Source organism: Crocuta crocuta, unplaced genomic scaffold (genome assembly GCF_008692635.1).
Source record: "Crocuta crocuta isolate KB4526 unplaced genomic scaffold, BGI_CrCroc_1.0 scaffold131, whole genome shotgun sequence".
Taxonomy (NCBI): domain Eukaryota; kingdom Metazoa; phylum Chordata; class Mammalia; order Carnivora; family Hyaenidae; genus Crocuta; species Crocuta crocuta.
In genome coordinates this window covers 14,077,531-14,149,619 of record NW_027528977.1, presented here as the reverse complement: position 1 = coordinate 14,149,619, position 72,089 = coordinate 14,077,531, and positions in this window count along the sequence as shown.

The following is a 72,089-nucleotide window of genomic DNA, read 5'->3' as shown; positions in this document are numbered from 1 at the left end:
CTAGAGGGATTTTGAAATTCGAGGTAGAGGACCTATACATTTTTTGTTAGTATTGAATTTTAATTTTTGTCAGTGTGTTATTTGTAATATTTCTACCTTATGGATGTTACTGATGTTTTCTTTGTGATAGCTTTTTGTGAATATGTTGTGGACACTTAAAATGAATTCTCTATTATCAGGATATAGACTTCAACCTATGTCTATAAGAGCTACCCAGTAATTATGTTGTTTTAGATTTTCTATCTCTCCCACCTCTTACCCCCTCATCTGTCTTATACTGTAAGTGATCTATTAGTCTATTATTAGTGTGTTTCCACCTAATAGCTTTGTAGCTTTTCTAATTTTTGCTTCATAGAGATTGTTGCAATGTTATTTGGTGCACAAATATTAATGTGTTACATATCCATTGTAGATTAAAGTTTTTATTATTACAATATGTCTTTCTTTGTCATGTTTAATGTTTTGGGGCTTGAATTCTACTTTGCCTTCTATCAGTATCACTTCCTCTGACACTTTTGTTTGCTTGTATACTTATAAAAATATTCTTATAAAAGTATAACTGGATACATTTATCCATCACTTTATTTTTCACATTTCTAATTTTTTTTTTTTTTTATTTCTAGGAGAGAGAGGGAGAGAGAGAGAGAGAGAGAGAGAGAGACAGCGTGAACAGGGGAGGGTCAGAGAGAGAGGGAGTCACAGACTGAAACAGGCTCCAGGCTCTGAGCTGGCAGTCAGCACAGAGCCCGACGTGGGGCTCGAACCCACGAACCGCGAGATCATGACCTAAGCGAAAGTCGGATGCTTAACCAACTAAGCCACCCAGGTGCCCCTATTTTTCACATTTCTAAATCCCCGTGTTATATGTGTCTCTTTTACACGGTATATAATTGGGTTTGTTTTCTGAGCAAAAATTTAACCTTTTTCTTTTAAAATGTGAGTTAAAGCTCATTTACATTTGTTATGATAACTGACAAGGTTGATCTCAATTCTATGATAATATTTTATAGTGCGTATATTTTTATTTGCTATGTTTCTTAGAGGACATTCTTTTTTTTTATTTAAAAAATTTGTTAGTGTTTACTTATGGGGGGGGAAGGGCAGAGAGAGAGGGAGACACAGAATCTGAAGCAGGCTCCAAGCTCCGAGCTGTCAGCACAGAGCCTGACACAGGGCTCGAACTCATTAACTGCCAGATCATGACCTGAGCTCAAGTTGGATGCTTAACTGACTGAGCCACCCAGGCGCCCTGAGGACATTCTTTATATAATTTAAACTCATTTGAATTTTTGACACTTATTTTGTGGCCCAGCATCATATGGCATTTCTTTCTTTCTTTCTTTCTTTCTTTCTTTCTTTCTTTCTTTTGGAATTGATTTGTAAGGGCTCTTTATATATGAAGGATATAGATGCTTGCCAAATATGTTATAAATCTTCTCTGCTTTTAGTTGATAGAAAGGGTGATGTCTGAGGAGAAGAGAGAGTCGAATAGAGAACTACATATTAAAAGTGTGAATATTTCTCTGCTACTTACATAGATTACTCGAATCTGTTCCCTCTCTCTATCTGCAACTGCCTTCATTTAGATCATCCTATCTTTCCTGGACTTTTAGGCAATCCAGTGAAGTATTTGACCTAAAATTCCTTGCCTGTAGAACACTTACTGCTTCCAAGTTATCTTTTTAAAAAATTTATTTGGATTTATTGTTCTATAAATTCCCTGGTTTTATACAGTAGAAAGGTATCAAGCACCCAAATGGTTAACAGGTGACTAATGTTCAGCTCTTGTACAGGTATATTTTAATAAGTCACCATGATCCTGCTGATGTATTTGACTGGCAATAAAGTATTGTGTGTGATATAGTCATTTTGCTATAAAATTATTCAGTCCACACAGGAGGATCACCAACGAAGTCCAGTTGTGTGAGTTTCCGAAAAGTTACATGGGAAGCGGGAGTCGTTAACATGAAGCCCTACCTCCCAGCACTCTGCTCTGCAACCCCAGCCTGCCAAACCCTGGCAGGGTCACCCTGGACTCAAAGGCCTTTAATCACATCGGGCTCCCTCAAGCTCCTCTGCCTCAACCCTTTCCTCACCATTGCCTTAACTAGAAAATCCCAACTTATTTGGCAGGAGCCTGCTCAGTTGTCCTTTCTCTGTGTTGGTAGCAGAACTTGGAGTCTTCCTCTGGGAAGTGAGAGTGGTCCCTCTCGGGGAGTGACAGTGCTCTTTCATCCTTTCCCCCAGAGTGACGCCTTCTCTTCTTTCAGAATGTTCATCTCACATGTCTTGTCGGCCAGGAAGCCCTCCTTGACCTTAGTCCCAGTCAGGGGACTCTTCTCGTGCCCTTTATTTCCCCTCTCATTACCCTATAGAGTCGCTGCCTGCTTCCCACTGTGTTCCCCCATCAGACTGGGGGCTTTCTAGGAGTAGGAATCACCTCTTTTTTTATTCACTGCTGGTCTCTAGATCCTAGCACAGCACCCACATATAAGAGGGCTGAATACATCTTTTCTGAAAGGATGAATTCATATCATTATTACATTTCATGATATGATGTTAATTAAAATAATTCTTTAAGCCTCAGTTCCCATATCAATAAAATAGGGAGAGAGTTATGGTGCAAATTACATAGACTTGTGTTTGCAAAATGCTTACCAGTGTGGCTAGCCCTTTGTGAGTGCTCAATAAATGATGGCGGTGGTCACTGCCACTCAGAAGTTACCAGCGGGCTGCATTCTGTTGCCAAGTGGTCCCTGAAATGTAGTTTGAGAAAGTAAGTAATAGAAGACTATTATTTATAGTCTTATTTATGGAAGACTATAAGCATAAAATTAAGGTTCTTTGAGAACATATCCATTAACGGATATCCAGGGTAACAGTCATAATAACAGGTTTGTTTATAAACCTGGGCAGCAGTGTTGATGAATTGCTATTTGGAAAAATTAATATTCCAGAAATCCTACTTTAACGAAATACTAGAAAGCACATTCAGAAAAACCTATTCAGGAGTGGTCTTGGCAGTGTCACAGAGCAAATGTGGAAGTTGAAGAATTCAAAGAAGAACTATTATCGCTCCAGGCAGGCAGCTGTCTTCTCAAATACGGAACCAGCCACTTAGTAGAAGTAAAACTCATTTGTGTGAGTGAGAAGTAAAAAGATCATGTCATACCCCATGCTTTAAACCTTTCAAGGTCTCCCCACTGCATTTAGAAAAAGCTTAGCTCTTCATCACGGCTTTCTAGATCCTGCCAATCTGGATCTGGCCTCGGCCCTCTTCTCTGAACTTACATCCTATATTCCTAACACACCTCACTTGTCCTGGCCTCAGGGCCTTTGCACTTGCTGCCTGGAATGCTCTTCCTCTAGGTATTTGACAGCTACTCCTTATCATTCTTGTCTGAACATCAATGCCATCTTTTTAAGGGAACCTCCAATCTACCCAAAGTACATCCATTCCAGACTCTCCCTCTATCCCATTACTTCTTGTATTTGTCAGTATCTAAAATAATATTATTATATAAGTATTTGTTTACTGCCTGTGTCTTTGAGGGAAGGGACACTGTGTCTTATTTACCCATATCTCCAGCACCTAGAACATGTAGTTGACATATAATTTGTGCTCAGTAAATATTTGCTACCAGCTGCTGTTTCCGGATACTTTGACCATCTCCGATGAATTTTTGCCCAGCACACTTGGCCATCAGATGGAGTCCTATTTTGATCATATTACACCCAGATCATTGAAGCTATGAAATGGAATAATGGTAACTCAAATGGTCAATGAATAGTTGTTTGTTCCTACTTCCTCTTACCCTGGAAAGTCATTGTGGTAGGTTAGTACTCACAAGTAATAGAAAAATCATGAGTTAACTTTCAGGACCAGAAGGACCATTCAACAGAAGGCCAGTGGGAGAGAAAGAAACAAATTTTCAGGACACGAAGTCTGAAAAGCCACAATGACTACAGCTGAGTTGTGAACTTGTTCCTGAGCTTCCTGGAAACTACAGCAAAAAGGAAAAAGGAAAAAAAGGAAATATTTATACAATTCTCCATTGTCCACAAAAATAAATCGCACTCCACCCCCCATTTTTTAAGGAAAATCAAAACACTCCCTGGCATAGAGCTCTTAACAAAAATTTGTCACCTGGGGCAGGTGACAATCCACCGAGCAATAAAAGCAGGTGTTCCTTTAAACCCCTTTCCTTCAGCCTACTCAACATGACTTGTTCTAGAAGACCATTTCCTGCAATGGCAGGACAGCCATGTGCAGTGACTCAGTGAAACCACAGTGGTTGATTCCATTTCTGGAGTGCAAACTTTGTTACCTTATGCCGGTCATTTCCCCTTTCTGAGCCTTAGCTTTCTCATCTGAAATATGGGATACATGATATATTCATTCTGACTAGTACCAACACCTAATGGAACGAGGAGGGCAAGTTATTTATTTTTGCCTTTATAATTAAAAAAATTTTTAGTGTTTATTTATTTTTGAGACAGAAAAAGAGTGTGAGTGGGGGAGGGGCAGAGAGCAAGGGAGACACAAAATCTGAAGCAGGATCCAGGCTCTGAGCTGTCGGCACAGAGCCTGACATAGGGGCTCGAACCCACGAACTGTGAGATCATAACCTGAGCCGAAGTCAGACGCTGCACCGACTGAGCCACCCAGGCGCCCCACCTTTATAATTTAGCCCTTAGACTGTGATCTGAGCATGAGCCACTGGAGGACAACTTCCTGAAGGTTGTCCGAGAGATGGGCAAACTTTTGATGAATCCACAGGAGACTTGCCTTCTGCTGGCTAATTTACTGGAACGCTGTTGGGGAATAGCAACCGCAGAAAGACAGGCTTGATTTCCCAGGACGGGATGGAGAAGAAGGTCTCCCTTGGATGTGGAGAAGAAAGGGCAATTATGTTTCATCTTCTTTTACAGTCAATTGCTCCTTTGTGCCTGCCCACCTGGGGTCTGAGAGCCCCGACAGCTTTAAGAACAACCGTCGTTTTCCCAGGTGCGAGGGTATCTTTAGCCAGCGCTCCTGGGAACCTGTCACTCACGGCCCTCCTGGCTCTGCAGAGGATCCCAGAGGGAAGAGAAAGGTACGGAGCAGAGAAGGCAAAGCCAGCTTGGCACTTTGCCGGTGCCCCGCCTCACCCCACTCAGGTGGGCGGAGGGCCTGGGCAGCTGCCTCAAGGTCTGTGTGAGTGTCTCCACGTATGGGGCCGGTCTCCAGCCCACCAAGGAAGTGCCCTATCCCTGGCCTGAGCCCAGACGGAGCCTAGGGTTACAGGACGGCAGAGGACGTGCAGAGAAGCACACATCTATTGAGTGGCCACCAGGCACCATTTCCATCACCAATGTGATTTTTTTCTAATTCCCCACTGCAACCCAGGGCGTTGGAGTTCCCTGCAGATGAGAACACGGAGATTTCGAGAAACAAAGTGACTTATTTGGCATCACATAGCCAGCAAGTGGTGGTACAGGGATGTAAACTCTACTTAGAGGTGCCAAAATTCTGTGCTCTTGTGTGATGGGGGCTGAGGAGGGAGAGGAGTGGAAAGTGGAGACAGCGAAGCAGGACAAGCTGATGGAAGAAGAGAAGGAGAGAAAGAAAGCTGGAAGTGAGGAGAGGGCAGTCCAGCAACAGGGGCGGCGGGGGAGGCGCCGGGGGAAGAGAAGTAAAGGCCGGAACAAAACTGGAGCAGAGCAGAGGAAGGATGTCCCATTAGTTTTTCTCTTGCTGCTGCAATAAATCGCTATAAACTTCGTGGATTAAACCAGAGCAAACTTATTCTCTTACAGCCACGGAGGCCAGAAGTCTGGAACTAAGCTTCTGGGGCTAATATCACGGCATCCGCGGGGCTATTTCCTTCTGGGAGCTGGAGGGGAGAACCTGTTTCCTTGGCTTGCCAGCCTCTAACGGCCTTCCCTCCATTTGCTACACTCAGATCTCTGTTTCCAGGCCAAGTGCATGGCCTTCTCCTGTCGCTCTGGCCCCTGCCTCCCTCCCACGAGGACCCCAGTGAGCGCTTCAAGCCCACCTCTAGATTCAGAACATAATCACATCTGCAAAGACTCTTTGGCCATAGAAAGGGACCCTCACAGATTTGGGGGATTATGATGTGAACACGTTCAGAGGCCATTCTGCAGCCCAGCATAGGTGTAAAGAGAGAAGAGGAAAAAAATGGAAAGAAGGTAAAGGAGGATGTGATGGTGGAGATGACAGAAGAGAAAAATGGGGGTGGAGGAGGAAGGGACAGGTCCAGCAGGGCCTCGGTGTCCTGCTCTGTAAAATGGGGAGGATGACACATCTACTCTCCCAGGAGTGGTGAGGATTCTGCAGAATTACGCAATGCAGGTAGACAGATGCTCTCTGCCGTGTTCTCTCCTTGCCTGTCAGCCCACCCTCTGCCTATGGGGGTTTTCCCCCTAGAATTCCCATTTTCTCACTTCCCACGGGAAGCACCCATTCCCTGTAAGCTCCCCAGCCCAGACCCTGGACTAACGCCCTGCAGCTTAAGCCTGAGGCCTGCCTGCTGGCTCCTTCGCCCTGCTCATTCCCTGCCCAACCCGACCCATCACTTCCAATCACTCCAATGCAAAATATTCTGCCAGATCTATTTTGGCTGCCCCGCGGCCTTGCAGCACTCTTGAACGCCAACGCCCGGCCATGAGCTCAGACCTGCAGAGGCGGATGCATGTGAACTCCAAGGTCAATGCTCACCATCCCCTCTCTCTCCATGGCCTTAGAGCTTTTGAAAACGCCAACCTGTGCACTGCACCTTCCCCTGACCATCAGTGTCCTCTACTCTTCCTTCCTCCCAGTCACAAGAGAGAGCTACTATGGACATTAGCCACCAAGGGTCCCTCAAAGACCTTGTGGGACCCCTTTGGAGAGGGGATTGCCACTTCATGAGCATCTCTGTGAACCAGGTCCTTTGCAGACATTAGCTCGGATAATCCTTAGGACACAGAGCAGGCATACATCTCTCTAAAGACACACAGCATTTTTCCTTTCTGGCTCTACCTACCCACCCATCCCCAGTTTTTTGGCATGTAATGGGTTTCGCTACCCTAAAAGAGCTTCAGCCTTGAGTACCTGTGAATGTGACCTTACTTGGAAATAGAGTCTCGCAAATATAATCAAATTAAGATGAGGTCATACTAGATCAGGGTGGACCCTAATCCCATGATGGATGTCTTTATAAGAAGGGGGAAATTTGGATACAGACACACAGAGAGGGAAGAGAGCCATGCGAAGGCAGAGGCAGAAATTGGAGTGATATATCTACAGGCCAAGGAATGCCAGAGAGTGCTGGCAAGCACCAGAGCTAGATGGAGCGAAGCAGGATTTTTCCCCGAGCCTTCAGAGGGAATGTGGGCCTGCCGACACCTTGACTGGGGAGTCTGGGCCTCTGGGATGTGACAAAATAAATGTCTGTTGTTTCAAGCCACCGGTTTGTGGAAAATGTTCACAGCTGCTCTAGGAAACAAACAGAGATAGTATTTAATCCCGCTACAACCTTATGGAACGGGAATTATTTTCGACTTAGCAGATGAGAAAACCGAGGCTCAGAAAGGAAAACTATGCCACCGGAATCCCCACGGGCAGCTGGGCAGATCTGCGACCTTAAACCCGTACCCGGCAAACCCCAAACCCAGACCCCTGCTCCCCACCAGGAATGGATCAGCAAAACGGATGCCCCCCATAGTTATCAGGGGAGCTGGTCAGGATTCCATGGGGAAGATTGCGATGCTGTTGGCCTGGGCAGGGGCCCCGGACACTGTGTTTAGATAACCCCACTGGAGTTTCTGAAGCAGCTGGTGTAGGGAAATGTCCCTCTTGCTGACCTCCTCTCTCCGCCAAAGCAATGTGTCCTCCTCGGGCGCCTGCGGGTCAGGAAGAGGTGCAGCGAGGCGGGAAAGTGAGCCAGAGGTGGCAGCCAGGGATGACCCAGGTGAGGAGGGCATGCTTTCTACACCCGCCCAGGGGAGTTCGGCTCCCCTGTCCCCCATCTCTCTGGGCCCCACCACCTCGGTCCTGCCCCGGCCCCTTCCCAGGACCATAAGCCCTGGGACTTTTGCTTTCCCGGAGCCGTCTGGAGTCCCTGAGTTCTGGACGTAGGGCTCACCCACGAGGCATCTCATCCAGCTCCCCGGGGCCCCCCGCGCCCCACCACCCTGCTACAGCTGGGGGAAATGGGGCCTCCAAGGGCACAGGCCAACCCCCGACAAAGCTTTGCTTCAGATCTCCGTCTCTGACTACCGGCGCATACCACAGGAAGCCAGGAAGCAGCCGCGGGCAGGAGTCAGGCCAACAAGGAGCAGACAGTGGGCCTCAGGAGAGGTGGGCCGCCAAGGTGAGGGACCGGAGGGGAGCTCGCACACGCCGAGCAGGCCACGTGCTTCGCGTCAACCACCACGCTCCATGACGGGATTGTGGACGTCCATTTCACAGGTATGAAAACAAAGCTTGGGAGGGGTGAAGGCACCTGCCCGGCTCTCCCAGCTCACAAGTGGCTGAGGTGGGTTACGAGCACCATTTGGCCTGCCTCTCGAGCCCCATGCCTTCCCCGTCCGACGCGTCCACTGCTCCAGCCCTGCAGCTCTGTTCCCAGACCACACCCTCCCAAATATGAAACTAATTTGCAAACCAAGTGTTCGGTGCCATTGGCAAGAGGCACAGGCCTCGGGGCTATTAGTGCACAGCCAGTGCTCAGCTGGGCCGCACAAAGAGGCANCACCCATATTTCAAGGGAGAGATTGAAGCCACATGTTTGGAGGCCCTACGCTGATTGCTGGAAGGACGTTCCATATAAACAGTGTGAGGCAGAGCCTGTCACTTGGCCTCACCTTTTGTCCTTGACCCAGGCTCCAGCCCCCAGGGCCAGCTAGTGCCAACCCCTTCCCTCCCCAGATGCCAGCTCCAGAATGTCGAGGGTCACTGAGCCCTGGCCGGCGGAGAGAGGGTTAAGCAGAAGGCAGCAGGTGCAAGGACAGTGAAGAGACAGGTTCTCCTGGGCCTCGGGGTGGGTGGATGGGAACAGAGAAAGCCAGGCAGTTCAGGGGAAACCTCTTCTCCAATCGGTCTGGTCCTGGATCCTCTCCCAGTGCCTGCAGAGTCTGGGGTCATGCACCCACTTGGCCCTGTACCCCCAGCAAGGGTATCCCCACGCTTCCCTCCGTGGGTCTCAGCAGCCCCTTCTCAGACACAGGGGCTGCGATCGCCTCTCCCAGCCCCGAGCTCTTCAGGCCCTGGAGACCCAGCCAACTTCCTCTGGCAGGGGCGAGCGTGGAAAGCAGGCCCCTCAGAGACCCAGGTGGGGTGGGGGGAGGGGAAGGGAGGCCGCTGGGCCACATGGGCTGAGGGCTCAGGGTTACTAGAGCCAAGGCAACCAACACACGTGTGTTTCGAATTTTCTTTCAAGTCTTCTCAGTGCCTGCTTGCTCCCAGTCCTCCCCCTGCCTCTCGGTCTGGGGCTGTAATCAGTTTGGATGGAGAACAGCAGACGCACTGGGGGGTGGGTGCGTGGGGAGCAGTTGGGGCTGGGAATCATTTTGGGGGGTTTTGTTACCTGCCAGCAGCTTGCGGGCCCCTCTGAGGGGGGTGGAGCATGGAGCTGTGGATACCGGCTGTGCCTGGGGTGGGGGCGGGGTGAGGGACACAGAAGTGCTGGTGCACGACCTGGGAGAGGGGTGGAGAGAGGCAGCCCTGGGGCTCTGGCCTTTGCTGGCTGAGTGGCCTTGGCTGTGCTATTGGGCTTCTGTGAGCCTCAGTGTCCTCATCAATGAAATGGGGCCTCGGTGCATTTAAATAAAAATAAGCCCCCCCCCCGAGGGCTTAGCACAGAGAGGTGGTCTGCTAGCATGGATTCCCTTCCCTTTGGGGGAGTAAGGTAAAGGAAATGAAACCGTGACCTTGGGGCTACAAAGCCAGCCCTTGGACCACAGAGGCGATTAGCCCAGCAAAACTCAGGCCTGAAGAGCAAGTTATGCTTTCTGCAATTTCTGACTGTCTGTAGCCTGAGTCTGCAGGTGTCATTGGAAGCACAGGAGGTGCCTGTGGGGGGGTGGGGGGTGGAAAGACCCCCTACACACACAGCCTGGCCAAAGCTGTTTCCCTCCCCCGGCAGCCAGGACTCGTCCTGACGATGGCCAGCTGCCGTCCCCGGCTCCCAGCACCCAGCATCTGCTCAGACACATCCAGGCTGCCTGCTACCACCTTAAGGACACCCCCCAATTTGGGGCGTGAGGGGCAGGATGGTCAGACCCCATCAGAGGAGGCTCAGGAATTCTGATGTGCGACCCCCAGGAAAGGCTAATACTCACCCACCCTACCAAGGGCTGCCCTCCCCAGAGCTCAGAGACGCGGTGGCTTCCGCACGTCAGGACCCGAAGGAGGTGCAGGGGCGCGCAGGCCGCAGCCACCCTCATGTTACAAATGAGGAAACCAAGGCTCAGAGAGGCTCACTGGCTCAGCCCAGCTCCTGGCTCCTGTGCAAATGTTGGAGTCTGAGGCCCAGAGCACCCAGTGGGCTCGGAGCAGGGGACCTGGCCGATGGAGGATCAGCCGGGCCACGGGGAGGGGGGAGCCCCTGCCGTCTCCCCGCCTCTCAGCTTTTGTTAGCAACTGATGGAAAGTGGCAACTCGGAAAGCAGAGGTTTCCGGCTCGCCAGATCATAGCTGGGAGAACAGATGGCCAATTCATCCCACCAAACTTGGCACCTTGAACAAAAGAAACAATATGTGTTTGGCTCCCTAATCTTTTCCTCAGGTTCCCAGGCAGGTGACTGGAAAGTCTGATGACAAGAAAGCGTCGACTCACTTCTCTCAGGACACAAACCACAAGCCTCGCCTGGCCATTGTTCCTTCTGTTCCCTCCACCCTGTCCCGCCCTCCTCCCCCCTCCTTGCTCTTTCTGGGCCATGCAGGCCTTCTCAAAAGCAGCTCAGTGTCTCCTCCAGGGCCAGTTCCCTGTGAGGGAGGCGACAGCGGGCACCCATTCCCTGGGCACCACACCATTACTATCCCGTTTCGCAGATGAGAAAACTGAGGCTCTTTAGGGGTTAACCAAGAGGCTGGAAGTGGCAGAGCCAAGAGTGATAACAGCAGCTGCTGCGAATGGAGCTTCTCCTGGGTCCAGGGCATTGCCCCATTTTCTGGATCTCAGGGAGGCGGCGTGGCAGGGTATCTGGTGAGCTGCGCATGGAAACACTCCAGTGAAGTCTGAAGATGTGACCCAGTTTTCCTAAAGAGCCGTGAAGTTGGGGAGGCAGGGGGCTCCACTGTAAGCTATCATTAACTGATCACCTACTGTGTGTCTGGCGCAAGGTAGGGATTTCACACGGGAAGCCCCTAATGGGCTGTGTGTTGTACGTACAATTGTCCCTGGTGTCCAGATGAAAAACCGGAGGCATGGAGAAACGATTTGTCAAAGCCACATAAGCAGTTAAGGGCTCGAGCTAGGACTCTTTCCACTGCCTCAGCTGTTTCTCTTTGCCCTCCACCCCCAGCCCCGGCCCCAGCCACAGCCCCAGGGAGGGTGTTAATGAGGCCCGCGCAGGGAGCGGCAGGGGGAAGGCGCTATGCCCACAGGTGCCAGGCTTGGCGCCATTCTGCCCTGCCTGTCTGCTCTCCCTCGCGAGGGGTGGTGGCTGATACCCCTGTTGGGGGGGGCGGGGGGCCTTCACATGCTGGGCCCTGCCAAGACCCCGCCCTGGAGACCCAGAGTCTGTCTCCCAAGAACGGCAGGCTCCCGCTCGGATTCCTGGGCGGGGTAGGTGGAGCTCGGGGAGTCCAGGCCTGGCTAGAAGGCCTGGGAAGCCAAGGGCACCCGCGGCAGGGAGTGAAGTGTGGGCCTCGAGGCCTCGGGACCTGGTTTCCTTTTGTCATTTGTTTCCCTTTGCACTGACTGGTTGTATCATTGACTCTTTTCCTCTGTGTCTCTGGGTGACTCAGAGGTCAAAGAGTTTGTGGTGTGATGGGAAACGCCAGTACGGAAGCCAGGACACTTCTGCCAGGGGGACCCTGGGCTGTCCTTCCCCCATTGTGGGCCTTAAGCTGCTGGACGCACCTGCTGGTCACAGTTTAGAGCCCCTCGGGTCCTGTAGGCCCCGGTGTCCAGGCCATCCCAGAGCAGTGAGGGGCTCAGAAGGTAATGCCTGTCTGTTTTCTCCACACAGAACACCTGAAAAGCCGCTCCTGGCTCTCAGTGGAAGGGGATTTAAAGAGGAAAATAAATAAAGTGTGAAAGTGCCTCATACTGACAAGCCCAAGCCCTGTTAGCGTGGCCTCTGCCCCCGCCCTGCCTCTCCATCCCCTCTGTGACTGGGGAGCCAGTTCCCAGCCCCACAGGCCCCTTCCCACGCCAGCTTCCTCTTCAGGCTTCTGCGGAGGAAGGCCTGCTTCAAAAGTGGGGTCCGCAGAAGATCAAAATGAGAAGCTTGTCAACCATAGGAAGTCCCCAGGAAGTGAGAGAGCCTCCTACAAAATATACGGCCACTGCCATCGCCACCGCCATCACGCTCCCCCCCACCCCACCGCCATCACCACCTTTCCCACATTACTATCACCATCACCATCATCATCACACCGCTATTGTACTTAATTTCTTTTTGCTGCTGTAAGACATTATCACAAACTTGGTGTCTTTGTCTTTCCAGGCTGCTATTACAAATTACTAAGGCTGGGTGGCTTATGAACAACAGAAATTTATTTCTTACAGTCCTGGAGGCTGGAAGGTACAGGATCCTAGTGCCGGTAGATTTGCTGTCTGGTCTTCCCGGCTCCTAGAGGGCCATCTTTTCACCGTGTCCTTACCTGGTGGAAGGAGCTAGGGCACTCTGAAAGGTCTCTTTTACAAGGGCACTAATCCCATTCATGAGAGTCCCACCCTCATGATTCAGTCACCCCCAAAGCCCCACCTCCTAATACTATCACATGGGGCATTAGGATTTCAGCATATGATTCGGAGCAGGGGAGGGGGCGTGCAAACATTTAGACCATACTCTTCGGTGGCTTACAACAGTACAAATTAGTTTTGGACGTTAGAAATCTGAAATGAGCCTCACTAGGCTAAAATCAAGCTGTTGGCAGGGCCGTGTTTCTGCTAGAGGCTCCAGGGTAGAATCTGTTGCCATTCCTCATCCAGCTTCTGGAGGCTGCCCACATTCCTTGGCTCTTAGCCTTCCTCTTCCAGCTTCAAAGCTAGCCATGGCCAATCCGTCTTCCTTCTGTTGCATCTCTCTCAGTCTCTCTTCTGCCTCCCTCTTTCACCATGAGGACCCTTGTGAGTACCCAGGGCCCACCTAGGTATTCAAGGATAATCTCCCCATCTCAAGATCGGCCGATTAGCAACCTTAATTCACCCTGGCCATGTAACATAAGCCATGCACAGGTCCCGGGGGTAGGACATGGGCATCTTTGGGGGCCCATTATTCTGCCTATCACACCATCATCGTCGCCATCTCTAAAGCTCTCATTGCCACCCAGTCCCGTCACCATCTGCACCACTGTAACCACCACCGTCTTCAGCAGCGTCACCATCGCCACCTTCATCACCACAAGCATCTTCAACACTATTACCACCAGCACCACCACCACCCCTACCAGCACCATAACCTCACCTCCACTATTTAGATCTCGGCTCTTCTCTTCCTTATAGTGATATTCTTAGACCTCCCTGCGTAAAGCCACACCTCCTCCTGACTTTCTCCAGTCACAGACAGTCACAGACACTGGAAGGTGACTCCTTGAGGGCACGACCTTGTCTGATTTGTTCACTGCCGCATTGGATGCCTGGTATATGGGAGGCACGCAATAAATGTTGACTGAATGAATGCACGAATGAATGAATGAACAAATAAATCGACGTATTTGAGCCCATAAGGGCTTGGCATAGTCCAGAATGCCAAGGAGGGTGTTTCTAAAGGAGTGACATCAAAGCTGAGAGTTGCCGGAAGTGGGGGGGCTAACAAAGTGATTAAATCATGGTGGGAACAAAGCTGGCTGTCTGCAGGTAGCGCTGTGCATTCTGGGTACCGGCAGTGAGTAGGTCCGGGAGGCTGAAGACCAGGGTGCAGGGGAGCACAGGTGGGGTGCAGCCAGAGTGACCCCATAAGTATGTAAAGAATGTCGCTCTTTATCCTCAGAGCACTGGAAGCTTTTGGAGAGTTTTAAGGCTGTGGTCAGACTTGCAGTGCTGGAAGATCACTCTGGCTCCACAGTAGAGAGTGGTTTGTTAGGCGGTGGGGGCAGGAAGTGTGTGGCAGCTACTTACTAGCATCTTGCTGTTGTCCAGGAGTAAAGGGTGGCAATGGCTCTCGCTTGGGCCAGAGCGGTGGGTGTGGAGGTGGAGAGAAGAGGGCAGAGTTGAGAGCTATAAGAAATAAAAATCAAAGGACTGGGATGGCTTAGATTTGGGAATGAGAAGAAGCGTGGTGCCAAGGACACCGCCTAGGCCTCTGCTCCCACTCCCATAGCCAGAGGGTGGTGACGCTGACTGGCAGCTGGATGGCAGAAACCAGTGTCTCATGAGGACAAGAGTATACCCATATTGACGACTCTTATTATTCACAGCAATATACAGTAAAAACAATAAGTAATGTTGTCTGAATGCTTACCAGGGGTGACGCATCACACTAAGTTAAGTAATCTGTCCAAGTCATACAGGTAAGGTTCAGTTTGGGTTCCTCAGACACCAACCTTGGAAGGGTTCAGATGCAAATAATGTATTTGGGAAGGAATATAGCAAACAAACAAACTGGGGAAGTGAGACAGGGAAAGGAAGGCAGCCAATGAAGTGTGTGTTGTGAAACAAGCTGCCCCTGTGAGAAATGGAGCTTAATCTTTCCGGGGACCTCTGAAGTCGGGTGAAGTAGACCCACATCAAAGTCACTTCACCCAGTGGTGAAGAAACTGGGCTCTCTATACACAAAACTCTGGCTAGTCATTGGTTGGAGGCTGCTCTCAAGGGGTGTTCATTCTCCATCACTTCCAGCCTTCAACACATAGGGACAGATAAGACTCAGTGGCAAGAAATAGCCTTCACGGGAAAAGATTTAAGTTCTGGCAGTTAGAGGTCAGACCTGTGTGCACTGGGGATGGTAAGTACTGGGTAAAATGGGAAGAGAATTGACAGCGTCTGCTACTGGTAGGAAGTAGTGAAATACGGATTTGAATCTAGGTGTTTTTGATTTCCAAGTCTGTGAATGGATGACCGTATTGATGGATGGATGAATATAGATAGATGGACAGATGAATGAATGGTTAGCTGTTCAAAGAAATGGATGGTTAGGTGAGTGAACCAGGGATGGATGGATGGACAGATAACAATGTAATGGATGGACAGATGGATGGATGGATGGATGGATGGAAATTTTAGTGTATGGGTAAATGGGCAGATTAAGAATTGTGTCTATGGATGGATGAATAGAAATATGAATAAAGGGGAGTGGGTATACAAGTAGATGGATGAGAGGATGAATAACCAGGTTTGGGAAAAGAGAAGGGCTCAGAGAGCAGCGTCTCAACAGTGACCTAAGATGAAATCAGCTTGTAATATTACCCCATGACACCCACCTTCCTCGGTCTCAGAGGCATCCCAGCTGTGGTCTCATATTGACCAAGCACATCAGGAATGAAGTTCTGGGAGCAGTGTAGATCCAGGGTGGGTGTAGCAGAGGGTGCAGGTTGGAGGAAGCCCGTGAAATGGAACGAGAGGAAGAGGGTGGAGCCCCCCGGGTCTTGTGTCTAGAATGGTGCTGCCCTGCCCAGGGCTGGCTGGGCACCTGCCCGGGAGACAACATCATAGGGCTGGCTCTGGCTACTGTGCCATGTGGGTGAGTGCTGGACATATCTGTCCCACCACCAAAGCGAGGCAATGGTGCAGAAAGGGAAGGCAGCTCTCCCAGTGGGAGCAGCGCTGGCTGGTGAAAGCTGGGAAAGGAAGCTGACATCAGGACAGGGAGCCCCACCATCTTGGCAGAGCCGAGTGATGCCCAGGGACACCCGGCTCCAGCCCAAGCACAGCTGATGGGCCCAGCTCTGCCAAGTTTCAGTGCCTGAGGCACATTTTTATGACCAAGGAATAATGAGAGGCAGGCATCCTAATCTTGGCCTTTCCCTGGTGCAGTGTGTTTGTGTGCGTGCGTGTGTGCGTGTGCCCTCATGGTTTGTGGAGTGAACACGGATGTCGTAGGCGGGTCTCTGTGTGGGTTTGTTTGTGTGTTGGGGTTTGAGTGTGCATGCTAGGACACTTGGCACACATGTGAGCTTGTGTGCGTTAGCAAGCTTGTGTGTTTATGCAGGTGTGTTTCAATATTTGTAGTTGCGTTTATATGTATGCGAGTACATTTGTGTACATGCTGTTGTTTGTGCGTATGCACATGTGTAAGCATGTTTGCATGATGTGTGAAGATATTCACATCTGTGTATTTGGGCATAGACTCGCTGTTTGCATTGTGAGAACTTGTTTGCGTGCGCGCGCGCGCGTGTGTGTGTGTGTGTGTGTGTTTGTGTGTGTGCACAAGCCACCCAGAATGCTCATTAGGGATGGACTTCATAGAATAAAGGGACCCCCTTCTTTACTGTAGCTTTATCTCCCCGTCTCCTCTCCCCTACCTCATGCTTTCATACAAACTTCAGAAGGTAAGCAATTAGTAGTTTCTCGAGCATTCTTGGCTATTTCAGACCTCCATGACTCTGCCTGTGCTACCTAGAATGCCATCTTTTTTTTTTTTTTTTCTTGGTAAGTAAAACTCTTGTTTGTCTTTCAGGACCAGGCTTCACACTTTCATGTTAGCTTCCCAATCACCACAGACTCCATCCTTAGGCCTCATGCTGCCTCTCAAACATTTCTCTCTTAGAGCCATGAGGTATTTTCTGCTCTTCCTGTAGACTGGAGGTTCTTTGAGGGCAGCTTCTGTGTCTAATTCCTTTCTGAATATCCAGGGCCTGGAACAGGATCTAGCATGCAGTGGGATGGAGTGATGGATGGGTGGATGGATGGGTGGATAGGTGGGTGGATGGATGGATGGATGGGTGGATGGATGGACAGATAGACTGATGGACAGGCAGACGGATGGATAGATGTGTGAATTGATGGATGAGTGGATGAGTGAACAGGTGGGTGGCAGGATGAGTAAATCTGGCATTTCTGCTCCAGAATCCTGGATTTTGAGGGGAGACTGCTTGCAGCTCTTCCTCAGCTCTCCTTTACCCTGGTGCAGAAGAAATAGTCTCTGTGCTTGCAGAGGAAGGCTGCAACCTCAGAGCTGGCCTGCTCCCTCCCCTCTCAGCTCTGGCTCTCATGAGGGCTGGCTCCAGATTGGCCACCTACTGGAGCAGATTAGGCCTGAAGAGGCATTGCTGAGTGGCTTAAGTTAGCCCCTGTTTGGGCTCCAGGCTTTCAAAGGCCCGGGATACTGCAGAGGAGGGGCCTGACTTCAGGCCCCACTGCTAAATGGGCAGGGATTGTGTGCTCCCCAGGCCTTGACTGCAGGCAGCTTAAGGCAGGGCCCTAGGAGTTTTGAGACAGGAAAATGGTGTTTTGTCTTGTTAATGCATTCACTTGGCTTTGAACTGGAGAGTAGTCAGGTGTCCCCAGACGGCTGCTTTTGAGCTGGTCTAGGGAGGGGGTAGGGCATAGCCAGGCCCCGGATTACAGAGGCCTTCCCGGGGGAAGGGGGCCTTTGATGGGGCCCGGGTCTGTTGTCCGAGCCTGCTTTGCTGGTGGCTGGAGCCCCTAATGAGGGGGAAAGGGCTCGTTCTGAGGCATTCCCCTGGTCTCCCTTGGGCAGCAGTCGGAAGCCTCCTTTGATGTTGGAGTCCTTAAGCCAAGTGGGGACTAATTGCCACAAGGTACAGAATGTTCTGGTGGCTTGGGGGGTCTGCAGCTTGCTCACAATGCCACAGCCACCCTGGGGTGGGGGGGAAAGGCGGCCCATCTCCTGATGTGAGACAGCTCAGGAGGGTTTGGGGTTGGGGTGTTTGGGTTTTGTTTTTCTTTCATGCACGCAGACCCGGCACAGAATGGGAAACACATTATGCACCGCGAGCGCGTGCACACACACCGCTCTCTCTGCTACAACTTTGTAAACAGTATTATGTTTGATTTTTTTTAATCAAAGAGTCAGTGCGGTGGGAGGAATAATGGCAGAGAAAAAAGAAAGCAGACTTTGGCAGGCCAGCAGCAGACAGATTTGGATTCAAGTCCCAGCTTTGCCACTTGTGAGCTGGGGCAAGTCACTGAGGTTTGCTGAACCCCGGCGTCCTTCTTTGCCAAATGCAAGGCTATGCCAGGCACACGGGCGCTTATTTGCATTTGTTCCATCCTTCATTTGCATTCTTGAGACAGTTCACTGAAGACACACGTCTATTTTCCTGGCAGGCATGGAAACAGGTGGGGAACCTGGTCAGCAAACACCGGTTAGATCATTTTCATTTGATTAGAGAACAGGAAGAGGCTGGTTTCNGGATCAGGAGTCAGACACAGCAGATTTTGTTATTAAAGGAAAAAATTAGAGCCAGTTATTGTGTTTTTTTAATACTATACCAGGCATGGGGCCGGGTGATCCGACTACATTTTCTCTAATCTCTGCATGGACACTCTCATAGAGTTAGTACCCCCATTTGACAGATCAAGAAACTGAGACTCAGAGAAAGAAATGACTTGCCCAAGATCATCCTATGTGGGAGTGGGGGTGGGGTGGGGATCCATCTTTCTCTTCAGCTGGACTCCAAAGCCCAAGCCCTCTCAAGCCCGCCCCGGGTAAATGTTCTGATCAAGCTTCTCTGAACTTCATTGCACCCCCTGGTCAACAAGAACCGTAACTTAAGTGTACCTTGTGAGGATACAGAGCCATTTAAATGAGATAGCTCCTGTGAAAGCACTCAGCCTTATACACAGGACAGGGACTCCGTACACCTGCTGCCTCCCTCCACCTGGCCCTCATCACCTATTTCCCCTGATGTACAAACACAACACACACACACACACACACACACACACACACACACACACACACACACACACAGGTAGTCCCCCATCCTCTGGAATCTGGAGAAGGGGCAGATCTGGGCCAAGGGGAAGCAATGTCCATCCAACTTGTTCTTCCAGCCCGTGGTGCCCCTTCCGTGTGGCTCTGTCCTGACCTTCCAGCCTCTAGAGACGGATCTTCCACCAAGCCCCTTCTCGGTGACAAGCTTCCTGTTTCCTGGGTGGAGGAGAGACGAGGGCCTGACCCTCTGGCAGCAAGCGAGGCATCCACGCCTGTAAATAGGAGCAGGTAGAGAGCAAAGGAGGCCATAGCAGGACCTTAGGTGCTTTCCACTTTGGGGACCAGAGCTCAAGGAATCAGAAACCAGGGAGAGCCACTGGGTTGTGGGTGATGCGTCACCTACATCCTTTGCTCGTGTGATCTTTTCAATACCCCACAGTCTAGATCCAGTGCCCTTCAATCACACACAATAGGAGAGGCAGAGCCAAGGCAGCTGGTAAGTGACCTAGCAGAGGCCGGCAGGAGGCGATGCCCCCAACACATCCAGAGACAGATGCCACATCTGGCCTGCTGAAGAGACGCGGTCCCAGGGCTCTGTTCACCCCAGCTGCCCCCATCCTCTGGGAGAGGGGGTCTCCCTGCTCCAGCTCGGAACACCTTGGAGAGGCAAAGCCAAGAAACTCTGGCACAGCTACTTTCTTCTTAAAAAAAAAAAAAAAAAAAGCAATCAATGTGGAGATGGCCTTATTAAAGTTTTATGACAATAATCCATTCTTGTGTTTTAGGGCCAAAAATACAGATGGGCAAAAATAAAAGGAGAAAAGAAAAGTGTCAGAGATGGACACTATCTCCCAGAGTCAGGTGAGTGCACACCGGGGGGGAGGGGGTGGGGGGGCTGGAGGCCGGCTCTCCCCCACCTATTATGACCCCCACCTGAAATGCCATCTTCCCATGTGCACATGCCATGAGAACCTGACATGCTTATGCTACATTCCAAGGAAGGCCAGAGCCTGCTCAGTCGGTGCCCCCCTGCTGAGTATTTCCACTGTTTTTAATATTTTGCTTGAGGCATCTTTCTCGGCTGGTGCAGCCATTCCTGAGGCTCCATTCTAAGACATGGCAGTGCCATGTGGAAGAGTCTGGGTACTTTTGACACTTTTGATGGCCAAGCTGTCCCCCGGGAAGATCTGTAAGTCTGTACTACAACCCAAAGTGCCCAGGGAGCTGTTTCCTGTCACTGGGGCCCACACTGGGTATGGACGATCAGTCTTTAATCTTCGGTGATTTGATAGATGAAAATAACACCTTATTTCCACGTGAATGTCTGTGACTACCTGAGCTTCATTCATTCATTCATTCAACAAAAATTTATTATTGAGTGTCTATCCTATGCCAGGCATCCTCTAGTATAGGGCAATGGGCGTATTTTAAGCAGAAAATCAAACAGACGATCTCTCCATTACAGCTTGTAATCAGTGCTATGAAGAATGGTGGCCTGGGGAGATAGGTGGGTGTTGGCCCCTTCATAATGTCTATCAGATTTGACTTTCCTTGATATGGAAAACCAACCCTTCCCATTCTTATACAAAGTGCCCTGTGAACGCAGCTTTATTTCACCCCCACCCCCAACCTGCTGAATAAGATGTTCTCCTAAGCTCCTCCAACAAAGCTATTTAGAGTGCTTCTTGTTAAGCAGAAAGGTGCAGGAGCCATACATAGTTTCTCTGGTGAGGGAGACTACATTCCATGTGAGCTCCCCTTTCAGATTCTGAGGCTTCTAAGGAAGTGGTGCCCTGTGAGGGGTGCCCTGGCTGGGGCTCGCCAGTACCTTTAATTGCAAGCCACGCCCAGAAGCCCAGAGTCCAGCTGTCCAGATAGGAATAGTCCAGATAGGCAGTGCCCACAGATGGCTTCAGTTGTGACGGGCGATGGGCTAGGCATGCTTTCCCTGCTGGCTGATGTCATGAGCTCATTAGAGCAATGGGGTTTATAGTGTACAAGGCAACTGTCCAAACAATAAATTAAGCTGCACAATTTAGCACTTAATTATCCTCTCTCTTGTCTATTTCACTCTTGTTCCCTGGGTGTCTGTCTGGGCCCTCCAGCAAGATGGTGAGACCTTCCCTCTGCCTCACACCCCACAGCCAATCCATCACGCAGCCCTGTTGGTGCCTTCTCGGGAACATCTCTCAAATACTTTCCCTTCTCCACGTCCCCACGGCCTTGACCTCAGCCAACCCTCACTCTCTCCCCTGGATTATTGCCACGCTTGCTTCTCTTGCTAGAATTCCCCTCTCTGCTCTGACATGAATGTGGCTTCCCTTGGTCTGAAATACATAGTCCCAAGCCTTCATCTCTCCATTCGGAGCCCCTGTGAGCAGGGTGCCCTGCTTACCATTTGAGCCTCCTCTTCCCAAAGCCCCATACCAGCCACCCTGACGGCGCAGCCCGGCTCCAGGCTGTTTTGCTTCATGAACTTCTGCACATGCCATTCTCTCTGCGGGGAATACCCTCTCCCCCCTCAGCCCTCACCACTCAACTTACAAACTCATGCTTGTCTCACTGTTCAGCTCTGGAATCTCCTCCTTCGAGAAGCTCAAGGGTATTTTCTTGGCAGCCCCACAGCGGAGAGTCCTCATTTCCCTACCCCTCTCAGGTCCTCTCTTAGGATGCACGTCCACAGGGATGTCTGGGAGAATGGTATCCTCGAAGCTCTCTACCTGTGTGCAGCTCTGTCATGCCCTTCACTCTGGAGTCCCCAGAGTTCAATCGTCACAATCAAGCCATGAGGATCCATAATAAAGGTCCTTTTTACAGGTGAGGAAGCTGAAGTTTGGATTCCAGAGCCGGGTCTCCACTTGGCCACATTGGCCTAAGTCCAGAAGGGCAGGGATGGTTCGCTGGGCTCTAGGCAGACAGGCTGGAGGACCACATGGGGCGCCAGGGAGGCCATGGGGGATGGCGGAGGTGACAGTTTGGAGCAGGGTCACCTTTTGACCCAAAGGAACTTGGCTGGTCAAACAACAGCATCTCCACCAAGTATTCCCTTCTGCTCCCCCATGTCCCCCACTGGACAAATGAAGACTCAGAGAGGAGGAAGGAGAAACAGAGAACAAAGTTATAGAGGAAAGGGGCCAAGTTAGAACCTGTTGTCTTAATTCCCAGTCCAGCTTCTCCGGGGGCTGCAAGTCCGGTGTGACCTCTTTATTGCACCTTCTTCTCTCCCTCTTCCGTTCACCCGCTGCCTCCACCAAACATTCCTGTGTGCCTCCTAGAGGCCAAGTTCTCCACTGGTTGTTAAAGATATAGAGGGTCCCTGTCTGGTGCTTGCCTGGTGCATAGAGGGTGGTCAGCAAACATTTGTTGAGTACCTGAATTAATCAACAGATAAGCATGGGGCAGTCATGTGCCTCTCTTCATTTCCAGAAGGACCTGAAGGAAGAAAGAAGAACCTGCCTAAGCCCTTTGTGCCCATGGTCTCCTTAAACCACCCTATAAAGTCTACGTCATCAAACCCATTTTGCAGATGAGGACACTGAGGCTCACAGAGGGGACAAAATTCATCCAAAGCTCTGCAGTTAGAAAGCAGCTCTCAGCCACCCTTGGAAACCAAACACTACCCATGCTTGGTTTTTTTTATTTTTTATTTTAAGAAAGGATGTTTTCCTTCTGGTGTGTAAACAGGAGAAGGGCTCCCCGAGAAGGTCACTGTAAATATCATTACTTCTCCTCGGGGCTCTGTCAGCTTATGTTACTTTATTTATCAACATTCCATAACATGCAGATCCAAGAACATGTCCTCAAGTGGGACACCAAAGATGTGTGCTTTGGGGGTCAGGCAGAAACACTTGCCAAACACAGAGCGCGGGGCCGGGCGGGAGCTGGGAGCCGGGAGCTGGGTCCAGGCTCAGGGCGGGGCGCTAAGGGCCCTTCCCAGCATCTCCCGCCTGGGTGGAGCGGCAAGTCGGAGTTCCAGCCGCAAGTCCCTCGTTTCCATAAGGGGGAGCTTGTGCACAGGAGATTCCCTCTTGGCTAGAGGGCCTCGGCATCCAGGGACAGGCTCCAGGCAGTGGCCACTTGGATGACACTGACAAGGCATCTGCCCTGAGCACTGCCTCCTCCCCTGTGGGGGGGGGGGGCAGTGATGGGGGATACGTGCAGGCTGCCCCCCTCCCTGTTTATCCACTCAGGGAACCAAGGATAAGGAGGGACCATAGCACAGCTTTGGAGCCAGATAGGACTGAGGCTCCCTCCGGCACATCATAGATTAGCCACATGACCTTGGGCTGCTCACCTCTCTGGGACCTCGGTTTCCTTATCTGCAAAATGGGAACAACACCGACTTTGGGAGTTACACAGGGCAGCAACTCTGGTGCCTTGGAGCATGGTAAATGCTTCATAATAAAAGGGATATCACTATGCTGATTGTTGTAGGGATTATTTATGCAAGCCCTAACTTCCACCCCAACCCTCACAGGTAGTTCTGCTCGTCATTCCCCAGTCGGGGCTGTGTAGTGATTTGCACCGGACTGGGGCCTCCCTGGGTCCCGCAGAGATGAGCCCACTAGAAAGGCATTTAGGGGTTGTGTTTGCAAATGCAAAAGCAGGTACTTTTCTTAACAGAAATGATGACATGGCAAAAATATTAAAGAATATGTCAGAGAGAAAGAGAAAGAGAAAGAGAGAGAAGTCCCCAGAGCTTAATTCCTCACTCAGATTCAACAACCAGTTTCTCTCTCTCTCTCTCTCTCTCTCTCTTTTTTTGAACGCAAACCCCCTGGTCCATGCAGATGTTCTGCTGGGGCTGTAATCCTAGTGACTATTCCAGGTGCTGTTTTATTCCCGACTTGCTGTGGTCTTTGGTCTGAATCACTCCATCTCTTTTCATTTGGTTCCTGCCAGAAAGCAAAGCATATATTTCATGGTCCTCTCTTCCTGGGAGGAGGGATTTCTCCACAGGCCTCCCTTGGCACATGCTTGCGGAGCTGCATTTGGGTCAGAACGAGGGGATGGCAACACAGTCTGCCGCCCTTTGGCTGCCTTCTTAAAATTCTTTTTCCCCCCAAAACTGGAAATTGCATTTTCTCCCTGATCATCAAAGTAACACGTGTGGATTGGGAAAATGTGAGTAGTACTGAAGTTCAAAGGACAAAAGTTACCCAGAAGAACATCACTGCTAACATTTGGTGTGTCTTTTTCAGACTCGACTCTGTCCATGCACATATAAAGCCCGTTACAAGGGACTCTTACAGAATACATCGTTCTGTATTCAGATTTTCTTTGTCTACCTACCTGGTCCTCCTTGCTCATCCTAAATGATTCTGCATGATTTTATTGTATGGGTATGAAGCACAGTTCACTTAACCAATCCCTGATTGTTGGACAGCTGGGTTATTTCTGCTTCTTTTTCTGGAAAACGTTTTATTTTGAGATAATTCTAGATTCACCGGAAGATGCCAACATAGGGCAGACAGTCTCCACGTGCCCTTCACCCAGTTTTCCCCGCTGGTTACATCTTACTTAAGAGTAGTATGATATTAAAATCAGGATATTGACACTGGCACCATCTGAGTATAGTTCTATGCCTTTTCATCTGTGCAATTACCACTACAACCAAGGTACAGAACCTTCCACTACCATGAGGCTCTCCTTCATGCTGTCCTGTTATAATACACCCTCCCCTTTTACCCTCTTCCCTAACGCCTAGCCACCACTAATCAGCTCTTCATCTCTATATTTTTGTCATTTTAAGAATGTTAAATATATATATATATATGTATACACACACACACACACACACACACACACACACACACACACACATATGCTTTCCCCTTCCAGTCTCTAGAATCATGTGCCCCCGGGATCAACTATATATATATTTCCACTTTTCCACTCAGCATAATACTCTTGAGATCCATTCAAGTTCTTGCATGTATAAATTGTTCCTTCCATCTCATAGTGGAATAGTGATATTCCATGATATGTGGGAACCAAACCTATTAACCATTCATCCATTTTAGGGCATCTTCATTGTTTCTGTTTTTTAGCTATTACAAATAAAACTGCTATGACTACTGTCATAAAGGTTTTCACGTAGACATCTTTTCACTTCCTTGGGATCAATGTCCAAAGTGTGGTGACTGAGTTATTTGGTAAGCGTACATTTCATTTTTTAAGAAACAGTGAACGTCTTTCCCAGACTGGCCGCACCATGTAGCTTTCTACCAGCAACATATGAGGGGTCTAGTTTCTCTAAAATCTCACTAGTTTTTGATATCATCACTATTTAATTTATTTATTTATTGCTAAATGTTTATTTATTTTTGAGAGAGAGAGAGAGAGAGCAGGCGAGGGACAGAGAGAGAGGGACACACAGAATCTGAAGTAGGCTCCAGGTTGCGAGCCATCAGCACAGAGCCCGACGCGGGGCTCGAGCCCACAAACCGTGAGATCATGACCTGAGCCAAAGTCAAATGCTCAACCGACCGAGGCACCCAAGTGTCCCTATATCATCACTATTTTATTTTATTTTATTAAATAGGAGTGCAGTGTATTTTTTGGTCTTAATATTCATTTCCCTGATGGCTCGTGACCTGGGATGTCTTTTTGTGTGCTTCATTACTGTCCATATCTCCTCTCGGGTGAAATGTTTCTTCCCAACTCTTACCCATTTTCTTAGAGGATTGTTTGTGATCTTGTTGAATTTTGACTGTATAAACATATGAATACTATATAATAATATATTAATATAATATGTAAAATACTTAGTATCTAATATCTGTATCATTAGATATACTAGAATATATACATAATCTAAATATGAGTCCGTTGTCAGTATGCGGTTTGCAAATATTTTTTCTTAGTCGGTAGCTTATCTTTTCACCCTCTTTCACAGATCAAAAGTTTTTAATTTTGATGAGGTCCAATTTCGTTATTTATTTTTCTTTTATAGATCAAGTTTTCATGTCATGTCTAAGAACTCTTCACCAAGACGTAGGTCCCCAAGATCATTCGTTTCTTTTCCTTTGAAAGTAATCCTATGCCAGACAAATAATGTCCTTCCAAAGACATCCACCCCCAAATCCCCAGAGCTTGTGAATACGGGAGCTTACATGGCAAAGGAGACTTTGCAGATGTGACGAAGTTAAAGATCTTGAGACGGGGAGAGGACTCTGGATTATCCAAGTGAGCCCAGTGTAGACAACAAGGGTCCTTACAAGGGAAAAAGTGAGACAAGAGAGTTGGAGGGGATGTGGCTGTGGACGCAGTGGTTGGAGCGACAGCATTGCCGGCTAGAAGGGTAGTCCCAGGAGCTGGAAAAGGCAAAGCAACAGATTCTTAGAGCAGGAAAGAAGGGGTCTACTGACACCTTGATTTTAGCTCACTGAGACCTATTTTCATTTCTGACTCCCAGAACTGTAAAATAATAAACTTGTGTTGTTTTAAGCCACTAGGTTTATGGTAATTTGGTACAGCAGCAAGAGGAAGCTAATTCAAACCCTTTGATGAATATCCTTATACATAAATCTTTGCATAGTTTCCCAGCTATTTCATTAGGATCAAATCCTAGATTTCAAATTGGTGAGTCAAAGGGTATATACTCAAATTGGTACCATTTACACCTCATCATTAGCTTTTTACAGATTCCTGTACCCTTGCTTGAGTAAACATTGGTTCTTAGTAATGTGAAACATGTACTTGATATTGCTTTGATTTCCTAGTGCGTGTGGATCCTGCATGGGAGTGCATAGCATATTTTTGTGAATCATCCGGTATGGTAGCCAGTCCAGCATGGTAGCCACTAGCCGTATATGAAATATGGCTACTCCAAATTGAGATAGGCTATAAGTATAAAATTATTACACACTGGATTTCAAATCTCCAATACCAAAGAAGGAAAGAAAGAGAGAGAGAAGGATGGAAGGAAAGAAGGAAGGAAGGAAGGAAGGAAGGAAGGAAGGAAGGAAGGAAGGAAGGACAGAAAGGAAGAAAGAAAATTCAAAAGTGATGTTTTACATTGATTATACACTGAAATTATATTTAGATATATATTAGCTGAAGTAAAATATATTCATAAAGTTAGCTTTACCTGTTTTGCTTCACTTGCTTAACGTGACTACTAGAAAATTTAAAATTACATATGTGGCTTGATTTGTGGCTCATGTCGTATTCCCATCGGTCAGCCTGGGCCCAAGTGCTCTCGGCCACAGCCCTTTATGACCAGTGGCAGGCAGTGACAGTGCAGCGGCCGGAGCTAGGGGCTAAGCTCTGAGCCATGCAGGAAAGTCAGCCAGGCCCTGTGGGCCTGGTCTCAGCAGCCAGTGCCTGACCATAGATCCCACAGTGTGGTAGAAAAGAACCTGGGGTCAGAGAGACCTTGGTTTCAATCCCAGCTTCTTCTGAATTTCCTTTACTTGAAGCTTTATCCATTTTCATTTCCTTATCCATCAAAAGGAAATAATCCGATAACCCTTATGGAGACTTTTCTTTATTCAACCAACATTTATGGAGCCTACTGTGTACCAGGCACTGTTCTATGCTCTGGCAATACAACATACAGCACCCAACCCAGAAGGAGCCCGGCATGACGTGCTGGCGTACAGTGGGTCCTCTCACCTGCCTCCAAAGACTCTCTCTAGTGCTAAAAAGAGCATTTCATTGGAACAGTACATCCTACTCAGTACTTTCTATGAACCCACTGGCTCCCTGAATCAGAGTAGCAGCTCCAGGCATGGGTTTGAATTCATCTCTCAGCCATCACTTTGTGACTTTCGTCAAGTCACCTACAAAACAGGGCTAAAATACTACCTACCACCCAGGGTCACTGTGAGTATTAAAGAAGATAACACGTGTAGAGCTCAATTCCTGGGCCTTTGAGCTGCTGGTAGTAGTAGCAGCGGTCATCACACTGGTAGAAGTAGTAATAATTTTATTTTCTCTGCCTTAGAATCCCAGTGATCTCGGGACACTCCTAAGAGAGAAAGATCTAGAAAGATCTGTCAGTCTACATTGATGAGGCAAGTCCTTGGCCCTTTTTCCAAGTGATGAGTGTCTTGCTGGACATCTGGTGGCTTGGGTCGAGATGGGCTGCCTACTCTTGGTCAGGCTAAAAAGATCAACTCTTTTCCTTGGCCAAAAAGAGCTCTCACTGCCGGCTGCCGGCCCAGGCTCCATCCTCTGTTTCAGATGCCGTTGGTACGCCTCTCACGGCCCCGTGATGCTCACCTCCACCTGCAAGCACCTGCAATCCTCTGCCTGAGCGCTTCTCCCTACCAACTAGAACTTGCTAGGCTGGGACTCGGGGCAAGCCAGAGTGCCAGCTTCATGGCACTGGAAGTGGCCCCGACCCAGGGAGGAAGGGGGTGCTGGTGGGGAGACACCATAGCTTCGTCAGTCCGGGGTCAGGGCACCTCGAGGTGTGTTCTCAGTGGACGACGCTCCAGGTGCCACAGGGACAATTGCCCTGACAAGGCGCCCTTTGTTGGCTGTCTTCCTCCCCCTCCTCGTTCTCCAGTCTCCTGCTGGTGTTTTCTTAGCACTTCAGGTTCTGCTTCCGCGAGAGCCCAGCGGAAATACCCTTCTTCTTTTTAGGAGAAGCCTATTCTGGATTCATTACTTCTCCTCCTGCAGAGCCATGTGCTTCAAGAAGGCTGACTCTCTCCAATTCCAGGCAAGCTCGACGGGCCGTGACAGCACCTGGGCCGGACCGGTCAGGGAACCGAACTCTGGCCAGGTAGGCGGGAGGGCACACCTGTGTCGGGCATGGTTTCCTCTCTCCTAAAAACTGAGCTGCAAGAGAGGTACTAGTCTTCTTCTGGTTGTTTCTATGTTTGCGTGTGATCCTGGTGCCATCTTGTTTTCATCCTGAGAATGAAGGATGGAGCCATCGGTACAGATGGCAGAGCAGAGAGACAGAAGTTTCAGTGGTCCTGATGACACCCTTGAACCACTGACCCCACCCACCTGGACACCATTGCACCTCTGGCCTTCCTCTTATTTGTGATCATAAATTTTAAAGAAATGTAAAGCTACTTCCGGATTTGGATTGAGGATTTTGTTACTTGCATCTACTAACAAAAGCATCGAAATTGCCAAGTTAATTTGATACAATGCAGAAAACTGGCAATTATTATTGACATCCCTCTTTTGCAGATGAGCAAACTGAGGCTTGGGGATTGGATGCAGATGAGAGAGCTCTCCAGGTGCGGGGGGTCGTCTCCTGTGTCCACACAATACTATGGCCTTGAGAAACTGCAGGTGTTACAAATGGAAGGTCAAGTTCACGGGTTCTGTGTCACTTCCCTTTATACAGTGAATAGTCCTTTCATAAAGTGACAGTCCATTCCCTGGTTTAAGAGATAAAATGATAAAATGATTATTGAAGGGGCAGCACAGCTCTCATCTCCATTTCACAGCCAAAGGCAATAAGGCTCAGAGAGGGCCAGCCACTTGCCCAAGGTCACACAGTTAGTGGAACTTCAACCCTGGGTCTGACCTCCGTGATTTCCCCATCAATCCAAAACTCTGCTTTAGGCTCAAATGAGCAAACTTGGTGAAAATGCTTTGCAGGCAGCAGCAGTGCCCACTTTCCAGTTTACCTAGTTTTGCCTTACCCTTGCTCTGTCCCCACTCCAATTCCGCAGATGCCAGCAAGCCCACTTTGTGCCCACTCTCCCCTTGAGGTTCCTTTCTTTTGAGAGCCCAAATTCCTGGAGGCCATCTCCCAGAATGCTAGCTTCTCTGCATATTCTCCATCTATTTCAAAATCTCCTGTGGGGCATCTGGGTGACTTAGAGGCTGAGTGTTTAACTCTTGATATTGGCTCAGGTCACAATGCCAGGGTCGTGGGATCGAGCCCCGTGTCAGGCTCCGCACTCCATGTGCTTGGGATTGTCTCTCTCTCTCTCTCGCTCTGCTCCTCCCCCAGATCAGACACTCTTTCTCAAAAATAAAAATCTCCTGTTATTTAAAAATTTTTTTAATGTTTATTTAGTTTTGAGAGAGAGAGGGACAGAGTGCAAGTGGGGGAGGAGCAGAGAAGGTGAGACACAGAATCTGAGGCCGGCATCAGGCTCTGAGCTCTCCGCACAGAGCCTGATGTAAGGCTCGAAGCCATGAACTACGACATCTGGACCTAAGCTGAAGTTGGACCCTTAACCCACTGAGCCACCCAGACGCCCCCCAAAATCTCCTATTATTTTAAAGATGAACTTTTTGGAGGGTTGGTTGTTCCTGGAACACTTCAGTTAGCAGGAGTGCACAGTGCAGTGGGAAAGAGGAAAGGAAGACCCCTTCACTCCCCATCTATAAAACCAGTGGCGCTTCTGATGTTTTTACAGGAACGACCCTAGAGGAGAACTTTCTCGTCAGACCAATATCACACGTGTGCAAGTCTTAAAGCTAAAACTTATAAGCTGTTCCATTCCTGGTCTCTGGGCTGGTGACATTTGATGCCAAGAGATGTGAGCAAGTGACTTTGCTCTGTCGAGTACTTCTCTCTGCTAAGTCTTTAGACAGGCCGTGCACCCCGCAGGAGACCCCCAATCCCATGTTCCCAAAGCATCCTGGCTTTCTTCCCTGGGAGTGCAGGAGGATGTTTCTAGCGAAACGCACAGGAGCCACCGTCATCGTACTTGCCCCTCATTTAAGACACCAGTGGTGCAGAAGGGGCCCAGCGAGGGGTCCCTCTCTCCTGGGGATTCTACCCTCCTGGGGAGGGGCCACTTGATACAGGGGCTGCCAGCACCGTGAGGGGGACTGGGGTTCCTGCTCTCGATCCAAGTTTTAGAAGCAGAAACACGGGGAAGGGATATGTAGCAGGTGAACGATGGCCCCCTAAGATGGTCTAGCCCTGGGACCCAAAGGATCTTTGCAGCCATAATTAAAGACCTAAAGAGGAGTTCATCCTGGAGGATGTGAGTGGACCTTAAATCCGACGGCAGGTGTCCTGAGAAGGAGAGAGGCAGAGGGAGATTGCAGACACTCAGAGAAGCCGGAGACGGGACTGGCTTGCTGAACAAATACAGCACAGGGTCTCGTGACATGTGTCAAAGGCTTTTGATATTTTGAATTCAGGTCTCTGTTCTCCATGGTTGGCCTCGGCATCACGCGGGAAGGCCCGCCGTGTGGCTTTGAACACCATGGTTTTGCCCTCTCTGAACCCATTCCTTGCACTGTTACATGAGGATCATCACGGTGCCCCCCCGCCCCGGGCCATCCTGAGAGTCAACGGTGTGTGGGGCCCCAGACGTTGTACCGCTCAAAGGCTCCTTCAGGCCGCAGACATTTCTGGTTTGTCCCACATAAGCTTTAGAGATCTGAATGTGTTACCAACTTTCAACTAGCAGGAGGCCTTACATAAAAGTCCCACATCCTCAGGGCAGCTGGCTGGCTCAGTCAGTCTGAAGAGTATGTGACTCTTAACCTCAGGGTTGTGAGTTCAAGCCCCACATTGGGTGTAGAGATTACTTTTTTTAAAATCCCATATTCTCTTGAGAGGTCAAAAAACCTGCCCGGGTAATGTCACCATGAAAGAAGCGGCTGGAGCTGAGTGGCCGCTGGCCTGGCACGGGGCCCTCAGTTTACCACAGTCCCCACCCCGTCCTATTACACACCGTCCCACATCACCCCTTCCTCTCTCTTACAGCATCTGAGTTTGCAGCCTCGGTGGGGAAAACATCTTGTAAACTGTTTGCTGTTGTCGTTTCTGTTTCACAGAAGACAGATCCCAGCCAGCAAAAGGGACGATGAAAACGTCTGTCAGACAGCATTTTTTACTTAATAGAATTTGCTGTAACCAGATCAGCAACCTCCTTTAATCCTGGGCCTCTGACTTGTGAAAATCTCTTTGTTACCCAGAACGAGATACAAATGATGGTACTTGTTAAAACCAGGCGTGCTGGTGGAGAGGAACTTCCATTATGCTTGTTCTTGCCAAGAGTTTGATGTGTCAGTCCCTCTCTGGTTTAATAGTTAAGCAAACGTTCATTTTGGATGCTGGTTCCAACCAGTTCACGAGGTGCTTTTAGGAAAAAACAACACCTTTGGTTTGCATTTTGTCACCCAAACCAGCTATGATTTTCTTGAACTTCAGGGTTCAGAAAGTGAGTCCAGTTAATGGAAGCAGATGCAAAATTTGGCTCTGCCTCTTGCTAGCTGTGTGACTTTGGGCAGTCACTGACCTCTCTGGGCTTCAGTTTCCTCGTCAAGAGGATTAGCCCTTACACCACAGGATTGCTGTTGAGACTTGAGATGACGTGAGCCCAGCTTGTGGCCTAGAAGCCGGGACATGTCAAGCCGGGACACTTGTCTCAATAATAGAGACAAGTATTATTCTTACTATACTTGATTACTCTTTTGTGAGGCTGCTTTGGTTGTAGCTTAGGGAGTAGAAATGCGGATTGGGATGATTTTATTTTTCCACACACACCTGTAGCAGAATCCTGCCGCGATCTGCAAACCTTAGAAGTGATAATGATGAGCTTGGCGATAATTTTGAAGCCTGGTATTTACTGAATATTTCCCAAGAACAGGTAGAATCCTCCTCCCTTCTCCCCTCCTATACGCTCTCATCCTCTGCGCCAAGGTCGGCAGCGCTCATGCATTAGTTGTATATCGACATGGATGTATGTGTCTGAGGTCTAGAAGAAGAAAATATTCTCAAAGGCTATTGATTTGCACACCAAATCAACGACCTCCTAACTGTGGGTGCCAACCTGGGTGGGGTCAGGTCAAGAGTCGGTAAATCGGGGTGCTGCTGGCACACTCAGGGGACAGTTCTCTACTCTTTGGTTCTGTCCCGCCAACTGGTTCTGTCCGAGTTTAACACTCCTGGGCCCCTGGCACTAATGGTAGTCACTGCAACAATCAAAAATGGCCTCCCATGGGTCCAAATGTCCGCAGAGGGGTTTGAGAACCACCATGAGTCAGCCAGGCCAGTGATGACAATATTCAAGCTCTCCTGGCCCGCAAACTAGAATCAGACCCTCCATCCATCTCTCTGAACCTTGGTTTTCTGGCCTGTCAAATGGGGAGTCATACCCATTTCATTATCCCCACAGGGGGACGAAGAGGGAGGATGTATGTGAAGTACTGGCCCAGAGTGAACGCCCAATGCCCGTGGCACATCACAGTGTAGGTCTCACATCGGCGGACCCTGGCTTCCCTTCCCTCCCCTCCCCTGCCTGTGTCTCCAAGTGACAGGACCAAGGGGGGCCTTCGAAGCCCTCCAGCTTTCACTCTGCTCTAATTAGAAGTCATTGTGGAACGAAGTCCAGTATTTAATTTGGCCTGTGTTTGACAGATCCTGTGTGCACGGCTAACAGAGCTCGCACAGGGCCCGTGATACAGGGGGGATTCTTGGCCTGGGCTCAGGGTGGGTTGGTGGAGAAAATGTCGCGTTCAATTAAGGCTGATTGGCCCTGACAGTTGTCTGGGTGAAGTTTATAAGGTACATCTAATCTGGATGCATCTGGTCATAAAAATGCAAAACAAGCCATTCCCACCCAAGTTCCAACTCCAGATGTGGGTTGATTCTCAGTGATTGACACCATATTTTTTGCAGCTGTCCCACATTTCAAATCTTTTTCTATTTAAAATATATTCATCATAATTATGGAATGCAATAAACAAACTTCAGCCTGATGACAAGCTTTAAATATAAGAATGTTTCGGCTTAAAATAAATGCCGTGATTTCTCAGCCCGGGATGGAGACAGCACTGACGAGTGTTCTCCAAAGGAGCCCTGACCTTGTCACCATAAACCAGACAGAGTTATTTTCTCTCCAGTATTGACTGATATTTGGAGGGGGGACAGGAGGAGAAAAAGCAAAAGGCTATTTCCATCAGATAGAAAAATGTGCGTTAGCCATCAGAAAGCCACCCTTGGGCTAAGACAAAGAAACAAAACAGGGTACAACCTAATCACCCTAGAGGACATCCCCATTGTTAAGTTCTTCCCAAGGCCCAGGAAAGTAGTGGTCGTGTACATAGGGGCCAGGGTTCTGCTTTCAAATCCCAGCCTCCATACTCATGCTCTGTTACATTGTGCATTCTTGTCAGTTTCTTCTCTAAGATGGAAGGGGATAACAGTACTTACCTCTAGCACAAGCCTAAGATGGAAATGAGTAGTTACAAGTGAACAATGCCTGCCGCGTAGCTACTATGGTAATCAATGTCAGCCGACCTTTTCCCACTGCTTATCTGAAAGAGAAGCTGACGGTTTCAGGGGTTAGGTGACCTGCACAAGATCACAAAGAGTGCACAGCAAACGTGGAGCGCAAACCCTGATTGGCTGACTTTACTACCAAACACACCCATGAGCGGTCAGTTTTGCCATGTTCGCATTGTCTGTTTCAGTTGAGTGTTCCCGAAAGCCTTGCTGGTGGCTGTTCTCTCTGTCAGTGGCTAGTCACGCATTCCAGTAGTGTCCTGCTAAGCTTGGACCAAAGAGCATCCTTCTGTCCCATCTGTTCCTGGGGCTCATCTTTTATTTTTAATGCTATTTAAATGAGTCTGTAATTGAGATAGCTAAATAAACAAACTTGTAAGTTAATTATAGATAGGTTAGCCCACGACTGGTCTGCTGGATTTTTCTAGCCACTTATGGACCTCAGCCACCACCTCATGGTTCCCCCTTAACTGGTTCCTCGAGAAAAATGAGAATTACCCAGAGTTCGCGTCAACAATCTGCTCCTCTTTAAAATGAAGCCATAAGTCACAAACCCTCTGAGTTCCCAAAAAAGCGTCTGGAGCTAAATTTGTATCCTGACTCTGATGATTGTTCTCCTATTAGGCTGATGAGAGAATTAGCAGAGCCAGGGCCTCCTGGGGCGGTGCCCACAGCTCGGGCCAAGATGGAAACGACTCTGTGAGTTTTATTTCTGAGATGTGTAGAAGGCTTCTCCATCACTGGGCCCGCAGGCACATGTTCAATATCAAAATAGCGTGTGCCGCCTCTCCCAGGAGATGGGCCCGGCAGGCTCTCTGTTTCCAGCAGGAATGAGAAATCTTGGCGGGAAAAGGGGTGGCTGTGTTTTCGCTTTCCCAGAGCCCCGTGGACGGCCCCGGTGAAGTCTCTGAGCCTGCCTTTGCTGCTAGCTCCCTGTTTGGGTGAGGTAGTGCGGAACAGTGGCGAGAGTGTGCCCTTGGAAGACAGACAGCCCCCGGTTCCCGCAGGGGCTCCAGCAATTACAAACTGGGCGAACCGGGGGAAGCAGCCCAGCCGTCATTGAAACTTGCGTGGGAAATGGAAATGATCATCTCTGACTGCAGGGTTGTCGGGAGGATTAGGAAAGATAATGGGGGACAAAGATGAAGCTGGCGGTTGGTGCTATAGAAGCAGAGGTTTCTGTGGGGTCAGGAAGGTACTTAATGTGGCCTCTCAGATTAGGAGGTTTGTTTCTCCTTCTCTAGCCAGGATGGCAAATAGCCTGTGCCTTTCCCTTCAATATAAGTCAATTGGAGATGCCTGGTTGAAGTGCAGTAGTCGATTTGTAATGTCTGCCACAGACCAGGAGTGGGTAGCAAGTGTGTGCATTGCTCTCTCTCTTCTGGAGTGTAAGTTCTAAAGGCAGGCACTGGGTCTAAAAACTGATCTCTTGTCTTGTAGGTGCTACAAAGCATTTTTTGCATCTATTATCTCTCCCTAAAAATCCTCAGACATGGTGTACTGTGACCCCACATCACCGGGTAGTAAACCTTGTGACAACTGTCGTCTCCATTTGAGGGATGTGGAAACCGGGGCCAAAGATCAAGTGGATGATGCAGGCAGATGACAAGACTAGATCTTTTAAATTATCTGGTGTATCGCTCCAGAAAATCACCACTGCTTATGGTGTCTTCACTGTAACCCGAACATGCGCCTCCACGGGAAGGCACAGGACACAGGGAATCTAGCCTCTGCCCTTCTGCTAACCAACTGAGGACCTTGGAAAAATCACATCACCTTCCTAAGTCTCAGTTTACCTGTCTGCTAAATGGGCACAGTAATTACCCCCTCCACAGTGAAAGGGCTGTGTAAGGATGAGAAGAAACAATGGACATGTGGAAACTAAGGCTTGGATGAATTTCTCCTCCTTGCCGTTGCTTGTGAGAGGTGGGGAAATAGTTTGGGGTGTAGCACTCCATGCATTTGTCAAAGGGAGTCTTTGGAAGCTTATTTCAAGGGGTGGGAAATTCCCTGCAGATTTCTCCAGACTTCCACGAGGTGCACATCACTACTTGGGGTTCAAGGCTAGACCGACTTTGTGCACTTAAGCTGTGACCTGCAGGCTCCTTACCTGCGTGATTGGACAACTACCTTCTTGGCAGTTTCAGAGCCCAGGTAAAAATGTCACCTGGAATGCAGAAGGTGCTCACCAAAGCCTTTTCCTGGGGACGTGGGAGAAATAACCCAGCCTGAGAGCTAAGGGTACAGACTTCTCTCCAAAGAAACGGCAACGAGGAAATGGGTGCGTGTGTGTGTGCGCGCTCGTGCGTCTGCATACGCAAATGTGTGTGAGCGTACGGGTGTGAGAGTGTGTGTGTAGGAGGAGAGGGCTGTGGAGAAATAAAGTCATGGTGGAGAATAAACAACAGAACATTTTAGTGACTTGCAGATGGAAGCTACTTTTAGCTGGTTCATTAGCCTTCTAACACCAGCTTCGCTGTGTTTGGAAAATTACTTAACTTGCCACAGGATGCCAAGTCGGGAATCTGTCAGAGAGAGAGTCTATTTTAGACATTTGCATATCCCTCCCCCAGGACAAAAGGTCTATTGGAACAAAGCGGTTGGTGCTTGTTAGGGACGTCTCTTGATTTGTGTTTTGTGGGAGCGTTTCGGAAGGATGTCAGGAGTAAAAGGTGGACGCGTATTGCTCTGAGATGAGAGAGAGGTGGCAAGAACCGGAGAAGGGGAGAAAAGGCCGAGAGAGATGGAAGCAGGGAAGACAGAGGGAAGGGCCAGGCAGGGGTGGGGCATGTACGAGGGAGGGGCAGAGCGAGATGGAAGGGCAGGCAGAGGGGAGACAGGAAGAGAAGGAAGGGGCGTCCGGGGAAACGGATAGCTGAACACGCGGACGGACAGACGGACGTAGGGAGGTGAGATGGAGTGGGACCCACCCATCACCCCCTTTCATCTTGAACCTGCCTCGGTGGACGTCAGGCTGACGTCCTCTGTTTGCAGGCCTTAAAGCTTCTCTTGGGGCTGGCCTGCCCCGCTCGCTGCCTGTAATGTTTAAAGTGCCCTTTACTCAAGTGGAGCCAGATGGTGGATCTGAGCCAGCCCGTGTTTGACAACCAGATGCTGAGCTCGCACAAAGGGGTCCTCCGGCCTGAATGCAGGCAGGGAGCTGAGCGGAGCTCTCTGGAGCGCCAGTCCACCCTCCACGCCTGAGACCCCAGGGCAGACTCTCCACCAGGAAAAGGGCCCAGGGGAGCTGGTGTGACTGGGGCTGTGGAATCAGGGGGCTGGGGTTGAATCACCATCCACTCTTTACCAGTGGCCCTGGGCACATGGGTTTTAGCCTCAGTTTCCTCATCTGTGAAATGGGTGCAACCAAAAAAAAAAAAAAGCAGGTCTCATGGATGGTTAGAGGATTAAAGGGGAAACCAAGTGTAAAGTGGTCCAGAGAAGACCAGTTATAAACCCAGGTTGAGCAGCCTGAATTCAACCAGAAGAGGGCATTAGTCTGATCTCCTTTGGGCTTTGAAGGGTTTGAATTATTGCCCCTATTAAATAACCAGGAGCTGAGCTCCTGGGTGGTTCAGTCAGTTAAGCATCTGACTTCGGCTCAGGTCATGATCTCCCACTTCGTGAGTTCGAGCCCCACACTGGGATCTCTGCTGTCAGCACAGGGCCCTCTTTGGATCCTCTGTCCCCCACCTCTCTCTGTCCCTCCTCCACTTGTTCTCTTTCTCTCTCTCAAGATAAATTAATTTAAAAAATACAGAAGATTTCTTATAAAAATCCATATTACAGGTTTCTTTTTTTTTTAAACATTTATTTATTTTTGAGAGACAGAGCTCGAGCAGGAGAGGGGCAGAGAGAGGAAGAGACACAGAATCCAAAGCAGGCTCCAGGCTCCTAGCTGTCAGCACAGAGCCCGACGCGGGGCTCGAACCCACGAATGGTGAGATCATGACCTGAGCTGAAGTCGGATACTCAACCAACTGAGCTACCCATATTACTGGTTTCTTGTGAAAGACCCCAGTACCAAAGGCTGGAAGGGACCACCACCCCAGACCCCAGCTTCTGACCCTTCCTGCTCTGTGGCACCATAGCCCGCTTCCCTCCTTCACCATTTTTCCATGGACCCTGAAGTCATCTGACCCTCACCAAGGGATGATATTATTTTCCAGGCACCCAAGTTATGTGTGTCTGTAGTTCTGCAGTAGTTGACATGGTCTTTCATGGACAAAGGAAAGCAAAAGTCTCTGAAGGGTGAGCTGTCATCTCGTCCTCAGAACAAAGCTGGATTTCCAGAGCCGACCCCCACCTGCCCCATCAACATGAGGGGCTGGACTGGCAGAGACGACACTCAGATTGTCTGGGATTCCAATGAGTGGCTGCTTGTCTTTGGAAGAATGTGTTTGGATTTAGTGTCTAAATAAAATGGCTTTCAATCCAGCCATCGTTTGGGGCTCTCAAATATTTAGGCATAAAGTTGGTAAAGTCGTGTGTCTCTGCTCACGCCAAATGAATGAGTGCCATACCTTCTGAAGGACTGAGGACTTGGGTACACACACTCAGGGCACAATATGCCAAAGAGAAAGAGGGGGCCCGGGTGATGGAGGGAGCGCCTCCCACAGGCTGCCAATCCATTGTGTCCTGCAGGCAGGATGGGGCCATCACATAGGACCTGCTCACTTGGAGTTTACAGCCTAGGGAGGGCAACAGGTATACTGTCACCTATGAGTTTCCAAAGAGAATAGCACAAGTTAATGGGGGAGGGGTGATCTAAAGAAACACCTAGCCCAGCTTGCAGGAGAGCAATTTGGGTCCCGGAGGAGGTGAGCCCAAGATAAGCACTGAATAACGAGTAGGAGTTGGTGTGGGGCAGAGGGGTCATGGGCACTCCAGGAGGAGGTGGGGGAGAGCCCGGTGTGTCTGGGGGCCTGGAAAGACTGGGGGACCTGGAGCATCATGTGGAGCAAACGTGAGGGAGAAGTGAGAGGTGACGAGTGACGGCTCCTCAGGGGCCGAAGGGGGAGGGCCTGGGATGCTGTGCTGAGGAATCTGGAGATAATCCTAGAGGCAGCGGGGAACCATGGGTGGGTTTTCAGAACAGGAAGGGCATGATCAGATTTACGTGTTAGAAAGATGATTTCGAGGCTGCCTGGAGGTCATTTGAAGGGGGTGACCCTGAATGTGGGAAGGCCACCAAGGAAACCGGTGGTGGCGGTGGCGGGGAGGACAGAGTAGAGGCAGTGGATTTGGGAAATCAATGTGGTAGAAAAGCCGCTAAGACTTGGTGACAGCTGCAGCATCCCCGGAGGACTCTGATTTGCATAAACACTGGGTCTCTGCAACGTTCCAGCCCAATTGATGGGTGGTTAATTGAATTCATTCATCCAACAGCAAACATTTATAGATGCTGACTCCGCTGGGAGCCCCCAGCTAGGTGCTGAGAGGAAGAACAGGAAGAGCAGATTCCTGCCCAGGAAGTGGCAAGCTACCAGGAGAGCTTGCTTTTTCAAAGGATTTTGTGACCCATCATCCTCTAAAGCAGATGGTATCTGCCCCGCCTCCTTCCAGCTCCCAAGCTTCCTGGCTCAGGAACCGCGAGCTGCTGCCACTAAACGCCAGTGAGATGAACCAGCCCTTATCGACAGTTTACCATGTGCCAGGCACTGTGCGGAGGGCTCACAACCACCGTACCTTATGATGGGGTTCAGGATTTGACAAACATTCTGTAAAGGGTCAGATGGAAAAAAAAAATTTAGGCTCGGGGGCCGTCCAGTCTGGGTCCCAACTACTCAACCCTGCCGCTCTGAAGTGAGAGCAGCCATGGACAGTGCGTAGATACGTGGGCACGGCTGCGTTCCAGGAAGCTTTTATTTGCAAACACAGACGGGGTGGGGGCAGATGAGGAAAGCGGGTGTGTTAGTCAGGGCCCTGCAGATGGCCATTCAAATGGGGCAATTGAGGAAGGTTTACTCAGGGAGCTATTTACAACGGGAGCCAAGGTGGAGCAGTGGAGAGCTGCTGAGACCCCAGACTGGAGGGGCAGCAGAGGGGGTGGTTTCCATAACCCAAGAGACCTGTATGTAGCTGGAAGAGAGGGCCACCCAACTAAAGCCGTGGCCCGTTTGGTAGAGGGAAGCTGGGAGAAAATACTCTGCCCTCCTGCCCTCCGATCTCCTGCTATTGCTGGGTTCTCTTTTCACGGACCCCAGCAGTCGGCCAGGGGCCACGGGAGCCCCCTGAAGCAGTCCCTAGGGCAGCTTAGCAAGGCACCTGGCAGGAAAGAGAAGGGTGGGCTGGCAAATGGGGGAAGTGTCGGCAGCTGCCCAAGGTCATGCGGTGAGCGACAGTGGCCGGCATATTCTCCGGACGCCATCCTCTCTTTGGGCAAAGATTGCTGTGGAAAGAGATGATGACGATGTGGTTAAAGGGAGGCAGGCTTCACGGGAGGCAGCAGGGAGACTCTCTGTGACTCTCTGCAAGCAGGGCCTTTTGTCCGACAGAAACACCCCCAAATGTGATGTATGACAAGGCTTCGGAGTCAGTCAGGCCTTGTTCAAATACTAGCTCTGCTACTTCCTTGTTTTGTGGCCTGGGACTGGCCATTATACCTCTCCATTTCCTCCTCTGGGAAACTGAGGCAAGATTCGATTCTATTCTTTCTATTCTGTTCTATTCTATTCTATTCTATTCTATTCTATTCTATTCTATTCTATTCTATTCTATTCTATCCTATTCTATTCTATTCTCAAGAATAGTCCATAAACCTCAGGTCCAGACTACCCAGGGTGCTGGTAATCATCTCAGATTGCTGGAACCAGATTCTGTGCGTGGGGTCAGGCAATGTGCAGTCTGACGAGGTCCTGGGGATGATTCCAATCCCCTCAATGCATGAGAGCCCAGTCTACTGGCTTCTTGTGACCTTTAGATAAGTCAGCCCCCACAGATGCAGGTCCATAGCACCCCATCACTTATGGGCAAGTCCCCAATGAGCTGAATGAGTGACCCGAATCAATTCATCAAGTCATGGTGGCAACCAATGAGACATTACTTTCATTCCCATTTTACAGATGAGAAAATTGGGAACAAGGACGGTCTAGATGGCTGTGTGCATTGGGCAGGTAGCGTTGGCCCAGAACAGTGACAGGCGGTTCCCACCCCCTTCCCTCCACACTGGGGCCGAGCTGTAAGGGCCCAACACAAGACGGGCTGTGCGCAGCCAGGGGCAAAGGGCAGAGGACGCCCCAGAGGAAGTTCAAGGGCTGAAGGGGAAAGGCCATGTATCTCACAGGAAGCTGCAGACAAGGGGCCACCCAAGAGGGCCTGGCAAGCTCACTGGAGCCTGAAAGGCCTCGGGAGAGCCACACCGCCTCTGCCGAGCTGTGAAAGCTCCACAGGCTGTGTTAAATCAGCACGGGTGCATAACTCACGCAAAGGAATTGCAACTCCAAACAGAGCTTTATTTCTTCTTCTTCTTCAGCGGGTAATGGGATTTGCTCGTGGTGAGGGGTCCCGGATACCCAGACTCTCGAGAGGGGGAAATGTGTCTTCATGAGACCGACGCTTTGTTCACTGGCATCGCCGTGTGGATTTACCTTGAGATGCATTTTCTGAAGCTAATAAATCATAAACCTTGTTGGAATCTCCATGCAGAACAGATGTAATGCATATGGTCAGTAGACTCGGAGTTGCAAATAAATATGTTTGGAAACCAAATATTTGAAAAGCAATTCTTCTCAGTCTTCTCTTTTTTAAGTGCCATTGCCAAGATCGGTTCAGGGATTTGGTTTCCCATGAAGCTGTTGCCCCAGCACTCGACTCTCCACCCCAAATGAGAAGGGAGACGTCACGCCCTGGGCTGGGAGCACACAGAACTTTCACCTTTGCCCCAGTTTGGGTTGATTGGTTGTGGCTGCCNTAAGATCCATTAACAATGTCTGCCCTAGGAGCAGTAGTAGGAAGCGGAGGTATAAGCGCCACGTATTACCGTCCCGGTCCTAGGTGTTTGGGGGCTGGCTACCCTCTTCTATAATAGGACTGTGCTTTGTTTACTTGGATTGCAATGCCACGAAAGATTTTAGAGCACAAAAGGATCAAGGACGCGGAAGACCTTTGCCTACACTTTAAATGCAATTCCGAATAATACCAAGAGTTCTCTTGCTACGGCAGCCCTCTGCCTGAAGGTAGGAGTCTTTAACCGTCTGAACAGTCCTGGGTCCCAGAAGTGACACTTTTCACAAAGAGCAGTTTTGTTGTTTATTCACCTGTGTACTCAATTATTGCTTGTTTCTCCCCAGAGTGTTATCTCCGTGAGCACAGGGACTTTGTTTTGTTTACTGCTTTATTCCTTGCTAGCTAGAAGTGTGTGGCACATAGTAGGGACTAGATACACCTTTGGTGAGTGAAGTTCATTTCTTTTTTTTCCACTCCCATAAAGTCATGCATGTGCTGACTTTCTGTCTTGATTACTCTGGGCTTTGTCTAGGACTGGATCTGCAGATCCAGATTCAATAAGACAAATGAGAACTCTCCAGCCCCACAAAACTGATGATTCTAGACAGCATGAAAAGAACAACAGAAAAAGGTGTGGGAGCAGAGGTGACTCATCTCACAGAGAGATGATGGAGTTGGAGCACCAGAAGAGATTTCACAGAGGCTTCCCACTGACCTAGGGTTTTGAAGGATGAATAGAAGGTGCACACCAAAGGTTGGATGTATTATGCTTTTTAATGCTTTTTATAATGATATAGCAGACTCTTGTGTAAGAATGACTGTGTGACACATGGTGCATTAGTGACAACAGCAGTTGAATCATCTTAGTTTCAGACACATAAATAGTCGAACCTCAGTTCTATCATTATTCAACCGTGTGACCCTGGACAAGTTGCCTAACTTCTCTGAGCCTCAGTTTTGATCTGGACGACTGAGAGCTCAGAGAAAATGGAGGTGAAATGCCTGGCCCTAGCCTCCACACGTCATAGGCCACCAGGATGTGACCACTCTACCTGTGAGGACGGCAATTAGGAGCCCATTCCGACTTCCAACGCTGGAACAGACTTTAAAGCTCCCTCGATGTGATTCGGAGAAAGGCAGGTCTCTCTGGTCCTGGTCCAAAGGGACTTAGTTAAGGACATCCTGCAAGGACCTTGTTAGCAGGGCCCTGGTGGCTCTGCTGTGAGCTCCCTCCCCCGCCCTGCTGACCCTCCTCTGCGGTACCATCCTGGCTGCCTCCCTGCCCCGCCCAGGGGCACCTGCTGCCTGTTTTTACAGCTTTTCGCTGAGCTGTGCTGTGAGAAAATGCCAGCTTGATCCATTTTTCTTTCCTGTTCTTCAGACACAAGCAGGCAAAAACGCTGGCTCAGCAAATTGCCTCAAGTTCAGTCTCATCATTTAAAAGACTTGCTCTCTTCAAGTGTAGTGTTAATAAAAACAATAGTGCTGGCTACGAGGGAGAGCATGCGCACTTCGGGCAGGCATTTTACACGTACTGTTCTACGGAGCTTCACCAGGACCCAGTAAAGCTGTAACTATTGCCCCTATTTTCTGATGTGAACCATAAATCCAGATTTACAAATTTTTTTTGGATGCAAGATACAGCATTTAGTTTTGAAAATATTTTTTAATAAATAGTTTATTGTCAAGTTGGATTCCAACAACACCCAGTGCTCATCNGCCCATCAGTCCTCAGTTTGTTCTCAGCATTCAAGAGTCTTTCCCAGATTTACAAATTTACACAACCAAGACTGACAGGACCAGAAAGAGAACCCGGGTGTTTGGTCTCCCAAATTCCTACTTCCCCCTTGAATTTATCTGTGTTTTTCATTTCTCTCCAGGCCCTCTTTCTCCTTTCCAAAGGATTTGAGGCACCTAGTGGAAATACAAACAGCAAAAAAAGAAAAAACAACCGAGGAAAACCGGAGCCAAGAGACTCTGAGACAGGAAAGTAAGATGTTCGCTGCAGCGGGTGGGTGTGGTGTTCTAGGTCAAGTTTGTTCATCACGTTTTTCACATCTGCTCTGCCTTCACGGACCTTTGTCTGCTTGTTCTATTAACAGGTGAGGAATCTGTGTGAGGATCTCCCACTGTGGTTTCCCATTTGTCTCTTTCTACTTTGGGTTTTTTCAGTTTTTACAGTTTCCTTACTAGATGCATACACATTTAAAGTCATTGTGTCTCCGTTGTGTCTGCATTTTATCATCACGATGAAGAATCTCTGGTAATGTTTCCTGCCTTAAAGTCTCCTTTGCTGATAACATAGCTCAGCTACATTTGCATGGTCAGTCTCCTTCTTCTTCTTCGTATTTTGTTTGTTTCTAGTTTACATCCAGGTTAGTTAGCATATAGTGCAATAATGATTTCAGGAGTAGAATCCAGCAATTCACCCCTACGTGTAACACCCAGTGCTCGTCCCAGTAAGGGTCCTCCTTAGTGCCCCTCACCCATCTAGCCCATCCCCGCCACCCGCCATCCCTCCAGCAACCCTCAGTTTGTTCTCTGTAGTTGAGTCTCTTATGTCTTTTAATGTTTTTTTAATTTTTTAATGTTTATTTTTGAGAGAGAGATGGAATGCAAGCAGGGTAGGGGCAGAGAGAGAGGGAGACACAGAATCTGAAGCAGGCTCCAAGCTCCGAGCTGTCAGCACAGAGCCCAATGCGGGGCTTGAACTCACAGACAACGAGATCATGACCTGAGCTGAAGTCACTGACTGAGCCACCTAGGGGCCCCTGTCTATTTCTATCCTTTTACTCAATCAACCTTTCTGGGTCCTTATATTTAAGATGTGTCTCTTGTAAGCAGCATATAGTTGTTGCTTCTTAATCTTAGTTTAATAATCATGGACTTTCAATGGGAATATTTACTTCATTCACTTTTAATGTAATTCAGTTAGGTGTAGATTTTACCATCAAATTATTTGTTCCATCTGTTCTATGGTCTTCTCTCTTGACGTTCTTGCCTTCTTTTCTATTAACCCTTCACTACTATTATTATTATGTAAATTTTATGCTCTGTTACCTTGTCAGTTTACATTATTGTACTATTCTTTTAGGAGTCTTACTAGCAATTATGATAGGCGTCATTGACTTAATTAAAACCTAACAAAGGTAGCACTTTTACCATTTATGAATAATGGCATGAAAATCTTTTTATTTTAGTTTATTTAAATTATACTTAATTTTACCCTCCTTGAATTTATGTTATTGCTGCCAAATATTTTTTTTTTAATGTTTTTATTTATTTCTAGGAGAGAGAGAGAGAGACAGCGTGAGCAGGGGAGGGTCAGAGAGAGAGGGAGTCACAGACTGAAACAGGCTCCAGGCTCTGAGCTGGCAGTCAGCACAGAGCCCGACGCGGGGCTCGAACCCACGAACGTGAGATCATGACCCAAGCGGAAGTCGGACGCTTAACCGACTAAGCCACCCAGGCGCCCCATTGCTGCCAAATATTTTGATGTTGCATATATTTTAAACCCCACAAGACAGTATTGTTATCATTATTTTATACAGTCCACCTTCATCCAGATTTACCTATCGACTTACCCTTCCATTGCCTGTCAATCCTTCCTGTGTTTCTGTGTTTCTGTGCATCTTTCTGGCGTTGATGGTGTTGATGTTCCTTGAAAAGGCTCTTTTTAATATTTCTTCTAGTACAAGTCTTCTGACAGGAAATTCTCTGTTGTCTGCCTGGAAATGTCTTCAGCTTCAGTTTTTAAGGATACTTCCGTTGGATCAAAGCACCGTGCTGACAACAGTTTTCTCCAGAACGCTCTATGTGTTATTCTATTATCTTCTGGTTTACGTTCTTTCAGGTCCAGCCTTAGTTTGCTTCTTCATTGGGGAAGCGCCATTTTGTTATTCCTGTTTCTAAAATGTCTTCCCTTTAGCTTTCAACACTTTTATTGTGAGGTACCAAGATGCGTCTTCCTTTATATTTGTCCTGCTTGGGACCATAGTGATTCTTGAATCTGTGATGTAACATTTTCATCAGGTTTTTTTTTTTTTTTTTTGGAAAGAGTGAGCATAAGCAGGAGAGAGGCAGAAGGAGAAGGAAAGAGAGAATCCCAAACAGGCTCCATACTCAGCACAGAGCCCGACACAGGGCTCCATCTCACGACTGTGAGCTCATGACCTAAACCGAAATCAAGAGTCTGACGCTTAACCGACTGAGCCACCCAGGCACCCCTCATCAGCTGCTGAAAATGCTTAGTCATTATCCTCTAAAAGATTACTTCTGTCTCATTCTGTCTCCCACCCTGTTAGCACACCAGGTACAGGTAGGTAAGACCTTTGCACGGTTTTCACGTTTTATGTTCTTTTCTGTATTTCTACTCTTTTCACCTCGTATTTCATTCTGGATATTTTCTATGGACCCATCTTTCAGGTCACTAAATTTTTCTCCTGCTGTGTCTAATATGCTGTTAGAACCATCACTTATATTTTTCATTTCAATTATTACATTTTTCATTTCTAGAATTTTTCACTTGATTCTCTTTTAAAGATTCTAGTCCTCTGGTGAAAATTTTTATCTTGCCATTTATCTTCTTGAATACATTAATATCAATTTTTAAAGGCCACTCCTGATCATTCCAATATCTGCATCACCTGTGGGTCTGCTTCTATTATTCATTTTTCCTTGGGATCTTGTTCTTTGCATGCCTGATTGATGTTTGAGTACTGGAAATTTTGTATTAAAAAAAGTTGCCCAGAGGCCCCAGATAGTGTTACTTTCCTTCTTAGAGGATTTTCTTTAGTTTCTGGCAAGCTGTGACAGTAGCTCACTTTGATGTAATCAAAGATATGGGGCTCCTGGGTGGCTTAGTCGGTTAAGCGTCTGACTTTGGCTCAGGTCATGATCTTACCGTTCATGAGTTCAAGCCCCGCGTCGGGCTCTGTGCTAACAGCTCGGAGCCTGGAGCCTGCTATGGATTCTGTGTCTCCCTCTCTGCCCCTTCCCTCCTCATGCTCTGTCTCTCTCTGTCTCTCAAAAGTGAAAGTTAAAAAACAAAACAAAACAAAACAAAACAAAAGATAGAGATGATTCAAAGCTGAGTCTTAATCTTTGTATAGCCTGGCCTATTTCTAGTAGGGTGTAGGTTGACAGGAGTCCCATCTGAAAGACAGCTCTCGCTGAGGTAAAAATGGAGAATGATCAGATGAGCACAAATACTGGGAGAAGGTAGAGTCACCTGGGCCTCAGGGACCACAAGAACCAGTGAGTTGGACCTTTGCTTCTCTACCTGGCACACCTCTACTTTTTTTCTTCGTGACTTTACTCTCTCAGACAGGTTGTGGCTGGGAAAATGGCCACCAGAAACTCTTAGGTGCACATTTCCAAGATTTTCTCTCATAGGAGATTTAAGACTTGTTCTCTCTAGTCTCCAGGTCAAAAATCTCAAGAAAAAGCAATGATTATTTCCATCTGCGTCAATCACTGTAGCCAGCTGGGTAGGAAGGTTCCTGGGGAACACGGGCCGCTCTGCTGGAAGCACAAGGCTGGTGTGGGGAGAGGAACCTTTCTCAAAAGAACGAAGGAGGATAGACGGGCATGAACAAAACCCATAATGTCTGGTGCAGGTTAGCACTGAACTACGGTATTTCCCAGGTAGATGCACTAAAAGTCAATGTGCTTAAAGTCCAAGGAGATGAGTTCCTTTAGTTAAAACACTAGAAATAGGGCAGGGTTTCCCCAAACTCCTAGAGAAAACAGAACTAAACAAACAACAACGACAATAACAGCTGCCCTGCAGTATCTTTTGTGGTAATAATCATAATAATAACTGCTGTTTGGAAGCATCCCGATCCTTGGAAAGGGGAGCGATCTATACAAGTCTCACAAGAACATCTCCCATCTGCTTGCAAAGCGTGTGCAACTATGCCGATTTGCAAAAGAAGATTCAGATTTAGAGAGACCGGAGCTTACCAAATTACAAAGAAAAATTAGGTTATACAAGTCAATATGTATTTAGTGTGTGAAAAACAGCCACACATACCTGTGAAAAAACTGATGGATACCACAAGGATCATGAAGGTTCGAAAATTTACACGGTATTTTCAATTAAATAACTACCCCCTTAATCCTCTATAATACATTTATCCCTACAATTTTGGCTCCACTAGGGCCTTGGCTTTTTCAGAAGACAAGGGTAATATTATTTCCAATGGAGAGAATAGAAAGATAATTCTGTCTTTCCTCTAGCGTGGTTGAGTACAACGCATTTCTTTATTGAGAGGTAAAATCCAAAACATGCAGATTCACACAGGGTTATACCAGCTGTTTATAGTTCTGCTTGAGGTCTGTGCTCTACAAATTTAATAAATGATACTTCACACAACTCCCACCAAAAGAAGAGAAAAAGGAATGATGAGTGTATAATCGTATAGGCTTCATTATGGAGCATGTTTCCGAGAAGAGCAAATTTCTATCTTAATTAGGTATCTATAAAAACCAAACCTCCTATTTATAATTCTACATGGCTGGTGGTTGGAAGTATTTTCCCCAGACTAGCTTCTGCCTTCATACATGTTAAACCTTGTTTCTTTTCCACCACCCACAAACTTCTGGGACAGAGCACTCTAGGCAACTTTCAGATTAGGGGATGCACCTTGACCTTACAACTCCGCTCCAAGACCCCTGGCCTTTTGAGATAGGACTGTCCAGGGGCAGGTAGAAATATTCGTGGGGAGGTAGGAGTATTTGGGGAAGCCACTTCTACTCTAAAAAAGCAGCTGCACAAATATATTCCACTCAACACTGGGCAAAGGCCGCCCACGTCGTCTTTACCTTAGCCGGATCCCCAAAATGACCTTGGCCAAGTGTGGCAGGGAGAAGATTGAGTGGAAAGAGACAAGAGGCCTTACGATGGTCATCAAAATATCTTACTTCTCAAGTTTTACCAAAACATGTGAACACATCGTCAGGGCCCCCTGCCGGGCTTTAGAGGAGACCATGCTAAAGGGGGGACCCCCAAATTTATGCTTCATTAGCTCCCTAAATACATCATTTCCACCTCCAGATGAGGAAAATGGGAGACTCAGTGAGATGACGCCACTGCTCGCCCAAGGCCATGCGGCTAATAAACAAGGAGGCTGGTAAATGGCAAACACGGTCTTTAAAAAAAGCAGAGGTCCAAAATTTACAGGTTCCCTCTCTCAGTTTCCTCCCTCTCTGTTGGGTCTGCAAGACAGTGGGGACATGGAGATGGCACAGAGTTTGCCAAGGTCAAGGTGAGAGTCTGCTTCCACCACCACAAACAGCCTCTGTCTGGAGTCCGTATAAATGAGTGGTCTTCGATGGAGTCCGAGGAGCTCTGGAGCGCCCACCATGGCTGTGTGGAGAGTCCATGCTCTGGAGGCCTAAGCCATGTTTCTGCCCTTTCCTCTTTCTCAGAGACACTCTGCTCCCTCTTGTGCCAGACCTTCTCCATTCCCTGGTGGGAAGGTGCCTGCCCCTGAAAAGGCGCACAGGTGCAGGACGCAAGACTGTCTCGGTGTCACCTCGGTGGATGACTCTGGAGCTACTATCATGAGAAGTGACACATCCTAATAGAGGATATGTACCCTCTTGCAGAGAGAAGACTTGGGCCTTCCTTTCTTTAAAAGCAAAAATGCAGAGTAATAGTTGGATGTGTGTGGTCAGTTTCCTTTGCAAACTCTTCATTGCATCTGTGTTTGAACGTTGGTGCTCACACATCTGTCCCGCCAGGCCTAATGGGTGAGCAAGATTCCAGGATAGAATCTCAAAGAGCTTCTTACCCCAGAATCATTGGAAACAGACATGCGATGCACTGTGTAGTGTTAACACGCAGGAGGTTAAGTGCAAGCCCTCGGGCCCTTTGATGTATTAAATACCAAGGACTTTAACGTAATAGAACTGTAAACCTCAAATCAGAGCTAATCACACTAATTTGCTGAACTCCAAAACCAAACCGAAATGTTCATTTCTTCTTAAACTGAACCACAAATCCAAGTTGTTTTGATCTACAAATCTATCTAACAAAAGATTTGAGGTGGCTTATAAGAAATACATGCAATAAAACAAAAATCTAAGTAGATAAAAACCAGGATCAGGGGGGAAAATCAAAACCAGAGAAAATATTACGACATAGATATGCCAGACCTATAGAGTAATTTGAGTTCCTGAGCCCCCTGGCAGCCAGAGCAATATGGAAGATACATTAGTTCCATGACATGCATTATACATAAAGAGAACTAATTTTTAAATAGCAGTTAACTGGTTTGAAACCAAATTAACTCTCAGTCGGCAAGGGTGGAGAAAGTACCAAATATTCTCCGAGTCACACGTGAAGCACTTTGTTTTGTTCATGATTCTATTTACCACACATAATGGTACCAAAAACACTAATTTCTGTATCGTGTAGTTTCTACTTTGTACTGGATCTCAAACCCTGCTTAAAGATATTATAATTCCCTTCGGCCCAGTGTGTCCAGATTTCCTTTTTTTTGCATTCTTGCCTTAAGCTATTCCAAGCCCTTGCTGTATTGGTTTTGTACACGACCTCATTGTTTTAGCAATTAAAGAATAAAACTTGCACGCAGGTCTCCAGGGTAATGAGAATTCAAGAGGTTAAGTGTCGGCCTCGCACTGCAGAGTGTGGTTCCTAATCCCCAGAGGGCTCCCCTAAATTGTTTGGATAAACTGAGGAAATGTCAGGGAGAGTTCTGACACTGAGCATGACATTAATCTTTGTAACCATTCTTCCAGATGTGCACACATGTTCTGAGGGTGCTGAACATCCAAGTTCACCATGGCCGCCCACTCCTTTCTGGGAGTGGGGGAGCTTAGACAAAGTTGGGGGGGGTAGCAGCCCATTGGTTCTCTTTGCTAAGCATTCTGAAATCTCAAGAAGACCTGTGTGCTTGTGCTTGCAGAGATAGTCGTTTTGGTTACTTGAAATAATATTAAAAATGCTTCGCATCTATTGGCAAGTGAGAAAATAGACTATAAAACAATATTTTTAAGTGTATATATAGATAGCTATATCTAAATATAGATATATATGCACTGAGATAAATGTTCGTAGTGATAAATACATGTTTAAAATAACACCCGGGTGCCTGGATGGCTCAGTTGGTTGAGTGTCCAACTCTTGATTTTGGCTCCAGTCATGATCCCAGGGTTGTGGGATCAAGCCCTGAGTCAGGCTTCACACCGAGTGCAGAGTCTGCTTAAGAATCTCTCTCTCTCCCTCTTCCCCTGTCCCACCCCCTTGTGCATTCTCCCTCCCTAAAAAAATAAAATTAAAATAAATTAAAATAACACTCCATTCTCTCTGAGTGGAGGAAGTTTTATTCTTTTAATACATTTGTCTAAATTTCCTACCACAAACATACTGTTTTTACAACGACCCCAAAAATGACCAAAAACTTAGTACTTTTAGAACATCTACACATTCTCATATCCATCTGTGGCAGAAAGCTTTCTTCTCTGTACAGCCATGATGTATCTATAATTTTTTCCTAGTGATGACAATCAGGCTGTGGCCAATATTTACCCAGGGACACATGCATGCTTTACAGATTTTTAAATAGTCTCACCTTAAAGAGAGGTTGAAATTGCAGCTCAGATTATACACTTTCTCTTATTGCTTCTGGGGGGCTCAGATCAGTTTGCAAATATTGTTGAATTTAGAAAGGAGTTTTAATACCCACTGTGTAATTTGTCCTCACCCCATCTGTCGACTGCAGAAACAAATTAGCTTCTCTCCACATGGTCTGCCACTCCCCTGTTCCTTCCCCACCCCCCATCTTCTAGCTGTAATCCCTTTCCAAGAACCCAAACTTGGAAGAAAAGCTGGGTGCACAAAAGGCAAGACCTCTTCTTGCCAAGACATTAAGAAACACGGGCAGTGTGTGTCTGCATCTGTGTGTGCGTACGTGTGTGTGTGTGTGTGTGTGTGTGATGTGTTTATGCATGTGTGCATATGTGGATGTGTGTATGTGCCCCTCTGTGTGCTTCTGTGTGTGTCTATGTGTGCATGTACAAATGTGCATGATCATAAATGTGTTTAAAGGTATCTATGTGCATGGACATTTAGGTAGGTAACCAGGATGCCCATTTCTCCGGGATAGAAAATGAGGAGATTTCTCATATCTCGTACATAAGGAATATGGCCAATAGAGAGTATAGCGTCTTCTGCTTATTGAGTAAAAGTCCGTCCTTCCTAATGGCCCTTCTGTGATGATCAAGTGGCCCAAGCCCTCCTTGGTCCAGGAGGTAGGATCGATCTGGTTACTACCTTCTAGAATAGGAAATGGGGAAATCCAACCATGCCCGCAGCGCAGCTGTCACCACATGGTGTTTCTGCAGACACAGAGAGGCTCTGAGGCAAAATCCCTCTCACCCCCCACAGCATGGCAGGAGCTGTCACTCACTGCCCAGGACACCGTCACTGATTGCTTTGGTAGCTCAGGTCCCTCAAGTCAGCACTTCCCAGTGTGGGATGAAGACAGGAAGTCCTATCCTTCTGGTGATGTGCTCCACCGTAGGTCTTTGTGCCAAAGGAGGTGACGCCGGCGACTGGACCAGAGAGGTTGCAGCCAGACTTGGCATCCTGGCCACTCCACTCACCTGTAGCCTTCAGCCCTGGTTCCCAGGCCAGACCCCCTTTCTGGGTGGGGAGCTTTTGGTCAAATGCCCTCTCCCAGGAGAGGCCTTCTCACAGCTTTGAACCTCAAAGGCTCATGTTGGGTCTCAATCCCCTTTCTTCCAGGAATCCTGTGTGCCTGTGTGAAGACTGGCTCACCTCCCTCCTGGTGACCCTCAGGCACAATGGATGTGGGTAAGAAGGGGTAGTAGGTGGGGGAAACGGTCCACTAAAAATCTGAAGCCCCAGGTTCTGAAGAAGACAGATAGCTACCCCCTCCAACACCAAAACTGAAATCATATCAATGCGCGTCTCTTTGTCTGATGTCCACATAACTGGGAAGAGGATTCAAATGCTTTTGGCTTAACGACAAAAGACTCTTCTTGATAGTAACAGCACTTGCTGATGATTTTTAAATGACAGTTTCTGCTTTAAAAATAATAAAACAGAATAAGAAAAATAAACCCTACATCCATAATAAGCCTACTACATTCATAAGTGAATTATGTCTACAACAATACGTATCATTTAATAAGTGCCATGTATGAGCCAGACATTATGCAAAAGTCCTTCATGGGCAACGTAATCCTTTATTTTCCAAACAATCAGGTGAGCTGAACAGCTTTCTTAGCCCTCCACCCCTGATGATGAAGCAAAGATTTAAAGGGGGTTAAAATAATTTGCCCAAAGTCAGGCAGCCAGAAGTTGTATTAAAGCCAGCATGCAAACCCAAGGTACTGGACTCAAAGTCTTCATTGTGTGCGGGTTATTTTTTAGATTAATGGACTTTAGGGGCACCTGGACGGCTTAGTCGGTTGAGCATCCAACTCTTGATTTTGGTTCAGGTCATGATCTCACGGTTGTGAGATTTGCACTGGGCATGGAGCCTGCTTGGNCCCGCCCCCCCGCCTCTCTCCCTCTCTCTCAAAAATAAAGTAAAATAAAATAAAATAAAATCTTCATAAGATCTGAGATTAATAGATTTTACTTAATTCATAACTTTTATTTTTTAGAGCAGTTTTAGATTTACAGAAAAACTGAGCAAGTTGTACAGAGACTTCCCTTGTTTCAGCCCCTACCACCTGCACAGTCTCCCCTATTAACATCTTACATTAGTGTGGTCTATTTATTACAACGAATGAACCAATACTGATACATTACTGTTAATGAAAGTCCACATTTTATTCAGGTTTTCTCTCCTTTTTTTAACCTAATGTCCCCTTTTAGTCCTAACTTCCCATCCCAAGTACCATCTCCTATTTATTCATCAATGTGTCCCTTGGCTCCTCTTGGCTCTGACAGTTTCTCAAACTCTCCCTGTTTTTGATGACCTGACAGTCGCCATGACTCCTGGGCAGGTATTTGGAAGATGCTCCTCTATTGGAATTTATGATGTTTTTCTCATGATTAGACAGGAGTTATGGATGGGTTTTGGGGAGCGAAATCACGGAGGAAGAGTACCATTTTTATCGTACCCTTCCAGGAGTGCATACTACCAACGTGATCTGTGACTGTTGATGTTGACCTTGACTACCTGGTGGAAGTGGTCTGTTTTTATGAAGTAGTGTAAGTTTGTGTGAAGCAGCAGTTGCGAAGTAGTGTGATTTTTGAGACCCAGGCAGAAAGAACTCGGGCTTGGGGGGATGGAGTTTGTTGGTTTCTGTTCAGGATCCTATAAAACCTTTGAGCCAGTTTCACATTGGTCCCCTGAGCAGTCCACACAGCCCTGCACCATGGGCTACCAGACAGCACGCCGTCCACACAGCCCTGCACCATGGGCTACCAGACACCACGCCCTCCCTAGGGCTTCAAGCGGCAGGACCAGGCCCCCGCCTCCATACCTGGATGGAGTGGATTTTCCCTCTCATCCCAGGCATCCCACTTCAGATTCTTCTACTTCCTTAATTACCACAGACATTCCCACCTAGACACTCGAGGGCTCAAGAAGGCACTGATGGGATCTTGAACTATTTTTCATCCCAGAAAGCCTCGGGGTTGCTACTTAACCCTCGACAAGGTGCCTGGGATGCGGCCTAGATTTGTTCCACCTCCCTGTGGCCACTTTTGTTATTTCATGACAATCAGGACACCTGATAAGCAGACACAGGCAACTCTGATGGTGACCATGACCTGAGAGTATGAAAACATTCTTGCCTAATATACGCACTTGTGGGAAAGAGGAAGACTTGAAACCAAGAGTTGCTTGGGTTTGAGGATCTAGGGCCAATTTCTCAGGGGTCACATCAGGCAGCCCTTGGGCTCTCAGTCCACATTCAGCCCCAAGGCATATTGTTATTAATGTTTTTTTTTTTAATGTTTTATTTATTTCTAGGAGAGAGAGAGAGAGACAGTGTGAGCAGGGGAGGGTCAGAGAGAGAGGGAGTCACAGACTGAAACAGGCTCCAGGCTCTGAGCTGGCAGTCAGCACAGAGCCCGACGCGGGGCTCGAACCCACGAACCGCGAGATCATGACCTAAGCGAAAGTCGGACGCTTAACCGACTAAGCCACCCAGGTGCCCCTGTTATTAATGTTTTTAATTAATAGACTTTGTATTTTAGAGCAGTTTTAGATTCACAGCAAAACTGAGCAAAAAGAAGAGAGTTCCCATACATCCCTTGCCCCCCTCCCCACAACCTCCTCACTCTCATCGTTTCCCGCCACCAGAGTGGGACATTTGTTACAATCGATGAACCGGCATGGACACATCATTATCACTGAGAGTCCATAGTTTACATCAGGGGTCACTCTTGGTGGTGTATATTCTATGGGTTTGGACATTTAATGACATGTGTCCATCATGATAGTATCATACAGAACAGTTTCTCTGCCCTGTAAGTCCTCTGTGTCTATTTATCCTTCCCTCCCTACCCCCTACCCCTTGGCACCCACGGATCTTTCTACTGTCTCCACAGTTTTGCCTTTCCTAGAATGTCATATAGTTGGAATCTCACAGTGTGTAGGCTTTTCAGGTTGGCTTCTTCCACTTAGTAATATACATTTAAGCTCCCTCCATGTCTTTTCCTGGCTTGATAGCTCATTTCTTTTTAGCACTGAATAATATTCCAGTGTCTGGATGTACCAGAGTTCATTTATCCATCCACCTACTGACGGACGTCTTGGTTCCTTCCAAGTTTTGGCAATTATGAATAAAGCTGCTATAAACATTTGTGTGTAGCTTTTAGTGGGGATGTAAGACTTGACATCATTTGGGTGAATACCAAGGAGCACAATTGCTGGATTCCATGGTAAGACTATGTTTAGTTTTGAAAGAAACTGCCAAACTGTCTTCCAAAGTGGCGGTACCATTTTGCATTCCCACAGACAATGCGTGCGGATTTCTGCTGTCATGTTGGTGTGATGTGACCGTACCTCCCAGTCATACTGTTTGTTCCAGGATGAGCAAGTTACCCACGCAAGGTCAATTCCAATTGTTCCCCATGAATTCAGAATTTGGAACCGCACTGATGGTTGCTGAAACCACAAAGGCTGGCAGCTACGGGAGCCGAGTCACATGAAGATGATGCTAGAAGAAGGTCCTGTGACCTCCAAAAGTTGAAGACCCATGGCTGCTCCTGAGGTTTTTCTGTAAGTCAGTTCTTCATGCCTCTTTGAATACTAGGGCACCCCTGGAGTATCCTTCCCCACTCTTTAAAGAGCTACTCACAACAACAATAAATTAACTCATTCACCTTCCTATCAAACTGCACACGAAACCAGACTCTCAGGTGTAGGAATCAAGATGAAACAGGAGACTGAAAGAATGACCCAGAAATTGGGTTCTTGTAGCCAACTCTGCTATGTCATCTGAGCAGATCCCTCTCTTCTGTTTTCAGTCTCCCAGGGAACTTTCTAGTTAGGGCTACAGGGGAGTTTGGTGGGAGGGGGTGGGGATGTTGGGAATTTGGAAGCCCTGATATTCATGGTGGCCATCTTGGTGGTAACCAAAAAAGTCAGCCCTGAGAAGGAGAGAAGGAGCCAATAGGCTAATACAAGAGACGTAGAGAAAGACTTCTAGCAGTGCCTGAGGCCTCCCTGAGTTTGGTGATGGGTGACAATAAGTTACCCCTTTGCCAGAGCCAACCTACCTTTGGTCACTTGGACCCAAAAGACTTGTGACTTATACAGCCATTTCTAGCAAGGATGGTCCTGAGGACAGGATATTTCTTACAACCGTGGGATGTGGCACATGTAGGCACTCAATAAATATTTTTGTTGATCACTAGATGAATGAATAGAATATGACTGGCAGCTTCCTGCTCCTGGAGACTGGAGCCACTAGACTGACTGGGCTCAGGAAGACTGGCAAAGAATGGGCAGAGAAGACCAAGGACTTTTGAGAAACCTCCTTATCCCAGACTCCCCACAATTACAGAAGGTCCCAACTGGCAGCCCTGCTCATTACAGTCACAGTGGGCAGAGGCAGCTATGGCCACTATGGGGTGCTATAGTGGTGACTCCTGGGGGCAGGTCATGGTAAGACTTGCCTTTGTATCACAGGGCTTGGCCAGCCCTGGCACAGTGCCTACTATGTAGCAGGTGCTCCGTACACAGTAATGAGGGCAAGAACAGTGCGTGGACATTCATAAACTTAGCACCTCTGCATGCTGAGCATAGCCTCATCTACAAGGCAGGGAGAAGATCCGCTCCTCATTCTTTTCTTTAAGTTTATTTATTTGTTTTGAGAGAGAGAGAGTGCACGTGCACATGCCCACAAGTTGGGGGAGGGGTAGACAGAAAGTGGGGGAGAGAGAGAATTGCAAGCAGGCTCCACACCGTCAGCACAGAGCCCAATGTAGGGCTTGAACCCATGAACTGCAAGATCACGACCTGAGCTGAAGCTGGACACTTAGCCAACTGAGCCACCCAGGTGCCCCTACTTCTCATTCTTTAGTTGAGGAAAGCAAACTAAAAACCCTATAACCATAGAATAATAAGTAAGGGTTAAGCTATAGTGGCTAAAGACACAATAAGAGATTGACGTATTCCTCCAACAGACACTGATAAAGGACCTTCTTCTTGGGTCTGGAGCTGAACACTGGGTGGGGGTGGGAGGGTATTCAAATAGGACTAAGATACTGTCACAGTAATTATGGTCAAGCAGGGAGTTCCATAAAAACATTCATATAATCATTCATTCACTCAAGACATCTTACCAAACTCCTACATGATGCCAGGGATCGGCATGGTGTGGTCCAATAGAGGGTTGGGCAGCTGGGGTTCTTGCTAAGGTGGCTGCATCCTTGTACCATCTTGAGGAAGTACCTCTTTCTCCGTGGGCCTCAGTTTCTCCATCCGTAGACTTGGTGACAAGACCAAATGATGCGAGGACCTTTCCATTTGTGACAACTAATTCAGATCCTTGTGGGTAGAGTTAAACTGAACTCTAATCCTCAATTTCCTTGTCTGTGAAAATGGGTTTATCGAGAAGAGCACCTATGTCCTCGAGTTCTTGTGAGTCTTAAACAGAAGAATACATGTAAATTACTAAGCACTGTGTCTGGCACCCGCTCCAGGCTCTCTGCTCAACAGCCTCAGTTACTATTACAGTTACACGGACTTGGGCCTTATGCCCCTCCACGTGCAGGGCATTGAGCTAGTTATTGTGGAAAGAAGCATGAAAGACCCTCCAGGGCCCACCCCCAGGAGAGATCAGTGGAGTATGTAGAAGGAGGGAACTCAAATCCAGGGTGGGAAGGTGAGCCTGGAAGCCTGCCCTGGGGACGGGAGACCAGAGGAAGCCTCCAGGTGGGGGAGGGGCTGGGCCTTCATCCTTCTCTTCCAGGAGCCAATGGTGGCCGCGGCTGGGCTGGGGCTGCCGAAAGGTGGCCTTGTGGGTAAGTCCTTCCAGCTGCGGACAGGTAATCCTGGGCCTTGGAGCTGGAGAGATGATACCCCCCGAGGGCCAGGCCTGGGCCCGCTCGGGATGCCTTCCCTGTGAAAATGCTCCGCAGACCTCGCGTTTAGGAGTGCTCGGGTCCAGCATGAATCATTCCTTTTTGAACTTGTCTAAATGTGTTTATAAAATAAAGCTGCGGCCCAGGGCTGCTCCGGGCGGAGCGGGAAGGTAATATGTTTTTAATTGGAGAGATTGGGGGAAGGAGGCAGCGGGCCAGAGTGAGCTCACCCCACATGAATGCGGCTGGGCGGAGAGCAGGGTACGTTCGCATTCCTGGGCTACAGCGGGACCTGCTCGGTGGGCAATCCTCGGCTGAGTGGCGGCCACCACGAACGCAGGCAGTCCGAGGTTAGTCAGGAGCCTGCGTCCTGGGGGCTGGGGGGTGGCAGTCAGAAACCCCTGGATCTGATGTCACCATGGGTCAGAGCAGGGGCTGCAAGCTCCAGTGCACCCAGAAGCCGGGCAGCAGCTGGCAGCCTGCACCCACCGGGTGTAGACCTGGTGGACTGGAGGTGTGCAGCCCTTGCAAAGGGGCCAGTCCCCACGCGACTGGGCCCTCCCCCATCGTCAGATCTAATGATTTCTCAAGAGAAACCAGACATACGGACGTGAAATCTCATTCTCAGTGTTGGCCTTATTTGATTTTATCCTATTTTCTTTCTTTGGCTATCGGGCCAAATAAAACAGATGTGCAAACCATATTCGGCCCTGCAGCTGGGCCCCTGAAACTCATCTCTGAGACTGTGGTGTGGACCTCACTTTGTCATTTACCAGCCATCATGACTCGAGGCAAGTTAATTAGCTTCTCTGGGCTTTGGTTTCCTCTACTAGAAATCTGGTATTTTAATGCTAGTTTTCCTGACGTTTCCAATAGCTTCCAAGTTGAGGATAAAGGAGGGAGGAAAGAAGGTAATATTAATGGGGTGTCTGCCATGTGCCAGGCGTGGTGCTAATGATTCACGTTTTGTTGTTTTGTTTTGCTTTGTCTTATTCTTTTAATCATCACAGTGATTCTCTAAGTAGGCATTATTCCCCTTCTGAGGATGAGAAGACAGAAGCTTGGAGAGCTGAACTAGAATTTTAACCAGTATTTCCTGCGTTCAGAAGTTTGGAACCATGGGGAGCCTGGGTGGCCTAGTCAGCTGAGCCTCTGACTCTTGGTTTTGGCTCAGGTCATGATCTCACCGTGGGTTTGTGAGTTACAGCCCCACATTGGGCTCTCCGCTGACAGCATGGAGACTGCTTGGGATTCTCTCTCTCTGCCCCTCCCACACTCTCTCTTAAAATAATTAATTACAACTTAAGAAAACAAAGAAATTTGGAATCATCCTCTGAATTTTAGCAACAATTGTCTCAGTAAGGGTAGGGAAACTGAGTCAACATTTAATGTGGCACAGCCATGCTCCTAGAAAAGACACTAACTATTTTCGATCCTTGTTCAGTAATAATAATTCACCTATTTAATTAGCAACAGTTTGTTTACAAAGTAAAGCGGGCAGAAAGGTAAAGGGTATGGTGAAGGGGCTACTGCTCCACACTTCTCCAGTTACAAGTGCCAAAGGACAACACGACAATATGCATTAAGATATTCATACTTTTTCAGCCAGTAATTCATCTTGAAGGACTCAGTCCTCAAGATACAAAGAACTGTGGGCAAAGATCAAAAAAAAAAAAAGGACTCACAGAAAGCCAAATGTTCATCATAAATGAAACAGTTAAATAAGTTATGTAATAGCCATACCAAGGCATAGTAAGATAAATGTTTAGGAAGCATGTGCCGTAACATGAGAAAAGGCTTACGATATATTAAGAAAACAGAATGCAAAATTGGGTAAAAATACATATTATACTTAAAGAAAGGCAAAGAAAGAAGACAGCAGGAAATTCACCCCAATGTTAATTCGCTGGGTGGCGGGATGTGAATTTCATTTTCTTCTTTCTTTTTTGGGGGGAAATCGTTAGACTTTTCTCTAATGAACATATTGCAATTTATAGTTGGAAATGTATATATCTGCAGGAGGTAATGGCCCTCATCTCATCCAGTCTGAGAAGCGGAGAGGTCTGGAGCCAGGTATCACATTTATTTTAAAAATAAAAGCCCAGAAAGAAACTCTAGAGAGAAAAATACCACAGTGTAAAGTGGTTATTACTGGCTGATAGGATTACGGGTGATTTCTTTTCCCCTACTTCTTTATACGTCTATGTGTTTTTCGAACTCTCTACGCTGAGATTTCTTTGAAATTGGCAAACAAACAGACAAACCATAAAATACTCCCTTGCACTTACAACCGTTCCAGGCAGGGAGATATTCTTGGCAGTGGAGTTGTACCAGAATCCAGGCTTTCCTCACTCATTGCTCTCTGTCCATTCTGGGCTTTGTACCTGTGCCCCCAACCACCACCACCACCAATTCTGGAGGTTTTAATAACACTTGAATCCCTTTAAACCTAAAGAAACACGGAATTAGGATTCTTGTTTAGCTGATGGAAGAATGGCTTGGCTCAGTTTGTTCTTGAAACCTGTTTTCCACCCTCCTGCCAAGTTCAAATGGCCTATTGTTGATTAAATTTCATTGAAGCAAACCTGCCTGTAATCAGGACACTACTGACCTAGAAGGCACATGTCCCTGACACTCCTCCAAGATCTGAAGTGTGTCCTCACCTCCTGCGCTTACCCTTTCGTGGAGCTGATCCCTCTTCTGTCCCGGATGGCCAGAACCTCTCCAAGCGTCCTTGCTATGAGTGAAGGCCTTGTGTTCTGTGGTCAGAGCTGCTCGGGGTCCTTTGTGGGATTTACCACCTGATGGGGCTCCTTCCCTGTGCAGCTCATCATCTTGAATGTACCCCCTGCCCCTTGTTCCCCGAGGTCCACCAGTCTTTGTAGTCTGGAAGACCTGGAACTGACCGATGTGAACTTAAGCCTGCACCCCTCCCAGGCCTCCCTCCACATCTGCAGAAGGGAAGTAACACCAACTAGACCTCTTCAATTAGAGGATTAAAATAAGGCACCTGGCAACTCAGTCGGTTCAGCGTCCGACTCTTGGTTTCAGCTTAGGTCATGATCTCAGGGTTTGTGAGTTTGAGCCCCATGTTGGGCTCCATGCTGAGAGTGGGGAGCCTGCTGGGGATTCTCTCCCTCTCTCTCTGCCCCTCCCTTGTGCGCTCTCTCTCTCTCTCTCTCTCTCTCAAAATAAATAAATAAACTTAAAAAAATAAAATAAAAATAAAAAATAGGGGCGCCATGTTATATAAAGCCTTGAACACAATACAGATGATCTTTTTTCTTCCCTGTCTAGGATCTTCCCTCTTTCCTCATCCAAGAACTTTCAAACATGCACTTTGGCCCATTTCAGCAGGTCTGCAAACCCTCCTAGGGCTTTCCACATATGACTACTGTGGGAATTACTTGCAAGTACACTGAGTGCACTCTTACAGGGGCGGGGCATGGGGGCATGTTCCATCTCATGTGGCCCTGACCATGGGGGGACTCTGTGATGTAGGACTTGCAATCATCAGTCACATTGTGTAGGACACTGAGGCACAGACAGGTGCTATGACAGCTGTAAGCCCCTTAGTGGACATTTTGTGTTTATTTGCATTTTCCCACTTCCATCCTTCTGAGTCTTCCTTTCCCCCTTCACCAAGGACTCTTCCGAGTTCACAAAAATGGAAGTCTTCCTTAAAGAAGAAGGCAAACAACTGCGAAACCCCCTTCTGGCCCAAATCTCTGGCTATCACCCCACTTCTTTAGACCCAAGTGAGTTTCTGAAGACTAGAGTGAAGGCCTTGTGTTCAAGGCCTTGCGGTCAAGACTAGAGCCAGTTTCTCCAAAACCCAGTAATGTAAAGCGCATGCCTACCAAGGTAACAATGGTTCTTGATCAATGGGATGGTGTCGACCTCTTTTGAAAGTTTCTCCAGGGGCGCCTGGGTGGCTTAGTCGGTTAAGCGTCCGACTTTCGCTTAGGTCATGATCTCGCGGTTCGTGGGTTCGAGCCCCGCGTCGGGCTCTGTGCTGACTGCCAGCTCAGAGCCTGGAGCCTGTTTCAGAGTCTGTATCTCCCTCTCTCTTTGACCCTCCGCTGCTCACGCTGTCTCTCTCTCTCTCTCTCTCTCCTAGAAATAAATAAAAATATTTTTTAAAAAATTAAAAAAAAAAAGTTTCTCCATCCTCTTTGATATCTTTTTCTACTTTGGGAACTCTTGGGCATTTCAAGGTGTTACAAGGTTTGGGGTTTGTATTGTTTTGTTATTATTTTTAAGTGAATTCACCAAGGTCATCCTACCTTCATTTCAAGAAAACAAGCACATTTTAAATTGATAACTGGGAGGGAAGTGATGAATAATCATGTAAAGTGAGGCTCATGGAGAAAAACTGACTACCACCCTAGTGTAGGACCTTGGGCTTAAGCCTAAGTTTTCCTTGTCAGTACAACAGGGGTAATAATTTCTCTCTCATGTGGAAGTGATGACTAACTTCAATGACACAGTGTGTCACTAAATATTCTAAATATAGATGTTCACTTATACGACAGCAATCATCTCTTTCGTTAGGGGAAGTGATCACAGGCTTGCGTGTTTCGTGCCACCTCTGCCATCTTTGCTTCTGTCTGGCCTGGAGAAGAGGAGAGAAGCTCAGGATGGGGAGAGAAGGGTACGCTGACGTGTCAGTGACACCCCTCCTCCTGCAAATTACAAACCAGGAGTTAGACCCTTCCGTATCATACCGTGCACTGAAATGCATTCCAGATGCACTGAAGAACTGAACATTTTAAAAAATTCAAACCATAGAGGGAAAAAGACTTGAATATTTATCAGACCTCGGGGGAGAAAAGGCTGGTTAAACTTAGAAGCATAAGAAAACATCACAAAGAAAGAGATGGACAGAATTGACTGCAGGAAAATTTAGCATGTTAGGACATTAAAAAAAGAAAGGAAAATGTAGGTGGCAGTGGCCAAGCGACAGGCAACGACATCATACCTTTATTACAGAGACTGTCGTGTATGTATGTACATATATATGGAAAGAGATCAGAAAATCATCCAGACCCGTCTGGATCGACGAACAAAGAAGTCAAACAAATAATTTGCAAATGAAGAAATACATGTGGGGGGGAAAAAGGGAGGAAGCAATCTCACTGGCAATCCAAGAAATTAAATTACCACTTTCCTATCATCTCATAGTACTGCTTTTCAGGAGAGTACGATCTACTAGGCACACTCATACACAGGCTGTAGGAATGTAAATTGGCCTCTTTGGGAGAAAAAAGTGTTCTAGCACCATGTGTTGTGAAAAAAAAAAAAATCTGGTATATGGAGAAAGATAAAACCGGCCCCCCACCTTAAAACATACACAAAGATAGACTCCAAGTGGCCTAAAAACCTAAATGTGAAAGATAAAGTAGAATGGTAGTTACAAAAGATGTAAGAGACAGTCTCACCCTGATACTTAATAGCCATGTGGCCTTCGCAGGATATTTCACTCCTCTGTAAAATTAGCGACTGAACATCCACCTTACAAGGTAATATATGTAAAACACCTGGCACAGGTAGGTGTCCTTGATAAAGGTAACTTTTTCCTGTCCTCCTGGGTACAGAGCTTGATCACCACTCCAAGCCTCTCTAGGGAGTGAGCTCTGGCTGCTGGCAAGTAGGTAAAAGTGATGAGCGTACTTCTACGCCTCCCCTGCATAATCCCACATTTGCTTTCCCCCATTCCCTGGCTGAATAGGGAGAATCTGGGGCCATAAAAAGAGGGAAGTGTATCAAGATGAAAGGAACCTGGGTCCCTAAATCACCACCTAGAAGGCTGCTTGGTCAAAGTCCCCGGATGAACTTTATGCCTAAGATACCAACTTCCATTGAGTTAAGCCACTGCAATCTGAGGATTCTTTATTATAGCAACCAACAATACCTCTCATAATGAGCAGGATGCCCCAAAATTATTATGCAGTTTGACCAACGAATTCCATCTCTGGGAATCTAATGGTTGGGGTTCACTAAATCTCGTTCCTGTATAGCCTCTGGTGGGCAGCAGTGGGGTTCTTACTCCAGTCACTAATCAAACGTGCACCTTGGAAGATTTCCAGAGAAGTGGCTAATAGAAAAATAGATTCTGTTGGTTGACTTAAGGTTTTGTTCTAAATCGTTAAAATTGGGTTTTACACAAATTCCGAGGTTGGGATTGGCTACAGTGTTTTGACTAGACTAGACTAGAGCTCAAAAAATAGTCAAAGGATATGCCTAAATAAAAGTAGAAAGAGGAAAATGTGGAAGTAATCAGATTGTCTGTATCAGCTGATAATAGTCTCTCCCTGGGCACAAAGCCAGCAAACGTTACCCCGGGCCAGCTACTCACACACGGCAGGTGATATGCTGTAACAGATGACAGTGACGGCTAGCCTGGGGAGGGGTGGACCCAGCTTAAGGGGCACTGAGGTACAGAAAAGTCCCCTGGCTGTGCACCTCCAACCTGATTCCCAAGACAACATGGAGTGTGTGTATCCAACCACCTCACAAAGGAGATCTTTTTTTTTTTTTAATGTTTATTCATTTTTTGAGAGTCAGAGAGAGAGAGAGAGAGAGAGGAGGGGAGGGGCAGAGAGAGGGAGACACAGAATCTGAAGCAGGCTCCAGGCTCTGAGCTGTCAGCACAGAGCCCAACGTGGGGCTCGGACTCACAAACGGTGAGATCATAACCTGAGCTGAAGTCAGCTGCTAAACCGACTGAGCCACTCAGGTGCCCCTAAGGAGATTTTCTAAATGTAGAAAAATCTTTATGCCAAAGAATGTTTAGGGCCATATTATTTACATGGTGAAAAGCCTCAGAAGCAACGGAAATGTGTGCAGTGGATGCTGCTGGTCTCCTGTCCAGCAGCCATTCCTCCTTCTTTCCTAGAAAACAGTATCCTGATTTTGCGCCAGCTCCAAAAGCAAAGTCAGGATTGTTCTATTCCAGTCTTGGTCCTTCCATTCCTTCTTGGCAGTGACTGGTCTAGGATTGGTCGTATGATTCTGGCCAATGAAGTGTAAGGGGCAAGAGAAAGGTCCCTGGGAGCTTTTGAGAAAGACAAAAGGCAGAGGCACTCAGGAAAATGTCCTTTCCTCCCACACTCACACGCCCATGCACATGCACTTCAGACTCTGCAGAGGAAGGTGTGATTTCTGGAGATGCTGCAGCTGTCTTGCCCTCTTGGGTCAAAGAGATTCCTACAGAGACATTACTGAGCCTCTGGACCAACCCAGAAGCACGTTATGTGAAATAATTATGTCTTTACAACGCACTTTCATTTAGATGGTCTGCTACACGTTCACTCCGTGATGCTGTTGGAATGTGCAGGCGGTAGGAAACTTGTTGGGAAAATTAAACTGGCACATCTGGAGTTCCCTGGACATGGTACCTGACTCTCATCAGGGAAATCTGAAGGCAAATGCCTGGGGGTCTGCCTGTGAGAACTAACGAAAGAGAGAATGCTGTAGTAAGATAAGAGTAGCCTGCCCTTCCAGAGTCTGGTGGGGCAAAGAATGTGGACTTTTCTCATGGGCTGAGTACTATGGGACATAGCTGGGCTAGAGCCTTCTGGAAAGTACCTCACTTAAAAAGAAAGGCTAACAGGGCAAGAGGACCCCAGAAGGACCTCTCTGTGTAGCGTGTATTGCAAGATCTCCAAACAAGGTCACATTCACAGGTATCAAGGATCGGAGCTTCTGTCCATCTTTTGGGAGGGGACACAACGCCTGTCTATCATACATGAGGCTTCGGTACTGCTGCTGAAGATTGTTTCTGCATAGGGATGATGTATCTGTCTATCTGCACTGATGTTACTGATCCCGATCCCTATACAGTCAGGTGGCCCTTGAGGGCGGGCCATCTCTCTGTGGCCCTGTGCTTCCGCCCCGGGCTCCAGCCCTTCCGTTTACGCTCATGGGTTCAGCTCTTGTCACCTGTGCCTCCCCCTGCCGTGGCTTTTCTCACTCTGATTTTGCGGTCTGCTTCTTGTTAATCCCCTTGTCTATAAGCTCCTTGAGATCAGGGAACTCGCCTGATACCGTACTGAGCTCTCAGCGCCTGGCATAGGGCCTGACACCACGTGGGTGAGTTCATGGGTCAAGTGGATGAACTGATACACGTGCAAGGGGAGAGCCCACATGTATGATGTTCAAAGTCATGAAAAGAGAAGACAGACTGGGGAGCTTTCAGATGGGAGGAGGCCAAGGAGACATAATGACTAAATGTGGCACTATATCCAGGACAGGAGCAAGGACATTGGTGAACAAACTGGAGAAAGTGACATAAAGCCGATGCACTAGTTTAATAGTGTCACATCAGTGATCTTAGCTGGGACACATGTCACAGAAGCTGTTAGCACTGGGGGAGGCTGGGTAAAGGCTCTGTGGAAACCCTCTCACTGTCTTTATAACTCTTGTAAATCTAACATTATTTCAAAATAAAAACCTAAATAAATCAACACCGACGAAGGCAGACACTAGGACTGTCCAGGGATTCACTAAATTGGTGGATAAGTTAGGCCTTGAAGGAGAAGATGGAGGGATGGGATGAGGGTCCATGGGCGACAAATATCTCCGTGGAAAAAATGAGCAAGTGTTACTCAGTTTTGACAAGCCCTTTTGGCCACCCATTTGCAAAATGGGTGAAAACCCACATGTCAGATGGGTCCGTGACAGCTGCAGGTCTAGCTAGAGTGGCCTCAAGACCTCAATCCCACCGGCTGGAGCAGATTAGAACCTTCTAAGGCTTCTGTGAATTTTCAGAGGCTTGGGGGTCTCATCAACTGCCATGCTTCCTGGCTCCTACGCTAAGAATACATGTGTTGTCTGACAGCCCCACCCAATGAATCTGTAACACACACACATGCACGCACGCACACACACACACCACTGGGACATTTAGGAGAGTATCGCAAAGTTTGGGTATCACAGGACAGAGGACATCCAAGACAGGAGCGCCTTCCATTCCCTTGCTGGCTCCTTCCTCCCCTCCTCTCCCCTCCTTTCCCTTCCTTCCTCCTGGGCTGTCTCAGTGCTAGACGCTGCCCCTGGGGCCCTCAGCATCCTACCTCTTTCAGTTCAATCTATATTAAAATACAATCCCCTTCCTAGGAGGAATTTTGACACCGGCTATTAAAATACCATTTGCTTTAGCTCCTTACACGAGTCTGAAGCCAGTGCTGTCTCCTCTTGTGCTCATTACAGCCGTGGCTTTGATCCACTGTGTCTAGACAACCTTGTGGGTCAGAATCAGTTGGGAGAAGCCTGGCAGTGTAATTATTCGCTAATGTCAAAGCACTAATATTTCCACTGTTTTGGGTTACAATCATTCCATTGAGACTGTCTCCAAGGTCAGCCCTGCGACAATGTCACCCTTCCCCATTAGCATTCTCAAATGCAAATTTGAGAGAAAAAGGACAAAATGTGAATGCCATGTGTGTGATGACCTCGTCTCATGCATGCCAACAGAAAATTAGGTTGAGAAGGGCTGGGTCAGAGGATCAGATGAGATCTCTGCAGGCTGTAAATTACTTAAAGTTAGTGCCTGGGGTTCACATTGGCCCAGAAGAGCCTTAAAGGTGAGCCGGTCCTGCCATTTTAAAGATGGGGAAACTGAGGCCATGGGACAGAAGTGACATGCCCAAGGTCATACCACGAGCCTGTGACAGCCTGGGTGCCCCCCAGCACCTCGCAGTCTCCCTTATACCTGGAGATGCTCAAATCCAAGTGGGATGGCCACGAGGAGACGTCGGCAGCTGGCCACTGTTTTCCCCACGAGTTTCTAAGGCTTCTGGGAGGCGAGCACTGACCGTGGTCACTCAGGGACAGCATTGCTCTATAACACTTTTGCTCTTTCTTCTCAGAGTGTGTTTTGCTCGATAATGTTGGGGATAATTAAGACCAAACACGTGGAATCAGCCAGGCTCTGAGGGGGAAAGGACGCCACAAATTCGGAAAGTTGGGATCTTGATTCTGTGGTGCTCTACTGCCTGACCTTGGCCGAGCAGGTTCATCTAAGCAGGCCATCCTTTCCCTCCCAAAAACCATGACAGCTGTAGCTCTCCCACAAGCTGATTTGAAAAGGGAATTCGTTGGCTCACAGAACATGCTTGCTTAGACTCCCCAGCGTGTGGCCCAGCCCAGAGCTCCCAGCTTTGCTGCTTATGGGGCAGGAATGGCTCTGTACCTTGTCCTTCCGCTTCCGCAGGTATACGGGCTGCTTCTCTTCCTTCCTTCTCCTCCCAAATGACTCTACTCTAGGAGAGGAAGCCACCCCAAGCCCTCTGTGCCCAGAGTGAGTGTCCAGGGTGGGGAGAAAGGGCACAGGAATGAACTGGCATCTTGCTCTTGTGAGAGACAGATGCCCAGTTTGGACCACGGTATTCCTCTCCTCAAGGACATCCCGCCCACAGCCCCGCAGTTTCTCATCGTGCCTTGCAATCCACTGAGAGTTCATTGGCACATTAAATAATGGTGCATCTGCGGTCGACGGCATGTCAGAGCCTATGAAACACGGCAGCTAAGGCAACTGAGGGGACCTGTTAGCTCATGTCACTAAGCCACAGAAAGGAGTGATCGTCAGGAGACAAAGGAGGTGGGAGGCAGTGCTCGAGGAACTGGGGGTCCATTCTCTCTGTCTCCTCTCACCTTGACCTCTCGGTGTGAGCTTGGCTTCGTCCCCTCAGGCCAGCTCCCCTCCGAAGCTGGAGGCATGACCCATGCAGCCCCCATCTTACAGAAGAGGCAGCTCTTCCCTACCACTTGCAGCAAGAAAAGCCCCAGCGAAAGGTGCTGGCTGGGTCACGAGCTCTTCCTGGGCCAATCACTTCCGAGCCTTGGCCATGATGCGCCTGTGGCTGGGGAAGTGGGGTTCTCTGAGCGCCAGCCTCCACCCGACCCACAGGGCTGAAATGGAGGAAGAGAGGTGTTCTTCCGGGTAGGTCGCACCAGAAAAGTCCACCATCCTCAGGCCTGGACCCACACGCTCCCTGGCAAGCAGGAGCCTGGTTCAAGAGCTTCTGGGTTTTGTTCCTCGCTAAGTCAAATGAATGTGGTCATCATCTCTGCTTTCGAACTCAGTAGCTATTGTACTGTTACTTTTCACTGTGGCCCTGGGTCAGACTCCACTCTTGCGGAGGCCACGCATGTTTTCCCCATTTCTTCTGAGATTAGGCAGTCACTAAATGATTCTAGGAATTACTTATAGCGAATATTTATGAGCGCTTACCATGGGTCAGGCACAATTCTAAGTGTGCTGGTTGTTATTAGTCATCCTCAAACCAACTCCTGAGGTAGAGAGTGATTATCCCCACTGGACAGAGGAGATAACTGAGGCACAGGGAAGTGGAGTAACTTGCAGAGTATACAAGTTAGCAGAGCCAGAATTCACAGGAAGGCAGCTGGACTTCCATGTCCACGTTCTCCACCACCACAGCCTTTGGGGTAGGAATTTGTCCATCGAATCCCACCGAGCAGAGGCTCATGAAGACGTGACCTAGGGCTCCAGCTCCTGCTACCCTCCAAATGGCCGGTCTGGGTGCCAGGACTGCATGGAGTTGGAGCCCTCACAGATTTGATTTTAATCTTTGATCATAACAGGTACCATTTGTTGGGACTGGTCTCAGAGCGTGAATGACATGATCTCGCTTTTTTCTTCTAGACAACTCATTTTGAAGCTGAGGAGTCAGAGGCTCAGAGAGGGTAAGTAACTTGCTTAGAGACACACAGCTAAGGAAGTGGGGAGCCAAGGTTTTAACCTAGGACAGCCTGACTCCAACCCACAAACTCTTAACCATACACCCCTCTGCTCCAATCCGAGTCTGGGGTGGGGGCATGCAAGCTGGTCAGAAAGAGCCTTGGGAAGTTGGACTTTCCTCCTCTGCCCATATTTCCATGCCCATTTCTGCCCTGAGGACTGCCATGGCCTCGGGGGAAGGGCTGGGAGGGGCTGCTCACTTCCTCCCATGCTCCTATACCTGTCCCAGCGCCAGGTACCTGTTCCAGCGCCGGGTCTCCTAATGGCCAGGGACAATGCCACCACAACGTCAAGTAGCTGTGGCTGTGGGTGTATGTGAACTGTGCCCGCCCCCGAGCTGCACCACTGCCGGGATTATCTGTGATTTTCACAGGACTGCCTCCGCGGGGCCAACAACATGTAGTAATAATCATAGCTAGCACTTAATAAATGCCTAGAACAGGCAGGGCACTGTGCTAAGGGCACTGCAACTCTCCTCCCTCATTCCTCCTAATGACTCTTTATAAGGAGTGTTCAGGAAATTGGGACTAGAGAGGAGGCAGGGTAAGGGATGTGGCCAAGGCTGTGCTGTCCTCAGGTGGCCGAGCTGGAACTCGAACCCGGGTCTCATGGACCTCAAAGTCCATGACTTTAATGCCAACCGTAGGCTGTGTCCTAGCCTACAGAGAAGACAACAGAGCTCAAGAAGGCATAGTCTTTGCTCCCAGGAAGCTCAGAGTTGAGCAGCAGACACACCTGAGTGAACAAACTGTAATTGGGGGAAGGTACGAGGAATGAAGTGTGTGCGCTGTGCCCCGAGGTTGCAAGGGCGAGAGAGGTGTCGTCCTGGATGAGCTATTCTCCATGACTTGATGGCGAGTGACAGGATTCCAACTGAAACTGGCTTAAGAGGGGAAGAGGCAGGGGTGGGGCAGAGACTGACTAGCTCATGTCTCCCGAAAGTTCAGGGAATTGGCTTCAAGCGTGGTTTGATCCAGGAACTGAAGGTTAAGAGGGACCTCTTCGCAGCTTCGAGCTGTGCTTTTAGCCATGTTGACTTTAATTTTAAGAAGGGTCCTTGACAGGCGAGATGTCCCCAGAGAGAGGTACCTGCTTCATATTCTGCAGAGCCAGTGTGGTTACCAAGCCCAGTGAAAAGGGAGTCTCTATTTACTTTTAACTTCAGCCAAATGCCCAGCATTGAGCGTCATTGGATTTGCTCAGGTCCCGTGTAACTTGCTCTGGTCTCAGTCACCGTGGCCAGAGAGGTGAGGTCATTGATCGGCAACTGGCCAGGTCTGGGTCCCCTGCTTGTTTCTGAGATTGCACACGAGGGTGCTGGCGCTGGCAGAAGGGGCAGGGCCGCTGGCAAGGCAGAGACAATCAGTGCCCACCCAGGACCAGATGCGTGAGGGGGACTTCGCAGAAGAGGACCCCGGGAGGCTGGTTCTGAGGGATGGACAGAAGCGTGCCGGGCACAGCCGGGGCTGAGGAGAAGGGCGTTTCCTGTCAGAGGGAACAGGCTGTGCCTGGCCATGGAAGTGTGAACTAATTGTCTGGCAGAGCGGAAGGCCAGAGCATACGTACGAGAGGAGTGTGAGATGCGGCCAGAGAGGGGACAGGCAGGGACTACAGGCCTGGGGCCCATGCTCAGCAGTTTGAACTGACTCCTGCGGGGACCCCAGGGA